This window comes from Notolepis coatsorum (genome assembly GCF_963971535.1).
Source record: "Notolepis coatsorum genome assembly, chromosome: 7".
Lineage (NCBI taxonomy): Eukaryota > Metazoa > Chordata > Actinopteri > Aulopiformes > Paralepididae > Notolepis > Notolepis coatsorum.
The window spans coordinates 44,900,358-44,972,446 of NC_140171.1; the positions used below are offsets into that span (position 1 = coordinate 44,900,358).

The 72,089-nt window shown below is 42.6% G+C and overlaps 2 protein-coding genes across 3 annotated transcripts; both read left to right on the plus strand.

Annotated features, from left to right (window-relative positions):
• Positions 1–3,327: 3,327 nt before the first annotated feature.
• On the plus strand, positions 3,328–7,399 carry LOC311231865 (transcription factor SOX-10-like). The gene is made up of 4 exons (XM_084318490.1): positions 3,328–3,456; positions 3,903–4,576; positions 4,796–5,064; positions 5,247–7,399. The coding sequence occupies exons 2-4, from the start codon at positions 4,131–4,133 to the stop codon at positions 6,023–6,025; spliced, it is 1,494 nt and encodes a 497-aa protein (XP_084174616.1). The 5' UTR covers positions 3,328–3,456; positions 3,903–4,130; the 3' UTR covers positions 6,026–7,399.
• A 4,446-nt stretch (positions 7,400–11,845) lies between these two features.
• On the plus strand, positions 11,846–55,535 carry rnaseh2a (ribonuclease H2, subunit A). Of its 2 annotated transcripts, none has more exons than XM_084318633.1 (9): positions 11,846–11,917; positions 12,482–12,636; positions 19,198–19,269; positions 19,816–19,942; positions 23,620–23,707; positions 25,390–25,527; positions 27,450–27,537; positions 40,798–40,921; positions 54,277–55,535. In XM_084318633.1, exons 2-9 carry the CDS (start codon positions 12,510–12,512, stop codon positions 54,434–54,436), a joined length of 924 nt encoding a protein of 307 aa, XP_084174759.1. In that variant the 5' UTR covers positions 11,846–11,917; positions 12,482–12,509; the 3' UTR covers positions 54,437–55,535. The 2 variants fall into 2 exon arrangements, with proteins under 2 accessions (XP_084174759.1, XP_084174760.1); XM_084318634.1 differs by having other exon boundaries at positions 11,912–12,019.
• Positions 55,536–72,089: the final 16,554 nt, after the last annotated feature.

Below are 72,089 nucleotides of genomic sequence, written 5' to 3' on the forward strand. Positions count from 1 at the left end.
CCCCTTTAAGTTAAAGCTATAGGGTTTGTGGACCATGTCATGCCTCCTCTAATGGCTTTTAAAGTCATGGTTTGATTATCATGTAGGCCTTATCACGTTTTATTTGCTATCGGCCTATCTTCTGGTAACTGCAAGTTATCTCATAGCCTAAATGGGAGTAACATTGTTTATTTATTTGTGGTAAAAAGTGAAAATAGTAATCTATAGAATAAAAATTGCTTAGTTATACACTAAACTGTTAGCCTATAATCCACTCAGCTCAGTAACAATTGCAATGTGGAGGACGTTCTAAAAAATCCATCCATTTATAAATTCTCCGATTAGGATTTTACAAATGATGTTGATTTAATTATTTCTCGGCCCACCAATAATAATGCTAACTTTTCTTAATGTCAAAATCGAGTAAGAAAAAAGCTAGAATAAAGACAGATAATGTGTAGACATGATAAAGGAATAGCTATCCCATAGGCCTGTATACTTCTTAATTGTTAAGACGCTTTTACCCCCTTTTCTTAGTTTTCTTTCCCTTTTATTTTATTCGTTATTGAAGTATACACTATACACTAACATGGAACGTTACTATATATGTAAATTCGATACAGCTTGGAAAAACGGACATTGAATGTCACATTCGGACAAAAACAATGTAGGCTGTAGTGTACACCGATTTTCCCTCCCCGGTAAGCCATATAGTTTACGTGCACTTTTCATATTTCGAACATTAATTCATGGAATAATCCAAAAAACAAGAAAGCTCACGTAATAACACGTTGCGACACGTAAGTAATTCGACAAATATAGAGCAAGATATTAGTTATTAGTCATTTATAATTCCAGCTGAAAACGTGGACGTCTCCGTATGTTTTTTATAAATAACTGACCAAAATATTCATTTGGTCAGTATCCTATAGCTAATCGGCTATACGTGATTTGATGAGAAATTAAGGCTGAAAAAAATATTGCTCCTTTACTGTGAGTCTGTAGAAAATGTGATGCTGTCTATAAATATTGTTAAATTGGTTGCTATGTATTCACAACTCTCCATTATGTCCTATTGTAGCCCATACAATAAATTCTGAGAAATATGTAATGCATCTAAATAATGTAGTTGTCTTTTCAATCTCAACATTTTAATGTTATATACTTGCATCTCATGCCTTCTAGCTCAAGTGATCTTCTTTCAAATGTTTTCCACAAAATGTTTTTTTTCGTTTGCATTTAACAACAATTTAAAATACATCTATGTTAGCTTAAATACTTGTTCAGTTTACACATAATTGATTGAGGATGCATTTCCACTATATTCAAAACAGCAATTTGCTCTCACTGAGCAGAAGAGATTCCCTGGAGGCCAGTTTCTCATATCAACAACAGACGAGCACTCCATTAAAGTGGTAAAGCACTCCATTAAAGTGGTAAACTGCTGTCCATTACAGTGGTAAACTGCTGTCCATTACAGTGGTAAACTGCTGTCCGCATGAAACCACAACTCAATGTACGTTCCATAATTTTGCCCATACAAAACCTGCAAAACATTACACACATTTTAACACTCTCTCTATTTCCCTCCATACCTGTACTCAGTGCACAAACAGACAAAACACTCACATCAAGGCCACCACAAGGCCTTATAGGATCCAAGTTGGTTAGTCGGGGTGCACATTATGTCCCCCCCTCCCCATCACCAAAACCAGACCCTCACACACCTTGCGTACTACCAAAGACCAAAATCCAGGCATTGGGAGGGGGTATTCAGAAATGTTTTAAAGCGGATGGAAAAATAGAAAGAGATAGATCCATGTGTGTCCCGTCCCGTCCAGAGTATTTTCTATGTGTGTGCACTAGTGTGTCTGTGCTCTAACATAAGGAGAGAAAGACACACATCTCTCTCTGTTATCAATTTTTTCCAAGTTTGCAGCACAAAACTGCTTTTTGTTCCCCCATTTTTTTCTCCATTTACGAGGGTTAATGGAGAGAGAGTTGGGCGTTTGATCACATGGTTACTATTCACCTGAGATGGAAACAAAGAGTGCAAAGAAAGAGAGGAGAGAGAGGCAGAAAACTGAGACAGAGATTCAACATGAGAGGCAAAGGGGATACACAGGGGCTATTGTTGTATTGTGTGTGTGTGCGTGTGTGTGTGTGTGTGTGTGTGTGTGTGTGTGTGTGTGTGTGTGTGCGTGTGTGTGCGTGTGCGTGCGTGCGTGCGTGTGTGTGTGTATTTGTGTGTGTGTGGTGTGTGTGATGCTAAAAAGCATCTCCCTTCATTCCTTAACAAATGTGTGTACAAATTGACTGTAAAGTGTGCCATATAGTGAAAACCCTGACATTTTCAGTCTTACTGTATCAACAACATGGCACAAATCTTTAAGTATTTTCTACATGAAGCATTTCGGCATTGTATTTTTGAGTGAGGAGATTGTTAGTTCAAGGCTGTGCTGCATGTGTAAAAAGTGGACATGGTAAATGTTGAATTCAGCATAACTCTTTATATTAAACTATAATCGCAGTTTTCAATAAATATTTGAATTCTGATATAAAAAAAAGCATACCAGCACCACGTGTACCAAGCAGAGTTATTAATTGTATTAAAGGTCTTCATTTGAAATAGTTAGTGGAGAACTTCAAAGTGAGAAAGTGTTAAGAACTGTCCTTTGATCTCAGTTATAAAAAAAATTAAGAATCCTAATGTCTATTTATAGAAATTTGTTTTGGCATTTGTTTTCCATTATTATATAGGATTAATTGAAGTCCCTACTTGGCTATGATACAGGATAACAATTTTCCTAAATAATATAAATATAATCCTGAAAATCTGAGAGAAACGAACTATACTTTTGTTTATGTAACAAAAATAGCATAGTGGACAAACTATTAAACATGAATCAACATGTCATCACCAGCTATACTACACCAAAACTATACCTTCACATCCTGCTATTTTAGAAATGTCGCATAATTTGACCACAAATAACTCTTCTCATAATTGTTTATTTATTTTATACATGTCAACACGTTCAACAAAGCTGGCCTTATTTTGGTTCTAAATGGGTGCACTGTAAAGTCACTTAAACCACTCCGATGTAAAATCTCACCTCTTTTCATTGGAAATATTCATGGTGACGGACGGGCAGGCATTAACAGTATTCCTCTTGGCCAGTCAGAAACGAGGAGAATATTGGACGGCCAATGCAAGTTCAGCTGTGCGCAAGAGGGGTGGCACCGTGACTGTGTGTTGGAATGCTGCCTCTTTGGGAATGTTTTCCACTTTCAATCACTTTTTTTTTCTCGTTCCCTCTCACAACGGCGCTCTTTAAGCTCCGGTGTGCGACACAGAGCAGCCATTCATCGCAGGGCGAAGCGAACGAGGGGGCAGGGGACGAGGAGCCAGCGTCACAGCGTTCTACAGTGGGCCACACGGACTCCTGCATGTTAAACCACTGGAAATCTAAATAGGTAAGTTATGTATTTTGTATTTATTTTAATTTAATTTTACATTTAAAAACGAAATACGACGTATAAACAATTGGCGATTACTCTGCTTATAGGCCTCAACTAACTTGACATTCTTAGACCAAACGTATAGCCTATAGGCTAATTCTTTCGTTTTAATAGGATTTGTTGTATCAATAAGCAGAGCCTTTCCTTGGCGGGTAAAATATACTTTTTTAGATTTGCTCTATAAGCCAAGATATATGTGTCATACAAATTCACATTTTAAACAGAAAATGTTCGAGAATGGCCACCTGCCCGCACGCAACAGACCTTATAGGCCTAAACTAGGACCTAGCACTTATTTTTATTAATTTTTTATAATCGAATGACAATTATAATTAATCTTGTTCATTAAATGTTTCTCTATAATCGAATGATGTAAGTCCTAAACTTTACCCCGATTTCAGGTGAGACGAAACCACCAGTGAAAGGATCCTTGTGGTGAAACGGATTGCCAAATTACACGGGCCAACGGTGGAAAGGCTTTTGGAACATTTTTACGCACAAGTATGGGTTTGTCTTGGAATAATTTACAGTGAAGGAGATCGCAATAAACTCGAAGCATACTGCTCAACCATAACTTGTTATTATCATCCAACAACTTTTGATTTTTTTTTAATATTGACTGAATAAGAATGTCTGGCGAGGAGCACAGCATGTCCGAGGCAGAGTTGAGTCCAGGGGGCTCAGATGACGGTCACTCGCTTTCACCGACGCACTCCGGTGCGACAGGTGGCCGAGATTCGCCTCTCATCGGCCCGTCGCAGCAGTTGACAACACTATGTGGCGCGGAGGGAGGCGGAGAAGATGACGGGACTAGAATTGTAGCCAAATCAGAAGAGGACGACGACCGTTTCCCCATTGGCATCCGCGAGGCAGTTAGTCAGGTGCTTGACGGATATGACTGGACGCTCGTGCCCATGCCGGTACGTGTCAACAACGGGAGCAAGAGCAAGCCGCACGTCAAGAGGCCCATGAATGCCTTCATGGTGTGGGCGCAGGCCGCGCGCCGGAAACTGGCGGATCAGTACCCCCACCTGCATAATGCGGAACTCAGCAAAACACTCGGCAAACTGTGGAGGTAGGCTATGTATGGGGGATTGTATCCCTTAAAAATACTTAGGCCTAAAACTCGTAAAGTTGTTGTGAAGTGTGTGCGTAATGACGCTTTTACGCATGATGGATATGTACAGAAAATACGCATTTTATGCATATTCTGATAAAAATCCTTCCACACCAATATAGCTGGAATGAATAGCCTTAAAGCCCATAATTCATTTAATATTTTTTCTGTCCCTAGGCTGCTGAACGAGAGCGACAAGAGACCATTCATCGAGGAGGCGGAGCGGCTCAGGAAGCAGCACAAGAAGGACTACCCTGAGTATAAGTACCAGCCCCGGAGACGCAAGAATGGCAAACTAGGGGCTTCAGGTGATCCTGAAAACCCGGGCGAAGGGGAGGCCAGCCACTCCCAGTCCCACTACAAGACCCTCCACCTGGAACACAATGGAGGGGCTGGGTCCCCCCTGGGTGACCTCCACCACCACCACCACCATCACCACCCTGCTGGTAGGTAGCCCAGGGGTACCCCTTTGGTCCTTCATATTGTTTCTGACTGCAGTCCTCAGTACTGAATCAGCCATGTTATTAATAATGATTCATGATTATTCAAACAATGTAAATTTCCAGGAGCTGCTGTCTTTTATGCAATGCCTCACTTGACCGGCTGTCCCTCTTTTCTCTCCCTATAGGTCAGGGTCACAGCCCACCTACACCCCCCACCACCCCAAAGACAGAGCTCCAGTCTGGGAAGCTGGCGGAGGCCAAGAGGGAGGGAGGCGGAGGAGGAGGTGGGGGATCAGGAGGCTCCAGAGGGGCCCTGGGGGTAGGAGCTGAGGGGGGGTCCGGTGGCCCCTCATCATCGAGTGCTAAACCCCACATAGATTTTGGGACCATGGACATTGGAGAGATCAGCCACGAGGTGATGTCCAACATCGAGCCCTTTGATGTGAACGAGTTTGATCAGTACCTTCCGCCAAACGGGCACCCCCAGAGTGGTACTGGTGCTTCTGTTGGGTCCTCCGCCACATCGTATGCCTACGCCCTGGCTGCTGCCAGTGGGCACTCTGCCTGGCTCTCCAAACAGCAGCAGCAGCAGGCTTCACCTTCCTCCTCAGACCCCACCAAGGCCCAGATCAAAAGCGAGTCGGTATCTGGGAGCCACTATGAGACCTCCTCCTCCCCCTCCTCTGGTACCCATGTGACCTACACGCCGCTCAGCCTCCCTCACTACGGCTCTGCCTTCCCCTCTCTGGCCTCCAGGGCTCAGTTTGAGTATGGAGAACACCAGGCCCCTGGGGCCTACTACACCCACTCCAGCCAGGCCCCAGGGCTGTACTCAGCCTTCTCCTACATGGGCCCCACACAGAGGCCCCTGTATACCACCATAGGAGACCCGTCCAGTGTGGCTCCCTCTCACAGCCCCACACACTGGGAGCAGCCTGTCTACACCACACTCACAAGACCCTGAGGGAGCCACGCAGAGGAGAGAGAAATATGGGAAGCGTGTGAATGTGTGTGCAGCGTGTGTGTTTTTGTGTGAGTGTGTATGTGTATGTGATGTATTTCTATGTGTGTGTGTCTGTGCGCGCGCGTGTGTGCTGGTGCCATAATAATGTTCAATTGGACATTTGTACATGTTTAGCCAATGTAATGCAAGATGTGTCGATGGGCCTTTCTAAATAGTATACTGAAAATATTCACAAACAATACAAACTGAGAATCAATGGTTTATAGCCAATCAAAATAAATAAACCCTCACAAACATGTGCCATTTTAAGTGTATACGTGGGGATGTACAGCAAGTGTGTATATGAGAGGCAGGTATGAGAGATTTTGCATGTTGAAACTGAACAGATGTTGGCTTGATAATGGACTATGATATGACCCAGTAGTGGGGGGAATTCTTTTTTAGACTAAAATAATCAGATTATATTAACCAAACTAAAGGAAATGTTTTTGACGTCATAGTGTTATTTTATATGAGTAGCAAGTTTATTATTGTTGTTGACATTTTAGGGTGTAACTGTTTTGTGACTGATTTGATATTACACTCAAGCATCTGCACCACTGCTTTTGGGGGATAAGTGTTCTAGCTCAAAATTTGTTCAGTGAGTCTGTTGGAATGGCCAGATAAGGATAGTTGTAACTCAGCTTACTTCTTTATCTTTAGATAATTTAGTCTGCATCTCTTTATGGGGAAAAAAAGGAAAAAGAGAGGGAAAGACAACTCTTAAAGAGACATTTCAGCTTGTATACATATCGCTCAGTTTGGAAATATATTACCTCGACTCTATTCATATTGTGCCAATAGTAATAGAGAAATAGTATCCTCAGTACCTGATCGGATAACGTTGATGGTATTAAAGATTTCCTTCAGTTTAGTCACTGGACTTTTTTTTATTTATGCTTTTGTCTGTATACCTCTTTTGTTGCATTACATTTATTTTGTCCAATTAGTGAGGTAAAATCGTATTTGTACAAACAAAGTCTCAACCAAATCTTTTGAGATAATTGACCAGCTTTAGGTCCTTCTTAGGGATTAGAATCACATGTATTAACAGTTGTGAACCAACATGTAGGCCAAAAGCGTGTTTTCCTCTGCAGCTTTTCCCACATTGTTTTAAAAAAAATCCCCTTTTCTCTTCAGCAATGTGAATAATGGTCATTACCACATGCTTTATCTACATTATATGATGCATACTGTATCACGTCATACTGACTCTCTTGCCTTGTAGTTATTCTTACGTTAGTATAATAATGCATTGTGTGTGTGTCATATCTTTTGCTCTTTTCAGTTTTGTATAATTCTGGATAGTTTTGTAAAGTGTGTTTGCTATACATTGGCTGAGTATTTTTTGCTTCCTTACAAGAAAAAGCGATGTTGAAATATTATTGATGTTGTCATCTATTAAATCATTTTATTTATAAAAAGAAAAAAAACACTGTAAAATCAGTAATTATTTCATAGTAGTCCACAATATTATCACTATAGGTGATATAATAAGCGAATAAAGGCGGCATGAAATCTAAAAACAAATACTGCTGACATGTGAACTGTAATAACTATGATCAATGTCCCACCTAAGCTAAGCTGTTTAGTTTGTGTTTGTGTGTTTGGTAGGCTAAAATTGACTACTAATTCCCTGCATTTAATCAGCTGGGGCTGCATGTTACAGAACCAGACAAAGAGAGCCATTCAGTATGAGAGAGAGAGAGAGAGAGAGAGAGAGAGAGAGAGAGAGAGAGAGAGAGAGAGAGAGAGAGAGAGAGAGAGAGAGAGAGAGAGAGAGAGAGAGAGAGAGAGAGAGAGAGAGAGAGAGAGAGAGAGAGGGAGCATGGGGTAAAAGGTAAAATGACCAGAGGCAGGCCAATTGCAGTAACTAGTAAACATTTAGACTTTTATACATGACCCTCCTTCTCTTTATTTTCTCCACCTCAGTAACTACAGTAGTAAACACTTGGACTTTTATAAGTGAAACTCATTCTCTCTCTTCTCTCCACCTCAGTAACTAGTAAACACTTGGACTTGTATAAGTGAAACTCATTCTCTCTCTTTTCTTCTCCACCTCAGTAACTAGTAAACACTTGGACTTTTGTACGTGACCCTCCTCTCTCTTCTCTTCTCCTCTCCACCTGAGGCATCCTCAGTCTGTTACTGTTACTGTACAGCTAATGAGAGCTGTCGTGGGGTTAACTGTCGGGACAAATTCACGAAAGGGGCATCTGAAATAGAGAGGCCACTTCCTAAGAATGGGAGTCGCTGGATATCTCATCTCAAAGAAAATGCTTTTGGAAATGTGAGTTCACACTTCACAGGCAGAGGGGGAAAGGACATTGCTCTAGTAGTCTACGAATGGGAAGAAGGAATTCACCAAAGAATCCGCAATTTCATAGTTGCTGGCTGCTATGAAGGAATGAAAAGGGTTGGAATCATGCCGGAAGTGTTGCATGGTCTATAGACCACTGCACTTCCGCGTTACATTGAGCTCATGGGAGAGAGAGCGGGTGGAGAAAATGAATGAATGTTGATGAGAGCCTTGACGTAAGTGGTTGTAGCTACGGCTGTGGGGGTGCTGGAGACATGATCCAATATAGTTTTTTATACGCCTGAGTCTCCTGAACACAGGGGACCAACCCCAAGGCTATCTGCACTTTCTCGGCTGAGCTATAGTCACTTTTCCACACCTACTCCTCAACTCCGCATGCGCAGATTGCCCACGGAGTCTCTCTGGATTGTCCAGAGATCTAAGTTTATCAATCTGTGCATGCAGAGTTGGGGACTAGGTGCGAAAAAGTTACTATAGCTTGGCAGAGAAAGTGCAGATCGACTTGGGATTGGTCTCTCCGTGTTCAGGAGACTCAGGCGTATAAAAGTCTATTGGATCATGTATCCATCACCCCCACAGCCGTAGCTGAAAACCACTTAATGTCAAGGCTCTCATCCACATTCATTCATTTTCTCCCCCCATTCTCTCTCTCCCATGAGCTCAATGTAACGCGGAAGTGCAGTGGTCTATAGACCACGCAACACTTCCGGTATTCTGAAATCATGGGAGAGAGAGCGGGGGGAGAAAATTAATATTACCCATCAGCACTGGCGGACTGGCGATCGCCCCCCCTGGTTGAAAAACGCACGCTAAAGTGCTCTTTTGAGTGGCGAAAAATGAGAGGGTGTGCCCTATTGGTGCTCTTCCAATGGTCTAATCTTGACCGTGTGCCCCACAGTTAAATAATGTCATGCAAAAGTGCCATTTTGAGTGGAAAATTTTTGAGGATGTGCCCTATTGGTGCCCCTCTAATGGTTAAATGTGACCATGTGCTCCCACAGTTGAAAACATCACACTAAAATGCCCGTTTGAGTGGCAAAAATTAGAGGACGTGCCCATTGGTGCCCTTCCAATGGTCTAAACTTGACCATGTGCCCCCACAGTTGAAAAACATCACGCAAAAGTACCCTTTTGAGTGAAAAAACTAGAGAATGTGCCCCTCCAATGGTCTAAATTTGACCATGTGCCCCCACAGTTGAAAACATCGCGCTAAATCTAAAGTGCCCTTTTGAGTGGAAAAACTAGAGGACGTGGTCATTGTGTTATAGTTTGTAAACAACCCCAACAGCACGGCACAGACAGGTAGTTCAGAGTTAGCCAAAAACCAGGGCGTATTTATTTCCAAAAACAGAGAAGAGCAAAAACAACAAAAAGCACAAGGGGAGAATGTCCTTGGGCAGAGTAGGCTCTGCGGCTCTGCAGCACGGCTCAGAGCAGAGACGGCACTGTGGCGTTGCGCCTCTGACTCTGCGGCTCTGCAGCTACTTGGACATCCACTCGGGGAGGAACAGAGAGAGAGAGAGAATGTCAACAAACGAGCGTATGGAATACGAGGCAGTCCAGTATTATTTAGCTGAGTCCAGTACTAACACAAGCGACACATCTTAAGTGTTTACCAAAACACACAAAAAACAGAAAGGTCCCGAGTCCAGGAAAATGCGAGGAAAAAACAGAGCATCCAAAAAAGTATGTTTCCAAAAACTCACCAAGGCGCAATTGCGCAAAGCGGTCTACGAGGCACAGATCCAACGGATGGCAGAGAGGAGCAAACAGCTGCGACTTCCAAAGACGTTCTGGAGAACAGACGGGGAACAACACGGGAGGAAACAAGCAGCAGCTAGTGGTAAGCCAAAATGACCGACACAAAACGTTCAGAACCCCAGAGTATATAAGGGCTCCACCGAGCTGATTTGAAACTCACTTCAGGTGCGTGAAGGTAATTGGTACCTGGAAGCGTGCGGTCTTGGACCAATCCTCACACATTGGTGCCCTTCCAATGGTCTAAACTTGACCATGTGCCCTGACGGTTAAATAATGTCACGCAAAAGTGTTAGCTACAACTCTGAGCAGCCCTGTCACTACAATATTCCATCCATTTAAGTTTTTTCAGTTTTAGACACATCCCCTCTTGAATGTTCAGATGCCAGAGGGCTTAATGCAGTCTGAGCTGTAACCCTGCATCCTATGAGGTAGGTAATACATCAAGCTTTCTTTGAAGTTGCAAAGATTGAGTTTGTTTTACCAATTATGCATTACTAAATATGTACACTGCAAGTGCTTTTATTGATGGCAGTATGTTTTAGCCTAGGCTAGCTGTATTACTACTGTAGCTAGCTAACTAAACAGGTATACTTGCTTAGCTGATTCTATGCTATCCTGTGTTCTCAATTTAGAAATAAAGTGTACAGATTTGTTTTTGTATTATTTGCACAAAATATATCCATAGCACTTTAAATGCAGTGTGAATTTCTTTTTAAAGCTAATTTAAGAGTGGTAGTAAACTTAAAAGTGGGTTTAGCTTTGGCCTATATTCTATGATTACAGAATGGAGAGAAATAAATCGGAAGAATATTAAAAAGCAGCTGAAAAATGCTGCGAGAGGCAGCTTCTCTTTGAAAAATTGGGTCCAAAGCAACAATAGTAAGGGAGGAGATAAGGATACAGGTATGTATTTGTAAGTCCTCACTACATAGTTTGGATTATAACTGAGAATCTGGTGCGAACATGGTCAATAATGCTTATTTTGGACAGAAAAATATGTCTTAAACATTTAAATTGACCAACCATAGACCCTTTTTATTCCAATCAAGGCAAGAGGGCTAGTGGTGGGTAGTGCTATATGACATATTATTTTATAATACAATTATAACATTGTAGGCTACAGTACGAATATTATATACAGTACAATTATATTAAAAAAACTAATATTATTTGCTCTACCTTAGATAAAGACAGTACAGACAATGAAGATGGAGATATTCAAGAGAGAAATGATGATATTAGGAAGAGAGATGGTGAAGAAGTGGAGGAAAGAGAAAATGCAGATGATTCTATGGAGAGAAATGGAGACGCGTTGGAGAAAAGCTGCGTGATTACCAAACCTAGCCGCATTTCTCGGAGACGCTCTCTGATTGGCACTGACTGACGCTCTCTGATTGAACACTGACGCGTTTGCCCAATCCGTGACGAGCTGTGTCTTTTCCCATTTCCACGTCAAACAGCCTGCAAACTACCTGGCGTTCTATCGCCATGCTCTAAGACAAACTCTAACCTTAAACAAATTTGAAGGGTGCCTAAGCTTAACCAGTGTAGAAACAGGCGTCGGCCAATCAGAGAGCGTCTCCGAGAAATGCGGCTAGGTTTGGTAATCACGCAGAAAAGCTACACGCATCCCGGAAGTGTTGCTGTGCCAAAAGAAAACTACATATCCCAGCAGGCACTTGTTCTAACGTCATTCCAAGGGCGCCAAATCGGCAAGCAGTAGACTAGACGGCAACATTCTCAAATCGTGAAATCCATTTGAACTAGTTTTGGTGAGTACTGTTGTTTTCATACGGATATCAAATATAGCTAGCTACTCACATGGCAGTTCAAGAGGGTGCTTTAATGCATCGTACATGAAACATTAACTCATGGTATGACGTACCTGACAAGGCTGACATCCCTTATATTTTGTAGCAAAAAGCCTCCAACGTTAAACGGCATTCGCGTTAAGAAGTTAACATTAGCCCTAGCCCCTTTCGTGATTGCTGTATTCAAAGCAATGCATCAGCAGTCACGAAAGGGGCTACATTAGCCCGTTTGCAGAGTGTTCGAGCTAACGTCTAACCTTGTGTGTTGTTGTGTGTGTCAGAGTTTATATGTATGAGTTAAAACATATAAATTATATTATTATGTTTTATATGTTTGTGTCAAAGAGTTATAATATATTTGTGTATGTATATGATGTGTTTTTGTTGGTGAGTGTGAGAGAAAAGTCTGCAGGCTTACTGCTTGCAATGCAATGAAGACCTGTATGATTAGTCTACTATTTGCACGTGATGCTGTGTGTGAAGCATGAATGTCTTCTTGTGCTTATGTTGCCCCAACACCACCAGATTTGGAACAGTGTAGCAACAAGCAACCATGGATCTCAGTGACTTCGAGACAGACAATTCAGTAAGCTGTCGCCTGGCCTCAGAAATCCCAGATGCCTGCAAGAGCGAGGACTGCTGCTTAGGCATCGATGAGGCAGGCAGGGGACCGGTGTTGGGTATGCTTGTTTAATGACTTTAAAACTGTTTCTCCAGATATCTACATTTTCATTTAACTAAAATGGAAGGGGTCTGTATCTGTTCGATTTTCTCGAACTTTATATCCGATCGACTTCACACTTGGTGAGTGTATCGCTGAGGGCCCAAGTGAACAGTAAACACTAGTAGATGTAAAATACATGTTAGCGAGCTGTTATTTAAACATAAATCCTTTTAATTTATCAGGTTAACCCCATATTATTCCATCAATCAATGATCAAACAATTCAAGTAAATAACAAAGAGAAATATCATCAAATACAAGCTATGACATTAACTTTGTTCAACACGTTTTTGTCACAGTCAAGAGGGGCAGAACTATGGTGCAACCAACAATTGTGAGCTGCTAAGAACATATGACAGATGTCGTTTTTTACAAAAACAAATGGCTGCACACAACCTTGCAGAGGCCATTAGGGGTGTAACGGTACACATATCCGTATTCCGTACTGAACTGTTTCAGTACTGGACCTTCGGTTCAGTACACACTGTGTACGGAACGAATGCAACGGTACGTTAACCAAAGTAGCGTGCAGAACTTTTTTTGCATGCAGAATTTAATTAAAAACTCCCAAGTTCGGGGCGCCCTCGTAGCGCACCGCATAGTGCCTCGCACACCTTACGCGGCCGTCCCGGGTTCGCCTCCCACTCCCGGCGATGATTTGTCGCATGTCCTCCCCACATCTTCTCCCGTTCTCCCTCTCCTTCTGAGACGCGTTACTAAGTGACGGCAGCAGCTCGTCACCCCTGACTCAAAGAGACCTACCGCATTACTAGCACTCTGTCATGGGCAGACAAGAATGCCAACCTTGAGCTCTGTGCAACTCTCTCTTGTCTGTCCCTCTTCCCCCCCAGAACAGGCCTGAGCTGTCATGTGAAATGTGTCTGTCCAAACACCTTCTGTGTGAAAGACTAAAACCACTTTACCTGAATTAAAAGGTGTTATACCTACGTACTTTACGTATTTATCCTGTTATAATCATAATGAGAACCAGTCATATCTTTCAGCCACAATAAAGCTAGCTTTCACTGATGCATCAACTTTTCTCTTCCTGGACATGTTGGAATCATTAATGAAGATATTTCTCTATTCGACTTGTTTGTGAAACCGCCATAGTTAAACAGTGACTGATGTACAGTACACTGCGATCTACACGGTGTCACTTCGTGGGTCACATAATCGACATGCATTGTTGGATATGTAGTTCATGGTCAATGCATGCTTTAAAGCAGCATAGACTTATTTGAAGACAATCATACAGATTTTAAGCTCTCGCGGCACAGACTTGTCTTTCTTGCCTGCAACTTAAAGTAATGGCTTTGCTTGTCCAAATGACAATACTGACCAAATTGAGATTTATTTTTCTCTTGTCCATTTATTTTGTTTGCTTTCTAATTTAAAATACAGTTTGAAACCGTCTGTACACAGTAGGCCAGGGGTGGCCAACCTGCGGCTCGCGAGCCGCATGTGGCTCTTCCATCCATAAAAAAAAAAAAAAATATATATATATATATATACCGGTGTGTATATAATATATATATTTTTTTTATGTCACTCATTCCATAAGGACGTAGAATAAACATTTACAGATATTTTTTGTAAATGGTTAATTTGCATGTTCTTGGTATCTGAATCTAGGGACATTATGGATATCAGGGAATGTATTCCCAGTGTCATAAATAGTGTGTCTGTTACTAGGCTTGAGTAAATTGTAATGAACCAAAGGAGAATATCAATTATATAAAAAAAAAAAGATTTTTTTTATTTTTGACTGTGAATAACACCATGCTAAAATTGACCAGACCTGAAAAATTTAAGCAAATGAATAAAGGGAAGATGATTAAACGGAAGGTTTTGTAGATACAGTACTGAATTCTGCCATCTTTTTTATAATGTAAATTCCTCCACCATTTTTCATCATATATTCACAGAAAGGTAGAGAAACTAACTGCGTTCTGTTTTATGGCAAAAACGTTCAGGTTTGTGGAAGATAATCCCAAAAATAAAGTAAATCCAGAAGTCAGATGATTGACGGGTAGGGTAGTTTTTCGAAATTCAAAAGCCCTGAGTCTCTTCCTTCAAAAGACTACACTCACTTTTGGCTGTGCCACTTCCTCCTGTCAATATGCGCCGGTTTCCGACTCAATGCCCTGAGATTTCTATAATCTTATATTTCACTAATAACGGTTACAATCATTGGTAAACAAACGTAATGCTGAAAATATACACTTTTACTGTATATCTCGGGCATAAGAGGTTAACCCTGTGAGGCCCAAATTAAAAAGACAGTAGCAACTTCAGAGGCAAGAGGGTGGGACATATAAACACATTTACTATCAAATAGCATTGTGAGGCTGAACAACGGGACCAATTGACTATACATGTGCTTAACATTTTTTTTAATAAACATTTACAGATTTTTTTTTTTTAAATGGCTAAAAGTGATTTTGTAATTTTGCAACCTTGGGTCTCACAGGGTACTTTTAACCCTGTGAGGCCCAAATAAAAAAGACATTAGCAACTTCAGAGGCCAGAGGGTCAGACCTATAAACACATGAAGGGTGCCGTGACTGAAAAAAAAGGTTGAGAAACGCTGGTATATGGTGTGGCTCTTTGTGGTACCACAGTATTTTTTGTGGCTCTTAATCTCTGACTGGTTGGCCACCCCTGCAGTAGGCTATGTGTGCTAGCAGAGCTAGACTCCAGTCACGAGTCACGGTGCACATGTGCGGTGGTTTGTCCACCAAAAAAGCGCCAAAAGATAGAAAAGCAACTAGCAGAGCCAGAACTGTTCAACTCCCCTGGAGCCACAGCCAGCAGAGAAGCTGGTTTACTTTCGCTTTCAAACCAGCTGCAGCCTGAGAACTGGAGTGTGATTGGATGTAACACTAAAGATGTACATACATCTGTTCTGTAAAAAAATAAATAAAAAAACTTTTATACAAGGCCTGATACAGGCTGAAATAGCTTTATGCCTTGCTGTTACAGATAATATACACATTAGTAGTGTGCGTCATCTAAGAAGACGGTTAGCAAAGGCTCTAGCACCTACGGGAGGCTGCAACTCGAAACTGGCCCCCGTATGTCCAAACCCCTCCATCTCGAAAGTCATGGACATTTTTTATACGAACAGGTCGAAAAGTACCTCGCGGAAAAAAATCGAATCTACGAATTCCAATCTGGCTTCAGAACATCCCACTCCACTGACCCATGCCTTCTCTATTTAAACGACCACATCAAACAAGAGGTGGACGTGGGCAAATACTGCGGCATGGTCATGCTGGACCTACAAAAGGCCTTCGACACTGTCAATCACACCATTCTGATTGACAAGCTAAACGTTTTGATAGTCTTATCAGTGAGCTGGATGCAATCCTACCTGGAGGGGAGAGAACAGATGGTGGAGGTAAATGGTACCCTATCCCCCCCCCCCCCCCCCTCACAGTGAGCTGTGGTGTTCCACAAGGAAGCATACTAGGACCGCTACTGTTCCTAATTTATGCAAATAACATGTCATCAGCTTGTGACTGCAACTTGTTCCTGTTTGCGGACGACTCAGCCCTGCTGGTCTCTGACAAGAACAAGTTACAGGTTGAAAAACCCCTCAGCTCGGAACTAGGCAAAATCTGCATATGGCTCGCTGATAACAAACTATCATTACACATGGGCAAAACAGAGTCCATTCTCTTCGGTTCAAATAACAAACTCAGCAAGACCGACGGCTTCTCAGTTACAGTGGGTGACAATATTGTCACAAGGAAAGATGAAATTACTAGGGCTGTACCGAATGTTTCGAAGCTTTGAACCTTCGATCATAATGTTGACATTCGAATTCTAAATCAACATTTGAATTTTTAATAAAAATTATTATTATTTTTTTAAATTGTGTCTATTCAATCTGTTTAAACCAATGGGGGTTTTCTTCACAGTTGCAGTTAAAGATTAGGCTACACTAATATTATAATATACTATAAGACGTCACCATCACTTTCATACCAACCGTGCCCTTATTGGATTATTTATGTTGACGAAACTGATGAGTTATATTCATTAAAGAAAGTTGATTTAATAAAAGAAAAATACTAATTTAATGAGATTAATCACTTTATTCAAATTGAGGATTCAGTAAAAAAATTATATAAAAATATTTAAAATGTTTAGTAATATTTTTTTTATAGACATTCAAAGCTTCGTTCGAATACTTCAATCGAAGCTTCGAATGTTAAAAAATGACATTCGGTACAGCCCTAGAAATTACCTACCTGGGTTCCATCCTAGAGGCAAATCTGTGACAAAATGGCATCCAATGTAATAAAGAAAGTCAACCAACGAACTCGATTCTTGTACCGGATCTCCTCTCTGGTAAACAATAATACCCTGAAAACTCTGGCAGGAGCACTCATTCAGGGGTACTACGACTATGCTTGCACCTCATGGTACCAAAGCACCTCAAAAGCACTAAAAACAAAATTACAAACATCTCAAAACAAACTGGTCAGACTACTGCTTGACCTTACTCCTAGAACCCACCTCACCCCTGCCCACTTAGACAACCTACGATGGCTTAGAGTAGACGACAGAGTACAGCAACTTGCAATGGGCCTGGTCTACAAGATACACTACACGACCAAGGTACCCATGTACATGTCAAAATACTTCCCAAAGGTCAGTGAATACCAAAACAGTACTGTATTTGCAAATATGGTATGTCATAAATGTATAGATGTAGCAGTACTGTCTATCTGTATGTCATGTATGTCATATATGTACTGATTAATTGAAAATGGGGGACCCTGATGTAAACGAGACGAAAGTCTTTCTCTGGTCTGCATCCCCTTAACAATTGTGTGTATTGAGCTGTACTGTATTGTACCCATTCTGCAATCTGTTAATAAAGTTTTCAATCAATCAATCAACCACGATCACAACACCAGAGGGAGCTCCACAAATCATGTTAAACCCAGATTCGGCTCAAACAAGGGACTAAACACGTTTAGCAATTATGCCACATCAATGTGGAACGCCCTACCCAAAGCTGTAAAGGAATGTGAATCACTACCCACTTTCAAAACCACTCTCAAAGAACACCTACGGGAGGCTCGAAACTGGCCCCTGTAAATGTCCTAACCCAACCCCCTCCCAATGTACAGTAAATGACCAAGTATGGTTTTGTCAATATTCCAATGTACAGTTTTTCTTGTACAGTTGTACAGTGTGTGTCCCCCACCCACCCCTCTTACCCAACCCCTCCCCCCCAACCCCACCCACCCAACCACCTCCAATGTACAGCCCCCCCCCCACCCACTCAACCCCACCCCACCTACCCAACCTCCTCCAATGTACAGTTTCTACGTCAAATGTATATACTCTCTTTTCTGGACTCTTTTTGTATCACAAACAGTACTGTATTTGCAAATCTGGTATGTCATAAATGTATAGATATAGCAGTACTGAGGGCGGCTAGGTGGTGTAGTGGGCAAGGCACTCGCCACCAGTGTGGAGACGCTAGGATTCGCGTGTTCGAATCCAGCTCTCCACATTGTTTTTCAGTTTGGCTGGTCGTCCGCAGTAATACACATTGGCCGTATTACGGGGAGGGAAAACTGAAGGGTGGGGATCGAACGTTGTGAACAAGCGACTCCTACAAGTCGGTTGGTGCGCCTGCGCAGTAGAATCAGGAAGTGTCGGGGGCAGCGTGAGCCTCCCACGCGTTACTCCTCGACACTGAGAGATCGAGCTGCGCAGGTGAAAAGATGCGACTGCTGTTACCTCAAGTACCGGAGGGGACTTGTGCTATGTATGACTTAGTCCACATTGCAGCCGGCTTGTGGGAGGCAAGAAACAGCGTTCGTGACAGGGGAGGGTTGAATTGGATGATACGAAATTGGGATGGGAGAAAATATGGAAAAATGGGAGAAAAAGTGGATCAAAAAAAAGATATAGCAGTACTGTATCTGTATGTCGTGTATGTCATATATGTTATGATTAATTGAAAATGGGGGACCCTGATGTAAACAAGACGAAAGTCTTTCTCTGGTCTGCATCCCCTTAACAATTGTATGTATTGAGCTGTACTGTACTGTACCCATTCTGCAATTCATATCAATCAATCAAAACCCCCTCCAAATGTACAGTTTCCTCCCCCTCGTATGTATATATTTTCTGTTAGGATCTCTGTTTAATAGTACTGTATATTTGCATATCTTGTATGTCACAAATGTAACAGTACTGTGTATACCTGTATCTGTATGTCATGTACCCCCCTGAAATAAATTAATCCGTTATCATGAGAAAACAGACTTTGTTTTCTCGAGATAAATGAATCCGTTATCACGAGAAAACAGACTTTGTTTTCTCGAGATAATAAGTCGTTATCACGAGAAAACTGACTGTTATCTCGAGATCTTGAGAAAATGATCCCGTTATCACGGGAAAACGGAGTAAATAAAATGTATGAATGTATGGCCTCTTAGGGCTTCCGTACATAATCATAATATTCTTGTTGTTCATTCTTTATCCAGGTCCCATGGTCTATGGAATATGTTTCTGTCCGGTTTCCAAAAAGCAGGAGTTGAAGGATTTGAAAGTGGCAGGTAAGCCATATACAAAGTCTGTTGGTGATTTGAGGGGTGGAGGACATAATTAAATATTATATATCAATCAAGAAAAGAGAGGCAGGTTGGAGATATCACCCACTCTGGTGTCGAATAATCTGACCAGATATTATTCACGGAGGCGGACAACAGCCATTAATTAAGGATAGAGTTTACTGACAGAATGACATGTTGCAACATGGAGAGACCAAGGTTACAGCAATGGCCCTATAGCCTAGATCTCTAGCTAACAAAGTATTTATACAGGAGAGTAGAGAGTGGAGCATTGACACATAATATGCATTACAGAGATATCTGGAGTTATTGATATGTACAGAGATATCTGGATAATGACGTAGACAGCTCTGTGTACTCTGAGAGAGAGCGAGATGTCCGGGACTGAAGGCAATGTGTGTGTTGGTACATTTCCCTAACACACTGCATCACAGTTGGTAATGTAGCATGGCTGTATTACACTATAATAAGTAAATTTTCAAACAAATAGGCTAACATTATAATTTTTTTTTTAATGTATTGGCTGACCAGACTCCAAGACGCTGAACGAGGCAGAGCGGGAGCGACTCTTCCAGAAACTGGATGAGGCCAAAAGCTATGTGGGCTGGGCCCTCCAGATCATCGCGCCCAACACCATCTCTACAAGCATGCTACAGAGGTACCAGGGTAGTTCTAGCCCTTTCTCTTACTTAGCAATGGTGTTGTCCATCAGTACAGTCCTTTCTCAGCACAATCCACTGTTCTTCACACTGGATTAGATTAGATTTGTTTTAAATGTATTGTCATTAATACAGCACAAGTACATTACAACGAAACAAGTTCGGCATCTGTACTGGACCTTTTCTTTTCGTGCATGATTTAATTAAAAACTCCCAAGTTCACCCCTTCCCAAAATATTACTTGCGCAAAGGGCCGGATGTTCGTTCAGCCCACGCACAACACAGAGATTACCTGTAATTTAGCATAGCCTCATAGTGTGGTGAACACACACACACGCACACACCCTCTCAGTGGGTGAGGAGGATTGGTGCTAGATTGAGAAGGGGCTGTCTCTCAGAGATCAAATGAATGATAGTTTTGCGGCATATAGAATGGACATTCATACACAACAACACGCCTCCAAACAAGGTGTGATAAACATGAATTGATATCTTTTCCTTGGCATGAAACAGGAAATGGTATTTACCATTAGGGACCTGCATGACTCTTCTTTCTCTATTCAATAATGTTTTACCCTGAGGGATGATTTACAATAAAGTGTTAAAAAAGAAAAGTAGGCTACTTAGTACTTACATTCTTGATGCTAGAACTCCAAAAATAGCGTTAACATAAAAGAAGGTAGGCCAGCTGTAGTTTACATAGCTTGCATAAAACAGTCTTGAGGTTCCACAAGTTAATAAAAATTATTTAATATTAATAAAAGTATTTCCAACCGGGGCTTGCGATTGCAAATCACTGTCTTTGCACGTTATTCGTTCAATGATCTCGTGTGTCTCCTATCCATCATGCAGCGCATTCAGGCCCACGCCCACAATCTAATATTTTATATTGATTTTTTTTAACAACTATTATAAATTTTTTAATATAGAATATTCATTGACAGCCCCACTTAAAGGAAAACTCCAACATTTTGGGAAATTTGCTTATTTAACATCTTCCCTGGAGTTAGACAAGAAGATACATACCTTTTTTGTCTAAATGTGTGCATTTAGCTTAGGGAACAGTCGCTCCGTTAGCGTAGCTTAGCTTCATCACTGGAAGTGGGGGCGTTTTAGAGCCTGACGTTCCCTACAGTGCCCTACAGTCACCAAATACACTCCAAATACAACTCCAAAACGTTCCTGTAAACATGTTGTGACCTGTGTATTTACCACGTTGAGAAATAATTTAATTCGACAATTACGTTTTCTAAGCAGATATACTCGGAACAATTTTTTGCCGAACGACTCCTCTCTGAGCGCAGTCAGTGATTTCTACGTGGAAGCCGTGTTTGTTTACATTCTCATTCATTCAAAGGATCCGAACCGATTGAAGTTTATGGATACCATGACTTAAAATCCTCTTACCTTGACGATTAAAAGCCTCCCCAATTTAGAAAACAGTAATCAAATGGCTGGTATTTATAATATACTACTAACTACTGCACGCTCGGAGCTAACCGGAGCTAACACTAAAGCTAATATAATGACTTCCTTTCTGGGGGGTTTCAAAATAAAAGAGCGACGTCTATAGCAGCGGAATATGTTTATTTTGTACATTATCTAATGTTAACACGAACCTAAACTATCGTTACAACTAACCTAAAGTTAGTTTAGGTTCGTGTTAACGTTAGATAATGTACAAAATAAACGTATTCCGCTGCTATAGACGTCGCTCTTTTATTTTGAAACCCCCCAGAAAGGAATGTGTCACTGTCAGTGGAGTGGGATGTTCTGAAGCCAGATTGGAATGCGTAGATTAGCTTTTTTTTCCGCAAGGTACTTTTCGATCTGTTCGTAGACAATTCTTTCCATAACTTTCGAGATGGAGGTAAGAATATAAACAGGGCGGTAGTTGCCTGGGTCTAATTTGCTGCCTTTTTTGTGCAGGCGGGTCACTCTCGCAAGGAGGGGATACATGCTCGCAATGAAGCAAACTTTATACTTGCATGTGAAAGTCGCACCACGGGTAGCGCCGAAAGCCACGGCGAGACCTACGTACAGCTGGCCAAAAATGTAACTTGGCGATGCAGACAACATGTTGCATTTGCACTGGATAAGGGATGTTATGTCTCTCATACATATAGAGAACATTTCTGGTGGACCAAATGTGAAAATTATACATTGTTTGATTTTGGTCTGCGTTCACCCTACCCTTTTTGGTGCGGATCTAATTTGTAAACAAAGGACATACAGTCGCCAAGTCGTTCATCTATTGGACTATAGCACTCACAAATGTAAACAGTTGCCGACAGCGCAATGAGAGAGATACTATTATGAGCACGGCGCAAGTCGACGAGAGAGAGAGATATGTTTGGTCGCAAGCTGTCACTTGGCGCTGTCACTCATTTGCTCTAGATTAGGTACTATATAAAGGTCAATCGCGTTCACACCAACAGCAAATGCACCATGGTCCACTTTGAAACTAACCAAACGCACCATGGTCTACTTTGAAACTAACCAAACACACCATGGTCTACTTTGAAACTAACCGAGTCCCAACTTTTCAAGAGGACCATGGTTCTGTTGTTTGGTCCTCAAAATAGTTCGGTTTGTGTTCACACCTGTACAAACGAAACGGACTATTGATCTAAAGGGACCATGGTCCACTTAAAGTGGACCAAACATGGTAGGTGCGAACGCGCCCAGTGTCTCTTCTCCTTTCAAACTTCGGACCCCATCACCCTCATCCTTCCCCCACCTACCTTTCTGACACTGCTAGTCCACGTATGGCTGGGGAGAGGGCATTGTGGTGGTCACTTTAAGAATAGTATAGCTTGAGATCGTAAATAGCTCTGTAAATAGCTCATGTACAGATACCGATATGCCTGTACTTTGTTTACTTGTTTATTGCACTATGTCACACTATTGGTTGGACTCTTATATTATTACTTGTATTTGCACATCGTTGCGGGCGAGACCCCCCGCATTTCACTGTATACCTGTATGCCGTGACAAATAAAACTCTTGTATCTTGTAGCTGAGGGTGTGAAATTGACTTTCCATTTAAACAAAAATATTATTATTATTATTATTTTTTACTATCTGGAAATTATACTATCAAAATGGAGAGTATTACTTACATATATTATTATTACTGCTTTTTATTTCAATTTGTTCTTATTTCTTTTAATTTTACTTAATTTCTTTTTGCGTAGTTTTTTTCTGTCACATCTGTATTTATGTTTTAATTAATTAAAATGTTTATTTATGTGAATTATATGTATGTTTGTTGTCGCCCTCCTTGGGTGGGATGGGGTGGGGTTAGGGGATAGGAATGGGGAAAGAAATGGAAGATTTGAAAGTATAACTGAAATGTACACATTTGCATAAATTCTTCCAAAAAGAAAAGATTTATAAACCACATGTTGCTATGATGGTCAGAGAAAATAGCTGCGACAGCCCACACAGAAGTATATCTTGGCCTTAGTGCACTTGCTGCCCAAAGAATGACACGCAGAAAAGTCCCGAACACAGCAAAACCGAAAGAAAGAAAATACATGCAGAAAATATTGACACACACTTGTAGTGTGTCTTAAGTGATGATTGAGAGGGATTATGTTTGTATGTATCTATACATAGTTTTATTTGGATAATTCTACTCATTATACCTATTAAAATGTCTGCATTTCCACAGGACAAAATACAACCTGAATGCTCTATCTCACGACGCTGCTATCGATCTGGTTCAGTATGCCTTGGACAGTGGTGTACAGCTCAAAGAGGTATGGAGGCTAATGATAAGGATTAAGTCTTACTCATATTGGTGAGTTTTACTGAACTGTCGTTTCACTGTCTGTACTCCTGTTGTGACCCTTTTTATGCTAAATAAAGTACCATGTGGTGCTATGAATATCAAAAAAGACATTTCATGTATTTTTAATACACATGGCATAATAAAGACATGCATGGTAGGTATATGCTCTTGCCATTGCCCTTGACCAAGGCACTGGCATTAGAAATGGAGTTGCCTTGACCAATGCACTGGCTTTAGAATTGGAGGTGCCTTGACCAAAGCACTGGCTTTAGAATTAGAGTTATCTTGACCAAGGCACTGGTATTAGAACTGGAGTTATCTTGACCAAGGCACTGGTATTATAACTGGAGTTATCTTGACCAGGGCACTGGCATTAGAACTGGAGTTGGTCCCTGGGTGCCTTGCTATGCTATTAAATTGTTAGGATGGGTTAAATGCAGAGGACAAATTCCTGGTATATGCAAACATTTATTTTGCACATAAAGAGATTTGAATCCTATTAACCACTTAAGTATCTGATCTGAGCACGTTGCAGCACTTTTCCCTCGTCTGCTGGCTCCGGGCTGCGTTTTTGCCATCAACCAATACATTGTTGAAAAGTTGAATTTGCCGCCTTTCGATCGTCGCCCTACTCAACCTATTGCATGCTTCCAGTCTCGAGAAACATCCGACGAGCGTCATTTGACAAGCCATTCGGACAAGTGACCACGTCCGGTCACCGCTGATGGCGAAAATTATTTACCACCTTTTGTAGCCAATGAAATTCTGGAGCCAACACTATCCCATGCAGGGGCTGATCGCAACGAGAAAGACTAATAAGAAGCCAGGGAAGTCCTTTGTTTTGACTAGAGCCTCGGAATCAATGGAAGCGGACGGCCATTTTGGATAATCATGCCGAATTAACGCAGGCACACGCATTACAAAAACCTTGTAAAACACAAATTTCCTGTGGGATTGTTATACACTTTGGACCTGTACTGTAGATAAGCCTCCAGGCTATGGAACAGTTATGTTTTCCAGCTCCTACCTCTCAACTGGAACTTAAAAACAGGCATCTGGCAAGTAAACAGAAATGTGATTACACAACCTTTATTTCAGTGTGTTCAAGCCTCTGTAACTCTATTTCTTCTTTGTTGTGGAAGAAAGATCAGAATGTTCCTTTTCAAAAGAGACCCGACTCATGCATGTGCTATAAGTATAAAGTATAATAAATCGCAAATTACTTTGGGTATGCAAACTAGCCCCATTTTTGCCCGATGCATATGTGGTTACTTGCCAGATGCCTTAATCTAACCCTAACTAACCTTACTGTCATGCACTTGTCCTAATATACTAACCAACACTATAGCACTCTACACTTTGATGAACATTGTTACTCAGCTGATAGAGTTGTACCCTTCCTGCTGTCTTGTTGTACAAAACTTGTAAGTCGCTTTGGATAAAAGCGTCAGCTAAATGACTAAACGTAATGTAAAACAAAACGAACCAAACTACAGTATATGACTATAAAACTATGATCATATCCTATCCATCTTACAAGTGGACACATGGACACAGAGAACACAACCTCCTCCTGCCTTCCATACTTTGTCCCCCTGCTACTGTCTTGCTGTTGTCCTTCATCCCTCTGCCTGTCCTGCTGTCCTGCAGGTGTTTGTAGACACTGTAGGCCCAGCAGAGAAGTACCAGGATAAGCTGTCCCAGCGTTTCCCAGGGGTGGAGGTGACTGTGAGGCCCAAGGCTGACTCCCTCTTCCCCATCGTCAGTGCTGCCAGTATTTGTGCCAAGGTCAGAGGACACTTATGACACTTTCTTTTTTTGCTCTTTTATATATTCAGTCTTGTTCTTTCTCACTGTCTCGAGTTTCACTTTCTCTCTCTCCTATGTCGAGCTTGTTCTCTTTTTTTATATTTTTGTATTATCCTTTAAAATAAGAAGTTGGTGTGGCGTATTGAGCCCAGCTCTCGGCGTTGCTACCGGCTTGGCCGGCCGTCATACTAACACAATTGGCAGTGTTAGAGGGTGGGATAGCCGGTGGGTGGGGATTGGTCGTTGTGGACAGCGACTCCTACAGGTCGGTTGGGTGACGCCGGTGCGGCGGAAACAGGAAGTATCGGGGGCAGCGTGAGCCTCCCACGGCACGCGTTACTCCTCGCCACAGAGTTCGAGCTGCTGCGGTGAAAAGATGCGACAGGCTGCCTCCTCGTGTACCGGAGGGGCCGCTTGTATCCTTTCGGCAAGCAACAAGCCCTTCCGCATTGCTCTGATTGGCTGAGCGCACGCATGCGCATGAGCCGCGACAAGCTCCTCAGCCAGGCAGCAATACTAAGCTCCGCTTAACGCAATTTATACAAATGGAAGTATTGATTTCGCCGTAACAAATCATTAAAAAAATATACCGTTAACTGGAATATGTTGTTTCTTTACACATATGTTGGATTATGTAATTGGTTTGTCATGACAAACCAATACAAAATCGCGAATTAACCGGTGGCTACAACAACACACAGTAACTACATGCATCATTGTTTACAATGAACGGTGGGGCTAATCGAAAGGACTGGACACGGACAAGTTAAACTAACCTAAAGTTAGTTGTTCACCAACAATCTACAGACACAAACAAACACAGAACCGGACTGTTATATTAAATTAATTGATTGCTGTTTAACGCGTCCGTGTCCAGTCCTTTCGATTAGCCCCACCGTTCATTGTAAACAATGATGCATGTAGTTACTGTGTGTTGTTGTAGCCACCGGTTAATTCATGATTTTTGTATTGGTTTGTCATGACAAACCAATTACATAATCCAACATGTGTAAAGAAACAACATATTCCTGTTAACGGTATATTTTTTTAATGATTTGTTACGGCGAAATCAATACTTCCATTTGTATAAATTGCGTTAAGCGGAGCTTAGTATTGCTGCCTGGCTGAGGAGCTTGTCACGGCTCATGCGCATGAGCACGCTCGGCCAATCGGAGCAACGCGGAAGGGCTTGTTGCTTGCCGAAAGGATACAAGCGGAGGGGACACGTGATGCAAGGCTTCTATCCTCACTACAGCCGACCAGTGGGAGTCATAGTCTAGCAACGTTCAAGACCGGGGAGGGAAGAATTGGAAATACGAAATTGGGATGGGAGAAAAATAGAAAATGGGGAGAAAAAGTGGAGAAAAAAAATTAAAAATAAGTTGGTGTAATCAAAGTTCAGGTTTAGTCTAACTAGCCTCCTAATAGTCTTGGTTGACTAAGACCAAACCAACTGATAATCGACTAATCTAAACTAAGGGTTCAGCCCTACAGTGATCTTAAGACTAGTATTCTAATAGACCCTGAGGGTACAGCTACAGGCTACAGTGATCTTATTATATTCCTCTTAGAAATGTATGATTCAGGGCCCTGATGTTGGGAGCCACTGATAAGTTGTCCAGGTTGTGTTTGTCTACAAGCCTTGTATTGCTGTCCCTTCTCAATAACGAATAGGTCAAGTGTGTTAACTGCTATTATGTAAAATGTCCTTCCATATATCCACAAAGAGATGCCCAGCATTCTAAAACTCAGCTGGCACTGAATCACAGGTTACTTGGTTATGACTATAGTGAGCATTGATTGTAGCGCTCGCATGGCTGCTACTGGCAATTGCGATGTATAAATTCCAAAATCTACAATCAACGGCTCAGCTGATGTTTCAAGGTGTGTTCATCCCCCAGGTGGCCAGGGACCACGCTGTGAAAGACTGGGGCTTCACAGAGGACCTAGGAGATGTGGACACAGACTACGGCTCTGGATATCCAAATGGTACTGTAGGCTACATCAGAACCCTTATAATCAACACTCATGTTTATCCCTATGCTACCAACAAAGAAGCCCCCTAAAGACTGATTCAGGGAGTGAGAGCTGATGAATCGTATAATATTGTGTCTGTGTAGTAAATAATATAATGTCTGTATGTAATATCCAAACTTTATATATACGTATATATATATTTGCACTACCATCACACCACCAAATGGACACAATACTAGGATTCACATTTTAATTATTTAACTTCCAATAATAATTATAATTCTCCAAATCTACTTACACTAATGTTAACATAATTTATAAATTTTAGGCATACATAGGGCGGCTGATTGGAGCACGCCTCTAACGCAGGAGACGCTGGGTTCGAGCCCAGCTCTCGGCGTTGCTACCGGCTGGCCGGTCGTTCATACTAACACAATTGGCAAGTGTTAGAGGGTGGGAAAGCCGGTGGGTGGGGATTTGACGTTGTGGACAGCGACTCCTACAGGTTGGTTTGGTGACGCCGGTGCGACGGAAGCAGGAAGTGACGGGGGCAGCGTGAGCCTCCCACGCGTTACTCCTCGCCACAGAGTTCGAGCTGCTGCGGTGAAGAGATGCGACAGGCTGCCACTTCGTGTACCGGAGGGGACGCCTATTCTTTAATTGGAGCTGAAGAGTGCTGCCGAGTGCTTCCGCGTTTTCCCTGATTGGCTGCGACACGCCCCGCGGCAGCCGCAGAGCGGAGCGGCAGAGCTCGGAGCGGAGCGGCAGAGCTTGCGGCATTATGTAGCCGTAATCCCCGATATTTTTCCATCAACGCTTAGCTCAACTGGTACGCCGCCGTGCTGTGGAGCCTGCAGTGCGTTTGGTCACAAGTTCGAATCACTTCAATTTATTTTTTTACGTTTATCATCTCTCGCTATAAACGTGCATTCTTCCGCTGGTTACGTTTAGGCATTCTTTCGGAGTTGGTTAAGGGGGTTTAGTTAAGGTTAGGCATTATTTCGGAGTTGGTTAAGTTAAGGTTAGGGAGGGTTAAGGTTAGGCATTCTTTCGGAGTTGGTTAAGGTTAGGGTTAAGTTAAGGTTAGGCATTATTTCGGAGTTGGTTAAGGTTAGGGTTAAGGTTAGGGACGGTTAAGGTTAGGCATTATTTCGGATTTGGTTAAGGTTAGGGTTTGTCACAGAGAATGCCTGTCTGTCTTTCTTGACGTGGAGGATGCAGCCTATTTCCGCACTGCCGCTCTCTCGCGCTGCCGCGGTCACATGGGCGTCATGGCCAATCAGAGAAACGCGACGCACTCTTCGGCTGTGATAAATATAGACGCGGAGGGGACACGTGATGCAAGGCTTCTGTCCTCACTACAACCGACCTGTGGGAGGCATAGTCTAGCAACGTTCAAGACAGGGGAGGGAAGAATTGGATATACGAAATTGGGATGGGAGAAAAATAGAAAATGGGGAGAAAAAGTGGATCAAAAACCTTTTTTAGGCAATAGGCATACATCTGTTATAAAATTAAAGGTTTCGTGCCATAATATTTTATTCCATCAAAATATGATCTAATCATTTGACTGTTTTTTAATATGGTCCATTTGCATGTTCTTGGTATCTGATTCTAGGGACATCTATGGATCTCAGGGAATGTATTCCCAGTGTCAGAAATACTGTGTCTGTTACTAGGCTTGAGTAAATTGTAATGAACCAAATGAGAATATCAATACAATTTTTTTTTAATCTTTGACTGTGAATAACACTATGCTAAAATTGAAAAAAAAATCTAAGCAAATGAATAAATGGAAGATGATTAAACAGAAGGTTTTGTAGATACAGTACTGAATTCTGCCATCCGGACACATTTGAAATATGATTATAGAATATAGAATATCAGGCCTAAAATGGTTATGTGATTAAAATGCGATTAATTAATTACAAATCCTGTAATTAATTAGATACATTTTTTTAATTGCCTGACAGCACTAATAATTATGAATGCTCTGTGGTTGAGTCATGGCTCAAATCCCCTTGTCCTCATGCCTCTCCCATCAATATTAGCTTAGTCTAGTTGTGATGGTGTCGAGCCCTATTGAAAATAAGTATCGGACTGAATGCTTTGCTTGCTGTACTTTGCCAAAAGCCTATCCTCCAGTTGCACACATCTTGGACTAAATATTTTGGGTGTTGAAAAACCGATGCTGATGTTGGCTGAAACCAACACTGATACCGTGTGATCCGTTGTTACAAATCTTCCCCGTCAAATCTTTTGAATATTTCCATCCCTTTCCCAGTAAACTGAGATGATTGGTATCTACAGATTCCTCAAGATCTCTAGTTTGAGGTAATGCCTCCATCTTCGCTTTGGCTTTAGAATTGAACTTCGCTCTGGCTTCCAAAAGAGGGTAATGTCTGTTGAATTGCCAGAAAGTCAGCCGGTTCTCGGTAATGCTAAAAACAAAAACACGCCAAAGCACTGAGGTACTTTTGTTGAAACGTTGAGATGCATAAATCTTTCAAATAATTCATAATTTTACCCTACAAATAATTTTGCAACCCAAAGATTTTGCCACATTATCGTTAGGTGATACTGATTGTCTGACCCACGGGTTAACTAGGGCAAAATACTTAAACCGATAGTAATGCCTCAAGAAACCTTAAAAAAAGAAAAATAAAAGATTTGCGTATAAATTGTCACCATAGTAGGGCTGACCCCTATTAATCGAATAGTCTACTAATAGATCGAAAGGAGCCGTAGTCGACTGCCAACCTCTTAGTCGAATGCAAAAAAATATATATATATTATTATACCTTTTTTTTTTTTTATCATTCTTTCCAAAATAAAAGAGGCATAGAAGTGTGGCTAACCCTAATGGCACGCATACCAGAGGCTAACTGCCTAAGAAAACAGCCACAGAGGCACTGAAAGAGGATTTCACCCATCTAATGAACACACTAGACTAGACCAATGGTTCCCAAAGTCGGGGTCGCGACCCAAAGGTGGGCCGCGAGCAGCCACGGGAGGGCCGCGAGATGATAAAAAAAAAAATCAAATTTTTTTTATTTTAATTTTTTTGTCAGGCCATTGAACTTAGAAGCAGGCCAGGACAGTGTTTCTAGTTGTATTCTAAAATTCTATTCTATTTTATTCTAAAATGTGACTATATGGTTTTATATTAACTTAATAAATGAACAAAAACGAAAAATCTACTTATTTCAACAAACATTTCAAACTAAATAACAGATTATGCACATAAAACGCTGAAAACAACCGAAGCAACAATAGTATTTTAATGAGGCTATTATTATTATCATTATTATTTTGCAACAAGTTAGCCCCCTCATAAATAGCACATATAAATGAATAACTAACTTTAACTAACTTAATAGGATTGAAGTGATATTTGGCTTAAAAAATCGGTCGCCTGGCAAAAAAAAATAAAAAAGCCTGACAATGTGCATTGGGCCGCGGCTCTCTGACGCCTTATTTTCTGGGTCCCGGCTTGAAAAGTTTGGGAACCCCTGGACTAGACCAGGGGTCAGCAACCTTTACTATCAAAAGAGCAATTTTCCCCCCTCCCATAAAAAAAAATCCTCTGGAGCCGCAAAACCAATTTACCCTTAAAATGAAGATAACACGGTGTATAACATTTTATATATAGTTATCCCCAAGCATACCCCACATTTAGCATAAAACGCCTGACGATTGCATACCCAAAGTAATTTGCGATTTATTATACTTTATACTTATAGCACACAGTTTGTTGCATTAATGGAATTGTAAAGCAACAAAAAGAATATTTTTGACTTTTTATTGCTATTTTTACTAGGGATGTCCGATATTATCGGCCTACCGATATTATCGGCCGATATTGGCATTAAAATGTGATATCGAAAATGATCGGTATCTGTTTTCAGTTTTTTTTATATTTTTTTTTTTTTTTTTTTTTTTTTTACATTTATTTAACCTTTATTTACCCAGGCAAGCAAGTAAGAACAAATTCTGATTTGATTTATAAATAAATATAAAAATAATTGACCGACACTGCGTTCTGGAACACCGAGGCGCAGCCGAGTATAGCTATACATTATCCCGCTTATTACATGGCTAACTTACTAACAATATACCTAATTCATTTTACACCATCGACAAGACGAGATCAAATGCAGACGCAGTTGTTCTGTGGCTCCTCTGTCATCGCCGGCAGCCGGCAGGTGTGTGGACTTGATTGCACTGATGTAGTGCAGCTGTGCATAATGGTAATGCTTAGCTTTCGTGACTGCGATCAAAATGCTTGATTGTGATTGGTCAATAGCGCTCTGTTGCCCCTAACAGCGGTCATTATTGCGCGTTGCCCATGCCAGCGGTGAATTATCGAGAAATAATTGACCGCTGTCAGGGGCAACCGAGCGCTATTGACCAATCACAATCAAGCATTTTGGCGAATGTTAAACGCCATGTAATAAGTAATGTTAATTACCTGAAATTATTCTGTTTTTTTGGGGGATACCGATATATCGGTATCGGTTGATATCGTTTGATATCGGTATCGGAAATTAAGATTTGGACAATATCGGTATCGGTAAAAAAGCCAATATCGAACATCCCTAGTTTTGACCGGTTATAACAAAGGAAAACCTCAAACTCTTATGAAGAGGAGAAAAAAGACTGGCTGTGTAGACCTACTTTGAAATAAAACACAGAAGAGGAGACAAAACACTGGCGTCTGTAGACCGACTTTGAAATAAAACCCTGAACTATGCAGGTATATTTGAGTCTTTCCCTTATTTGTGGAACATTTATAAAATAAAAAGTAGTCCACTTTGAAAAAAAACTACCATGTGTAGACCTACTTTGAAATAAAACCCTGAACTATGCAGCTCTATTTGAGTCCTTCCCTTATTTGTGGAAAATCTATCAAATAAAAAGTAAAATTTCAAAATATCAGGCATACAGGTAAGCCTGCATCGTTAGTCGTGAAAGCAAATTCATCTGTCCACGCTGAATTAAACCCTCTATTTTCCTCAGACTTTCCTTTTTTTGGATTTATCCATGGTTAGCTTACTGGGGGGTCGGAAACTCAAGATTAGCCACTTGCAAACAGCAGGGAGAGGCGCGGGGTGTGACGTACTGTATATTTTAGTTGATGAAATATATTTTCATTTCAGTACAGTATGACATCGATCTCCAAAATAAGAAAGTAAAAAAATATATATATATATATAATTATTTTTGGCCAGGGAGCCCCAGCTGATTGGCTAAAGAGCCGCATGCGGCTCCGGAGCCACAGGTTGCCGACCCCTGGACTAGACAAATATCAAGATGTATCCGTCAGTGGACCAATTGCATGCTTTCGCAGAGGACAAGAAGCCTTCCGTCGACTCCTTCAGACATTAAGCACCCCACAGCCCAAATGGAATGATAAAAAATAGTCGACTATCTGCTAATTTTGGCGACTACAAGTCGACTATACAAATCCTTAGTCGGGGACAGCCCTACACCATAGCATTAAGGTCTGAGAGGCTTCTCAAGTTCAAGTTCAAGTTCTTTAATAGTTGTCATACAGAAGTACAGAATACTTTCATACAAAATGCTTCTTACTGTTACGCTCCAGAGACTGTGCTAGACAAGATAGTATCAAATAACATAATAACATAATATAGCATGAATTTAGAAGAAGAAAATGAGGTCACAGTGTTCGGTATAGACATATGTACAATGTTCTGAGTTACCATATAATATACAATACACAATACTATGCAGTGTACTAATGTACAGTACTATCTAGTGCAAAGCAGAAATGGGATGAGGTACAATTTTAGGTACAATTTACAGTAAGGTGTACGAGTTGTAGTGCAATCCTTCATCCATAAATATAAAGTGTGGGGAGTGGGTGCTATAGTGTGTTTGTTTAAAGTGGGTGTGTGCTATAAAGTGTGTGGAGTGGGTGCTACAGTGTGTTTGTTTAAAGTGGGTGTGTGCGTGTGGATGTGTGTGCTATGTGCGTTTGGTGGTTGTTGTTGTGTAGTGTTCATTCATTGTTCGTTTAGCAGCCTGATGGCCTGGGGATAGAAGCTACTTCTGAGTCTTTCTGTGCTCGCCTTGAGACTCCTGTATCGCTTGCCTGACCGCAGCAGTTCGAAGAGGCAGTTGTTCGGGTGACTGGAGTCTTTAATGATTCTCTTAGCCTTGCCCTTGCAACGCTTGTAGTAAATGTTCTGGAGGGTGGGGAGCCCCCCTCCAATTGTGCGTTCGGCTGAACGTGTCACTCTTTGTAGTCTGCTTTGGTCTTTTGCAGTGCTATTCCCAAACCAGGAGGTGATGTTGCCGGTCAAGATGCTCTCTATTGTACATGAGTAGAAGTTCTTAAGGATCTTCTGGCTGACTTGGAACTTCCTTAGGCGCCTGAGGAAGTAGCGGCGTTGTCGTGCCTTCTTCACCACACTGTTAATGTGTGTGGTCCATGTCAAGTCCTCGGATATGTAGGCTCCGAGGTACTTGAAGCTGTTGACTCTCTCAACCGGTGCCCCGTCGATGCTGAGGGGGCTGTAGTCCTTGACCCCCGACCTCCTGAAGTCCACAATCATCTCCTTTGTTTTGCTGACGTTCAGGGAGAGGCTGTTTTCCTGGCACCATCCCGCCAGGACCTTGACCTCTTCCAGGTAGGCCCTCTCGTCGTTGGCAGAGATCAGGCCCACCACCACTGTGTCGTCAGCAAATTTGACGATTGTATTGCTACTCCGCTGAGCCACACAGTCGTGTGTGTACAGGGAGTAGAGGAGGGGACTCAGAACACAGCCCTGGGGGGCCCCTATGTTGAGGGTGATGGATGAGGAGGTGCAGTTGCCTGCTCTCACCACCTGGGGTCTGCCAGTCAGGAAGTCCAAGACCCACTGGCAGAGGTCATAGCCCAAGCCCAGGTCCCTGAGCTTGGCTATGAGTATGGAGGGGACTATGGTGTTGAATGCCGAGCTGTAGTCGATGAATAGCATTCTCACATAGTTCCCCTGCCTCTTGTCCAGGTGTGATGCTGCTGTGTGCAGCACATGGGATATGGCGTCCTCCGTGGACCTGTTGGGGCGGTATGCAAATTGCAGGGGGTCCATGTTGATGGGGAGGGAGGAGCAGATGTAGCCCTTTACTAGCTTCTCAAAGCACTTCATGGCTATGGAGGTGAGAGCTACAGGGCGGTAGTCGTTGAGGCAAGCAGGCTTGGATTTTTTGGGTACAGGGATAATAGTGGACTTCTTCAGGCAGGTGGGGATGACAGCCTGTTCTAAGGACAGGTTAAATATGTCAGTGAATACTGGGGCCAGTTGGTCGGCACAGACTTTTAGGACGCGGCCGGGGATGCCGTCCGGACCTGCTGCCTTCCTGATATTCACTTTTTTAAAGGTCCGCCTCACCTCATGCTCTGTTACCCTGAACACTGCGCCTCCATCAGCAGCCGACCCCCCCCCCCCCCCATTGCCGAGGCTTGTGAGCTGGTGTTGTTATTACCAGCATCAAACCTCGCATAGAAGGTATTGAGGTCGTTTGCTAAGGAGATGTCACTGTTCAGTTTGAGGGAGGCGCCTTTGTAGTCTGTCATCGTTTTGAGCCCCTGCCACATAGCTCTAGAGTCAGCTTGTTCAAACTGGAGTTCAATTTTATCCCTGTAGCGCCGTTTGGCCTCTGACACTGTCCTCCTTACGTTGTGTCGCGCCACCTTGTGGTCATTCATGTTGCCTGCCACTAGGCCGTCATTGTATGCTTTGGTGCGCTCTCTCAGAGCTTCACGGACGGATTTGTCTACCCAGGGTTTTTGATTTGGGTAAACTTTCATTTTGGTAGTGGGGATTGTTTCTTTCACCCTAGTACAGACATAGTCCAGCACTGTCTCCGTGTAGGCATTAATGTTATCTGTGTCGCGGAACACAATCCAGTCTGTGTGGTGAAACACTGACCGGATCGTCTCTTCTGACGTCAGATCCCATTTCTGCACCTCTCGCGAGACTACGGGAGTACTTTTAATTCTCTGTCTGTACTTTGGTGAAAGGAAAATGGATGCGTGATCTGACTTGCCAAAGCCACTATCAGAATGAGCCTTGTAGCCACCTTTAAATTGCGTGTAACAGTGATCTAGGATGTTACCGCCTCTGGTGTTGCAAGTCACATGCTGATAGAAGTCGGGCAATACCTTTCTCAGATTGGCGCTATTGAAATCTCCCAGTACTAAAATGGCGGCGTTAACGTTAGCCACTTGTATTCTATTTACCTCGTCGTGTAGTCTGGAGAGCGCAACCTTGTTGCTGGCTTGCGGTGGAATATACACTCCGACCAGGACGATCGCCGTTAACTCCCTCGGGAGGAAGAAAGGACGACACTTGATGGTTATATATTCCAGTTCTGGGGAGCAGTGGTTGGATAATTCCTTCACGTTCGTTGGATCACTCCAATTTTTGTTAAACATGAAGGCAATACCTCCTCCACGTTGTTTACCGGACTCTGATGATGTCCGATCCTTTCGATGGATAAAGAAGTGATCCGCTGGTTGAATTGCGTGATCTGGAACCTCCGGTGTGAGCCATGTTTCGGTGAAGCAAAGGACATTGCAGTCCCTAACGTCTCTTTGATATTGAATCCTTGCTCGGATGTCATCCAGTTTATTGTCTATTGATTGTACATTGGCTAGCAATATACTGGGAAGTGGTGTACGGTGGCGTCTGGATCTCAGCCTGTTTCGGATCCCAGCCCTCTTTCCTCGTCGTCTTTTCCTGGGCTCTGGGAACAAAGGGTCTGGTCCTATTCTCCGGAGAATTCTCTCTCTTTACCTGTCACTCCACACACACCCTGCAGTTCTGAAGGGCATTGGTCTCAACCTGTTCTGCATCAGACGCCATTTTCCCCAAATTTCTCTTTTTTTACATTGCCCAGGAATTGTCATGACTCATTCTATGAAACAGCACGATATTAATCAAGTTAGTATTCTTCATGAGAAAATTAATAAATAAAGTCAAGTCAGAGAACATGGGCCTGGGGTGGCTGTGTAGTGTAGGGGTCTAAACACTTGCCTACCACCACAGACACCCGGGTTAAATTCCCGGCAGCGGTACCTCCAGTCATCCCTACGAACACAATTAGCAGTGTTCATGGGTGGGAAGCCGGTGGGGTGTGAGTCCTGGTCATTGCAGTAGCGACTCATACTGGTCGGTCGGGGCGCCTGTTCAGCAAGGATGGGATCTGGGGCAGATGGCGTGAACCTCCGCGTGCATCACTTTCTCCCAGTGAAACTCCTCGCTGTCAGGTGAAAAGAAGTGGCTGGTGACTCCACATGTATCGGAGGAGGCATACACCCTCCCCAGACTGACAGAGGATAGCGCATTAGCGCAATGACCAGGAGGTAATTGGCATAATGATGACAGAATTGGCGGATGGGAGAAAAAGGTTAAATGGCAAAAAAATGAAAAGAAAACCGTACAATGACTACTGCCTGGTGATGTAGGATTTCTCACTGTTACATACTGCAGAATGTATTATAATTTTATCCTGTGAACTAGTATTCATAGATTTAAAGTCAAAACACCTCCCTAGATTGTCATGACATGGTTTCTTTTCACCTGACATGAAACATTAGGGTACAAGAAGTATCTCGCAGTTGGAATTATTTGTCCGTTTCAATCCTAGAGCTCAACAGTAAACACAGAAATAAATTATGCTTTAGGCGAGAATAGGCCAAAAATAGGCAGGGACATTGGGCCCGGGTCATTTCCAAGAAATCTGGTGACTTCTGTGTTCATCTGAGAGAAATGGAAATTATTCAAATAATAATATATATATATATTTCTTTAGTTAATCTTTTCCACTAAAGCCAAAAACAAGTATATTTCATATTTTTGTAGAGATCCCAAAATCACAGATAGAATTGTTTTCAGTGTTGGCGCCTATCATCACAAGCTCTCAACCTAATCGGCACAGTCCCTGATCCACTCTCCAGTCACAACCCACTGTTTGAGAATCGGGGCCCTAGGCGGAACATGCACCACAGTTTGAGAACCACTGCGGAATCATTTATAGTCTGTCCATAAATATTTGGACATCAACACAATCTTCATAATTTTGGCTCTGTACACATGTGCCTTGCTAGACTTCCTGCTTTAATTTGAGGGTATTTACAACAATTTATATATGTGCTACACGTAACCTAACCCTACTACACTGTACAATACTAACCTACACTGTAGCACTCAACACTTTGATGAACATTGTTACTCAGCTGATAGAGTTGTACCCTTCCTGCTTGTTGTACAAAACTTCTGTCGCTTTGGATAAAAGCGTCAGCTAAATGACTAAATGTAATTTTTTTATTTTATTTAAAAATTTTAATGTAAATGTAATGTGCCTCCCTGCAGTAGAGGCCTGGCAGAGCATCACCAGGGACGAAACCCAGCACATGTAGAAACTAGGGCTCCACGATTTTGGGAAATAATCTAATTGCGATTTTTCTGACAGATATTGCGATTGCGATTAAATTAGCGATTATAATATATTCTTTTTATTTTTTTGCAATTTTATAATTGCATCATTCCAAATCGCGATTTCGATAAAAAATCGATTAATCGTGCAGCCCTAGTAGAAACTCTTGTACTTCCTACACCGTTCACCTGATTTGGATGTAAATACTTAAAGCTGAAAGTCTGCACTTAATGCACATCTTGATTGTTCAATTTCAAGCATACATTATAACATAAAAACAAGATTACAAACGTCACAAAACAAACTGGTCAGACTACTGCTTGACCTTACTCATAGAACCCACCTCACCCCTGCCCATTTTGACAACCTAGGATGGCTTAGAGTAGACGACAGAGTACAGCAACTTGCAATGGGCCTGGTCTACAAGATGCACTACACCACTAAGGTACCCATGTACATGTCGAAATACTTCCCAAAGGTCAGTGAATAGAATACCACGACCACAACACCAGAGGGAGTTCCACAAATCATGTTCAACCCAGATTCGGCTCAAACAAGGGACTAAACACGTTTTGCACAATAATGTGGAATGCCCTACCCACAGCCGTAAAAGAATGTGAATCCCTACCCACCTTCAAAACCGCTCTAAGGCCATGTCCAGATGAAACCGATTTCGGTCGTATCAGTCAAAGTATTTTATCGTATGCACTAGGGATGGGCATTTTTAAAGAAGAATCCACATCGATTGATCGCATGCTATACTCAAGTGATCGTGTATTACTCGAAAAGGGGGGGGGAAACTAGAAAGAAAATATATATATTTTTTTTACTTAATTTTGTTCATTCACGTATATGTTTAAGGAAACCAACAAACGGTTATAATCTTACACATACATGTGAAACAAATACCGGTATGTAAAAAAAAAATTAAATAAAAAAGGGTGCAATACACGATACTAGCATCACATAGCTGGCCTTTTTCTGAAAACCCAAGTAGTAGCCAAGCACATTATTGTTCCATAGCATACGCCTTCAGTTGATCATGACAAATCCTCTCTTACCTTGACGATTAAAAAGCCTCCATAATTTAGTAAATAGTATTCCCATGGCTGGTGTTGAGCTGTAGCCAGCCAGCTAGCGTTGATGCTATTAAAAATGCTATCAACATTAGCTAAATAGCTAACCAACTAAATACAATAGACAGTGGTATCCTGAGGTAACGTTAAATACAGACGTTTGCTAGTCGAAATGACTGGACACAGGGACAAGTTAAACATCAATCAATTACTTTAATACAACACAGGTAGTTTGAGCCGCGGTCTCTCTCTCTCCACTCCTTTGGAAACTAACGCTACGTTAGCTCAAAATCACAGAACCGGACGATAACGGACTACCATAACACTTCCGGTCGGGGGGTGTCAAAATAAAAGAGCGACGTCTAAAACAGGAAATACATTTATTTTGTACATTTGTGGCACACACTTATTTCTTGAGATGAGTTCGTTTTACGGAAACCTTTTTTTAAATGAAAACAAGGCCAAGGCACTACGGGAGGCTGCAATTAGAAACTGGCCCCGGTAAATGTCCAAACCCCCCACCCACCCCCAATGTACAGTTTCCTCCCCCTCAAATGTATTTTTTTTGTATCCACTTTTTCTCCCATTTTCTATATTTTCTCCCATCCCAATTTCGTATCATCCAATTTCAACCCTCCCCTGTCACGGACGCTGTTTCTTGCCTCCCACAAGCCGGCTGCAATGTGGACTAAGTCATACATAGCACAAGTCTCCTCCGGTACTTGAGGTAACAGCAGTCGCATCTTTCCACCCATCAGTTTCCCACCCCCTAATACGGCCAATGTGTATTAGTACGGACGACCAGCTAAACTGAAAGCAAATGTGGAGCGCTGGGCTCGAACTGACGAGCCCAGCGTCTCCAGCATTTCGTGGCGAGTGCCTTGCCCACTACACCACGTAGCCGCCCCTCCCCCTCAAATGTATATATATTCTGTTAGAAACTCTTTTTTATTTTATTTTTTATATCCCCTTTTTCTCCGCCTGATTTTCAATTTTTTTCTCCCCATCCCAATTGAGTCGTTATGCCAATTTCCCCCCTCCCCTAACTGGTTGTTGTGCGCATGTTCCTCCTACTGGTCGGTACAAGGGAACCCTGAAGTCCACCACATGCTTCCTCCGACACATGCGGAGACAGCCAGTGGCTTTTTTTTCACCTGGCAGCGAGGACTCTCATTGGTGAAGCGTAACGCGTGGGAGGTCACGCTGCCTTCACCATTTCCTGCCTTTCACTGAGCAGGTGCCCAGACCTGACCTGTCCACAACGCCAGATTACCACCCACGACTTCCCTCCCGCTAACTCAGCCAAACGAGTTAGTATGGCGATCGGCACAAGCCGCAGGCAATGCTGACTCCGGGAGTCGAGACCGCAGCCTCTTGCATTGGTGACGAGCGCAATCTCCGCTACGCCATCCGACCGCCCCTTCTGTTAGAAACTCTGTCTGTAAATAAACAGTACTGTATATTTGTATATCTTGTATATCATAAATGTCTGGATGTGACAGTACTGTATATCTGTATGTTGTGTGTCATAAATGTTGTGATGAATTGAAAATGGGCGACCCTGATCTAAACAAGACTAAAGTGTTTTCTCTGGTCTGCATCCCCTTAACAATTGTGTGTATTGAGCTGTACTGTAATCTGTAATCTGTTAATACAATTTTCAATAAATCAATCAGAATATGTTTGATTATGTAAACACAGACAGCATGGTCACCACCACACTATAGTGATCTCCCTCCTGTCTCACCAGATCCAAAGACCAAGGCTTGGCTGCTGAAACACTTGGACCCAGTGTTTGGCTATCCCCAGTTTGTGCGCTTCAGCTGGAGTACAGCACAGACACTGTTGGACAGCAAGGCTGCCACCGTCCACTGGTAAGGAGTACAGGACAACATTTTAATTGCTTTGGACCAAAGTGATTTTATTTTGGGGAGAGCCTGATAAAAGAGCGATGGACTTAAAGGTGAACACCACTGAATTTCAGCACTGTCATAGCCATAGGACATTATGTTCTGTGTTCATGAGCATTCTCCTCTAGCCAGAAACAAGTTCAAGTTTCTTTATTAGATGACATGCAAAAATACAGAATACCTTCACATGGAATGCTTTTTTCTGTTATGCTCCTATGAGGATCATAGGACGCTTGGATCATACACATACAACTCATTACAGTAATATTCCACAATTATTACATTTTAGATCGTAATAATGGTACAGAGCCTTGAGACAAACAAGAGAAGAGGTTCATTGGTACAATGAACCTCTGTGATATTATACAAATACACTGTGATAGGTTTATTGAAGACTTACTGGGAATGTACACCCGATACCGTTGCTTCAGATCAAAGTGTGCTACACGTAAGCATTTATTTTGCAATGTAATGTGCGACTACAGCAAAGATGAATCTAAAAATGTGCCAATGGAAATCGCAATTCCTAGGCAAGGGATGGCCGTGATTAATCGATTACTCGCGGGCGGCTATGAGAAAACTCGAACCAGCTTGTGAGAATTCGTTGTAGCCAGCTAGCGTTAATGCTATTCAATATTAGCTAAATAGCTAACCAGGTAAGGGATAATGTATAGCTACGAGGTCATTGTCGCAAAATAATTGACCGACACGGAGTTTAAAATACCGAGGCGCAGCTCCGAGGTGTTTTAAACGTCAGTGTTACAAAGGATCAGATTAAACCGAATATATATATTTATTTATTGATATATATTGCATAGTATTTGTATATCGTTTGATATCCCTTGTATATTCCTTGTACATATACACGGAATATCCCTTTAGCCCAGACCATAATATTTCATTCTCCTATTGGACAGCGGTCCACCGGCGCCAGGGACCGGCCTCCGGAGTCAGGTTCAAAGTCACCGTCAAGACGTGTCTGGACATGCCCGGCCTTGCCCAGGGATACGCGACAGAAATGAGATTGGCACTAGTTTGTTCACCGTGCGTATAAATACGGCGCAGGTGAATACAGAAGCCCCTTAGCCCTTTAGTGAGTTACCAATAAGTTGAAGCCTCACCCACGATACAACGTGCGGTGAAGTATGGCCTGTTTGGCCCCAGAATAGAGCATTGAGACCGCGTGCGAATTAATAACTGAATTGTCAGAGTTTGGCGCTATACCGTCGAGTGCGATATATTTCTATTAAGTCAATAATAGTCTATTTGTGTATAGTGTATCGTGCGGTTAAAGTTCTACAGTGACCAGCATCTCCAACGCTTCCTCGTATTAGCTAGAGTTCTTATCCAGGCTGGGCTGACCACATGGCGCTTTCACCCGAGGAGACCTAGACGAGAACCGTATGGACATGTACACTGGATTAATCTACCCGACGACTACATAGCCCTTTGCGGCTGGAATATATTTGCTTTGGTCCTGTGATTTATGGAGCGGATAATCGCCGACGCCTGCACGTGTTGGATTTACCCCGCGAGGAGTCAAGTCGAGTCGGCGCCTCAGAGAGCCTGAGGCCGACTAGCTTTCTTCACTGTGGAGCTACAGTCTACGGAGAACAGCTGTATTCGTCTGTGGATCAAGAGGCTACTGCACCGGCTCCTGTACCTGGAGTCTCCTTAGTCATCGTTGACCAGACGTTCTACTACCGACAGATCTTCTACCCCTGCTGGCTTACAACCAGGGGGAACCCCTTCCAGTATCTCCCGCTATATTACTAGTGTACCATAGATATAATTCCCTAAGATTCAGGTTGTATAATTACCTCCTGCGTAACCAGAGAATGGACATTCATTGTTGATTTGCCTACGCACATTCCTTTGCCTTACAAGTGCATTCAAAGAATAATGTAAAGTATATTATGTACCCTTTGCTCCATTAAATACTTGATTATACCTTTGTGCGGAACCGATTTCATTGTGGGAAGTGTTCATCATATTCATATATCGTGTACTGTATGGCCAGTAATTAAAGTACATAAAGCGGTAGTGGTTTAATGATACCATACTTATCAATACAGTCAGGGAATTGTACCCCTCAGTTACAGTCAGTGAAGGTCAATTATTTTGCGACAATGATCGAGTATAGCTATACATTATCCCGCTTATTACATGGCTAACTTACTAACAATATACCTAATTCATCGACAAGACTAGATCAAATGAAGACGCAGTTGTTCTGTGGCTCTGTCAGCCCAAATAAAGTGATTATTATTATCGGCAGTCGGCAGGTCTGTGGTCTGATTGCATGACTGAGTGCAGCTGTGCATATGCTGAGCTGCACTGATACAGTGTTGTAGTGGGCTTGATTGCGAACAGCTGCGCACAGCGGTCATTATTGTCCCACAGCGGTCATTATTGTGTGATAACGGACCTCTGACGCGTGCTATTGACCAATCACAAGCAAGCATTTCGGCGAATGTGAAAACGCCATGTAATAACGCCATGTAATAACTAACGTTAATGCCATTCAGAATGTATAACATAGCTACAACACACAATAACGTTAATACAATTACATGCATCATTGTTTACAATGAACGGGTGGGGCTAGTGCCCGAAAGGACTGGACACGGGGACAAGTTAAACATCAATTAATTTAATACAACAGGTAGTTTCAATCTGCGCTGTCGTGCCTACGCACCACAGGGCTATTCTATTATATAACGTTACGGCTTTGACGCGCTGCCGATAAAAAAAAATCCTCCTCATCGATTGCCTGTAGCTGCATCTAACGTTAAAACTAACCTAAAGTTGCGCCTGCGCAGTAGAATCAGGAAGTGTCGGGGGCAGCGTGAGCCTCCCACGCGTTACTCCTCGACACTGAGAGATCGAGCTGCGCAGGTGAAAAGATGCGACTGCTGTTACCTCAAGTACCGGAGGGGACTTGTGCTATGTATGACTTAGTCCACATTGCAGCCGGCTTGTGGGAGGCAAGAAACAGCGTTCGTGACAGGGGAGGGTTGAATTGGATGATACGAAATTGGGATGGGAGAAAATATAGAAAAATGGGAGAAAAAGTGGATCAAAAAAAAAAAACTAACCTAAAGTTGGGGAGCTCCAGTAGCTCACCACGTACCGCGAGTGCTATTTCAGCGCCGTGGACAACCGTGCTTGTCACGGATCTGGGGCTGAGCGCGTTCGAATCCCGGACAGCAGCCGTGCCTTTCCCAGAGTGTCTTCCCCCCCATCTGAACCCTTTCAGCCTGCTTCTGTCGGTCGAACTTGACCAAGTATGAATGCGATGAAAAAGCGATAAACGCTAAAAGAACCAGCTGACTGGTCAAAGTTTAAAAAAAAAACTAACCTAAAGTTGGTTGTTCACCAACAATCTCAACATTTGTATTAACTCATTCCCTGCCAACAACGATTTAATAGGTGTTTGTCCGCCAATCGTTATTTGATCATTATTTCTTTTATTCGCTATTTCCAATCGTTACCCATCCAGGGAGCCTGTGTAACCATAGGGAATGAGTCTGAGATTGCAAAAGTCCTATACCGCCGCCTGGTGGTATGCTGCCGATGTTGCACTCCCTTTGAGACTGTGTCGATGAAATTCATCCGGGCGGACTTTTCTAGTAACCTGGACGAGAGCTTTACCCGATCGCATTGAATAGTTTTCGGGACCCCCGATTAGGTCTGCACGATTTTGGGAAATCTAACTGCGATTTTTCGGACAGATATTGCGATTGCGATTACATTTGCGATTATAATAAACATTTAAGCAGCCCCACAGAGGTTTATTGTAAAATGCGGCTTGCATCTGGCCTACGCGGTGGGTCTGTTTGGGACACCGAGCCTGAAAATGTTTATTTTTTTTCTCCGATACCGATACCCAATGGTACCTTTTTTTCTGTACTTTACTCTCCCTCTCTGAAGTCTAAACTTCACAACACACAATCTAAAACCCCTTACCTCCCTCTCCCAAACCGTCCCTACAACAATAACAACAGGGGTGTAAAAAGTACCCATAAATTATACTTAAGTGAAAGTATGGGTACTGTCTCAAAATCTGACTCAAGTAAAAGTCAAAGTATCTGGCTAAAAAAACACTTGAGTAAAAGTTAAAAAGTCCTACTTTTAAATGTACTAAAAAGTAAAAGTAAAAAAATGTTTTTTGAAAGGGATGGACCAGGGGTCTCAAACTCATTCCATCATCGGTCAAGTTTTCATTTTAACTATACATTGCACCAGGTGAGTTAGTTGAAGAGGTGAGCATACACTCTGCCCACAATGGAATGTGTTCTGTGATAGACCATGCTGAAATGAAAGAACAGAGGACACTTTTTTTGCATTAAAATTATTTAATGCACTTCTCCATTGAAGGTAAACTAACATGGACGGCATTCACATCACAGCATAAATAATATCACAATATTAAAGACCGAATACTGTAGTCAGGGGCGTAGCTGGGGGGGGGGGGGGGGGGGGGGTAGCTTAGGATGATTCCAGGGGCGTAGCTGGGGGGGGGGGGGGGGGGGGGGGGTAGTTTAGGATGATTCCAAGGGCCCAGCACTGGGGGTGCCCAAATCTTTTTCTTTTTCTTTTTTTAAACTAGACATCACTCGGGTGTATTATTGATGCTCTCATTGATACTATGTTTGTTTCTGAAGTGTGTGTGTGTGTGTGTGAGATATATAGAGAGAGAGGGGGGGCTTTGGTAGACTATTGCATTGGTCCATTTATTGAAGATGAACGCAATGCGACATCCTTTACTAGGCTCACCCACCAACAGTGCAGGTGCTGAACTGCTGATCCAAATGTATAGGTAAAAACCATATTATGCGTTTTCATCAATAAAAAAATTGTCAAAAAAAGTTCCGCTTACGCGCGCTCTCATTCACTGGGGGCCTACAAATACATTCTTTCATGGGGCCCGGAATCTGGAGCTACACCCCTGACTGTAGTATCCTGAATAATATCACAATATTAAAGGCAGAATACTGGAGTACCATGAATAATATCACAATATTAAAGGCAGAATACTAGAGTACCCTGAATAATATCACAATATTAACCACAGCATACTGGATTATCCTGAATAATATCACAATATTAAAGGCAGAATACTGGAGTATACCCTGAATAATATCACAATATTAAAGACAGAATACTGGAGTACCCTGAATAATATCACAATATTAACCACAGAATACTGGAGTATACCCTGAATAATATCACAATATTAAAGACAGAATACTGGAGTATACCCTGAATAATATCACAATATTAACCACAGCATAATGCGGATGTTGGACTCCAAGTGAATGTCGTTTAAGGCACTGGCCAAAACATTGAAAGTACGCAGTAAATTTCGCTGAGTAAAATTTACTCAAACTGAGTACAATTTTACTCACTTGGGCTCAAATGGACTCAGTTTGAGTACAATTCAAAGCTTTCAGTGTCAATCCAGTGAGCGGTTAACCCAATGAAACTTCTTTGTTGGGCTGTCCAGCAATCTGTTGTTGTCGCGATGCATTCAGCTTCACTCATAGCAGCAGTGACTTTCTCTTTCATGGTTTGAGCAGCTTTGCTCATCTTCGAGCGGACAGTGGGCCTCGGAATGACGTTAGTGCTTGGTCGCAAACCATTTATCAGGTTTTTGAATGATGGCAACTCAACAACACTAAGGTTGGAGTCCTTGAACTATTTATTTTTTATGTAGATAGGGCCATGGATGCTCGTCTTGTCCATCCACACCGTCGCCGACCGTTTCGTCCTCTTCATCACTCATTGTGGCCATCTTCTATGGCTTGTCACTCTGACTGTCTATTCTTCTGATAGCAGGTGTTTAATCAAAGATCCCAGCTTTCTACTCTTGCACAAGGACCAATCAGCATGGGTATGGGCGGGTTCATTTTCCATTGATGGGGATTTGATTGGCTGTTTACCTGCGGTCGCAGGATTAATAACGTTAATGTTAGTTTGGCCAGATAAACAATTCAAAAATACTAATTAAAATGTTTGGACCTGCGATATTTGTACTTTGTAGGCCTGCATTTTAAATGTAAGGAGTAAACGGTATGTTTTTTTTCTCTGAAATGTAATGGAGTAAAAGTACAAAGTATACAAACCTACTAATACTCGAGTAAAGTACAAATCCCCCAAAACAGTACATAAGTATTGTAACGAAGTACAATTACTCAAGTACTTTACACCCCTGAATAACAACTTGCAAAGGAGATCTTGTATCTCAATGGGACTTCCTGGTTAAAAAAAATTGCGATTATAATATTTTTTGCTAATTGCATCATTTCAAAATTCGATTTAAAATCGATTAATCGTTCAGCCCTACCCCGATTCATTATGCTGTGGTGGGTTATATCGTGGCCTAAATGGACATACACTCTACCAGATGGCAATCAAATAATTGGAATATTCTTTTTGGAATCTCACCGTCCACAGGTAAGAGCAATTTAACGTCAATTTCTGCTTGTTTGTGCCTTGTTTTCATAGCCATCGCCCTGATCAGCGTATGCTGTTGTACTAACGAATGCCGTAATTGACAATCGATTCATCAGAAACGACCCCCCCCCCTTTCATGCATTCATGATGGAACATAATATACTGATCATATGCATTTGAATTTTTAATTGTAGCATATAGGGACGAAATGCCAATGGATTAAGTATAATATGCGTCACGGCCTATTACTACTAGCCTCCCAGGAATTACCCTAAACCGCTCTAAAACCATACTTATATTCACCACGGTATAAAACGGGAATGTGTGGATGGAAAAATTATTTCTTTTTCACATCTTGAACGATAGATACTCGATGCCAAATGGGCCATAGTATTGCATCCATAGCTTATAATATTATATAGTTATAGCCCTGCAAACAAGGTGAACGACTCCAGGTTTAATGCGTGGCAGCACATAGTCAGCGTGGCGATCAATGAGTTAACGTTAACTCAAAAACACAGAACCGGACGACACAAGTTGTCCGCTCATAGATGGGTTCCGCTAGTGATAATAACAATACTTCCGGTCGGGGGTGTTTCAAAATAAAAGAGCAAAGTCTAAAACACCGGAAAAGACGTTTCTTTTGTACAGCGTTTTCCTCCACGAGTAATTCACGATCACTCGAGTATAGAATGCGATCAATCGATCTGGATTTTTCTTAAAAATGCCCATCCCGCCGGTAATGCCAAAAGATGTGGAGTCTGCAGGAAACGGTAGAAGAAGACAACTAGGCAGCAACTGACTAGTCTGCGCTGCGGCCACCTGCAGCCTGTTGTTTGCGTTGTCCTACTTTTAAATGAGCCTAGTGTATTCATATGGCATGTAGTAGGCTACTTACAATGAATTAAAATAGGATATGTCTGATGGCATTGAGGAAATGGACATATTCACAGTTGGTTCAAGTCGAATGAGAATGAATTAATAATAATAGGTAGCAAGATGTTGATGAATTGAATTTAGGGTGTTAGAAGGGACAAATGAGACGGGAGTTAGGTGGAGGACATGGATTTGGCAGTGTAGCGAAAAACGGAGAACTTGATAAATAAGCATCCATTTCATATGGATTTGTAAAAGTTGGACAAATCTACTTTTCTGTCTGTATGTACATGTGCCTGTTTATTACACCAACTCATTTGATCTGTTTGCATGCTTAATGATACAAATGTGTGTACAAATCGGGGCTGGGAGCAGGGGTGTAAAGTACTTGAGTAATTGTACTTCGTTACAATACTTAAGTACTGTTTTTGGGGATTTGTACTTTACTCAAGTATTATTAGGTTTGTATACTTGTACTTTTACTCAATTACATTTCAGAGAAAAAAAACATACTTTTTACTCCTTACATTTAAAATGCAGACCTACAAAGTACAAATCTCACAGGTCCAACCATTTTAATTAGTATATTTGTTTCTCTGGCCGAACTAACGTTAATGTTATTAACTTATTAATCCTGCAACGCACTTTATTTAAAAACAGCCAATCAAATCTCCATCAATGGAAAGGTCCTTGTGCAAGACTAGAAAGCGGGCATCTTTGATTAAACACCTGCTATCAGAAGAATAGACAGTCAGAAAAAAAAGTTTGAACTTTTACTTTTTAGTATTTAAGTACATTTAAAAGTAGAACTTTTTGACTTTTACTCAAGTGTGTTTTTAGGCAGATACTCTGACTTTTACTTGAGTATGATTTCTAGACTGTACCCATACTTTCACTTAAGTATAATTTCTGGGTACTTTTTACACCCCTGGCTGGGAGGTATACCGAATATGAAAGCATGCCGTCATCCATGATATATACATATAGTAGGGGAACGGACCATTTTGAATAAAATGGCACCATGACAATTGTATTATAAGATAGAGATTCAGAAAACTGAATACGATTTGGGAAAACATATCTAATTGCAATTATTTGGACTGACATTGCCTTGATGGAATGATAATCTGTCGTTCTCATTTTCATTGAAAAACACATTAAAATGTTGTGAACTTGTGATTTATTTTTCTCTACCAAATGGAAGATGTTTTCTTAAATCTGTAGAATACGTTTTGTAGGCCTGGACATCTCTGCAGCATGGCAATACCTCATTTATAATAGTATTTTGACACACATTTCACCTTTACAAATATTGCAGACAGACATCGCATTGCGATTTCAATAAATTGTTCATCCCTACACCAAAACTAAGAAAGATATTGTGATGTCTTTGGCCATATCACCCTAACCCTAAAATGCATTGACCTTTTTAGAAAGGCAGTATCATAAGTAACTTGCAGTATACCATCTGCTAGTCAGCCCATGTCACTGGCTTCCTATTGCTGCACGAATCCGCTTCAAGGTCCTTGACCTGGCAGACCGTGCAGCGAGGGGAATGGCTCCCTCCTACCTCCGGTCAATGGTCTCTAACTACACACCCTCAATACCCCTACATTCTGCACCTTCCGCTAGAGATGAACAAAACCACTTACTGCCAGAGGTCTACCCCTCCAGCTGACCTGTACACAATTTGTGCCGATTTGGATAAAAGCGTCAGGTAATGGGCGCCAGGGTGGCGCACCACGTAACACACTGTAGTGCAGGGGTGGGCAACTTTGTATATGGTGAGGGCCACAAAATGTCCACAATCAATCTGGGGGGCCGCATTGTTTATCGGCAGTCCCGCCAGTAGTACCCCATCACTCAAATAGCCCTAATAGTCACAAGGTATATAAACAATTATAATTTGTTGTAACTTTGTTTTTATTCCATTTCAAATGCATTTAGTAATGCAATTTCAACTTTATGAATTTATAAACAGCTGAATTTAAAAGTATTGCTGTGTAACCCCAAATATATACAAAAATTATCAATTATAATTAAGGCTTCTAATAAAATAAATGTATGAACTTAAAGCCCACTGCTCAACAAACACAAAGCAGCATTCCTGCTGCATTTCACTACAACAGTAAATCAAAAGTGCAATAATAAATGATTTTGTTAAATGTATAAACTTTTATCCTGCTACTAAACAAAACATTATAACACTGAAATGCATGTTATGGATATGAAGCACTCAAGAATGTTTTGTTTAGTAGCAGGATAAAAGTGTATACATTTAACAAAATCATTTATTATTGCACTTTTGATTTACTGTTGTAGTGAAATGCAGCAGGAATGCTGCTTTGTGTTTGTGTTATTAGTGTTATCTGAACACTACAAAAGTAAACAAGTAAAGTGCAAGTAAAGTAAAGTGCAATACTACATGCCTCCCATTGACCCTTTATCAAACTGGCATGACATTCACCCTCGCCCCACAGTGGGTCAATAATGGTTATAATAATAATAATAATAATAATAATAATAATAATAATAATAATAATAATATAATAATAATAATAATAATAATAATGGTCCCCTCTCTACACCTCTCCATCATCTCCCCCCCTCTCTACATCTCTTCATCATCTCTTCCCCCCTCTCTACACATCTTCATCATCTCCTTCCCCCCCTCTACACCTCTTCATCATCTCCTCCTCCCCCCTGTCTTTAATGAGACACTTGTGGTCTCTCCATTTGGCGCACAATAGCAGGAATGTCAACTTCAATGTTTGTGCATGCAATCTGCATCAGATGAAATAATGTTTCATCCGACAGCCTGTTTCTCTACTTTGACTTGATGTGCTTCATGTTTGAGAAATTGCTCTCACATATGTATGTGCTCCCAAACATACTGGCCATAGAGAGGGCAAAGTCCCTGAGGAGTGGGAAGCGGGGCTCAGGTAGCAGTTTCCAAAACGAAATTCCCCTCTCATTTCTCTTTGCTTGAAAAAAAGGATCTGACTGTAGCTCGCACAGTTCAAGCTGCAACGGTGGGGGCTGCTCTGACACCGTAGCGGTGAGGGGGCCGGCAAACAGCGCTATCCGTGACTGCATGCCGTTGAAATCTTCAAACCGATCATTGAATTGCATTTGCAGTGTTTCAATGTCGCTCCTGTACTTTCCGACGGCTCAGCCATCGGATTTCTGTGTGTAGCTCAGCGTTTCCGTTAGCCGGTAATTACCGGTATTTGACCGGCAAAATCTGTTGAAGTCCGACATATTTACTCTCTCCGGTCTTAATGTCCGGTGAAAATAATTCCCTGAGTCTAAGCACAATTTGATTATTTGAATTGTATTAAAATAGGCTAAAATTAAATAGCCTATGCGATGAACGAAACGATCATTACATTTGTTTCCTCGTTGCTTCTAATAATGACAACGACGTCGTCAGCGAGAGCTTAGTGCTGGGTGTGCGAACTTTTGTGAAGCTGCAGAGCCAGAGCACTATCAGCACAATGCAGTATTCCAGCAGTACTCCAATTCAGCCATTTTCAGCCAATGTTGGGTGGGGGGCGCTGCTGTGCGGTTCCCAGAAAAGAGCCAATAACACTGAATCAGCTTCTCTGCAGCGCCATACTCTTTGCAAATAAGTCGTTGCGAGGTGGAGAGAGTCGTCACGCAAACCACGATAATGTTGCCGTCTCTCTGCTTTCTCAGTTCTTCGCTTGATATAATTAATACAAATGTCCAATATAACGGAATTCGTTAGCTCATAAAAATGTGATTATAACAGACTGCTGTTTAGTGTCGGACCGACTGCCCACATACGCGGTCTATTTTATTTCAAGTCAGCAGCAGCACGGAGTATCGAGGGACTTATTTTATTTGGAATATATTAATGACTGTATACGTGAAGTTGAACATTATGATATGTGTGACGTGTCTGATACAACGAGGTGAAGCGATGTCGACTCGAGATTCATTTGGGGGTGCGTGTGACAGAGCTGCTGCAGCGGGAGCCTGCGGGGCGGGAGCTTCATGCTGGTAGCGTATCGCACTAACTTGAGAGGCGAGAGATAGTAATTTGATTCTGCAAATCAATTTCTCATTCTTCGCTTGATGTAATTAATAAACATGTCCAATTATAACGGAATTCGTTAGCTCATAAAAATGTGATTATAATAGACTGCTGTTTAAAACTCTGACCGGAATATCTCGAATATGTCCGGTGATAGAAATCTTGCAGGACACTCAGACCGGCACGAATATGTTCTAACGGAAACGCTGGTGTAGCTGCAAGTCGCCATAATCAGTGTCCATCTCTTCCAAAAAGGAGACAAACTTTCTATGGTTTAGTGACCTGTTGCCTCCACGAATTAGATTGGTAACCTTGGTAACCAAATCCATAACATGGCTGTAGTAGTCAAGCTTCTTGGCACAGAGAGCCTCCTATATCAGATAAAAAAAAAGAAAAACTATTTAACGACTCTCGCATATAATTTGACTACACTCGACTCGCATTGGTCATTATAGTGACCCACAATAGATGGAAATTATGTTAGCGAACTTACCTGATGTATAATGCAGTGCAGCATTGGACACTCAACCCACGGGCCGCCAGTTGCCCCTCCCTGCTGTAGTGCAACGCGGCCGTCCCGGGTTCGACTCCCGTACCCGGCGGCGTCTATGCCTTCTACAACGCTGTTCGGTTTCCGGGTTCCTCTGATTGGCCGCTGAAGCACGCCCCCCGAGTGACGCGCAAACAGCCAGCCTTCACCGAGCTCTAGTTCTAACCAACTCAATGGAGATCAACCCCGAGGTTGGAAAATCACTTAGATTTCGTAAATATTTACCCGTTTCTCATACGGTTAACGATTCAGAAACAATCATTGCTCATCTCTGTGTGTTTATGTCGTTGCAGATGCTCAACAAGGTGGGTTTGATACGCAGTCATGGCGGCGAAAGTGTCTTTATTATTTTGATTAGTTAACGTTATCATTAGCAGGTAAGTTATGAAGTCATTGTTTATCATAAAACCAACAGCATGACTGGCTCGTCTATTCTGTGCTAGATCAAGACACTATTTCAATAATGGATGACGGTGAAAGCATACACGCCACCGAGAACAGTTATAATAATATAATAATAATAATAATGCAGGACCTGCTCAGAGGTCTTTAATTGGCATGCAATTATCCTCAACACACACACACCGGAACACACACGCATGCATTGTCTCTGTAGGATCGCCGATGCGATTCGTCTCTGTGATTAACCCATCCCGTTAAGTTAGTACTCTGTAGAATGATATAACGTCAGCTAGCGAGGTTGCACACCTATATCTTCTACTTTCATGAATTGTTTTCTACTCCTACTCTGCTTTAAAAAGATTATTCCGCACCGTCATCCATTATTGAAATCGTGTCTTGATCTAGCACAGAATAGATGAGCCAGTCATGCTGTTGGATTTATGATGAACAATGACTTCATAACTTACCTGCTAATGATAACGTTAACTAATCAAAATAATAAAGACACTTTCGCCGCCATGACTGCGTATCAAACCCACCTTGTTGAGCATCTGCAACGACATAAACACACGGAGATGAGCAATGATTGTTTCTGAATCGTTAACCGTATGAGAAATGGGTAAATATTTACGAAATCTAAGTGATTTTCCAACCTCGGTGTTGATCTCCATCGAGTTGGTTAGAACTAGATCTCGGTGAAGGCTGGCTGTTTGCGCGTCACTCGGGGGGCGTGCTTCAGCGGCCAATCAGAGGAACCCGGAAACCGAACAGCGTTGTAGAAGGCATAGACGCTACCCGGCGACCTTTGCTGGAATGTCTTCCCCCATATCTCTCTCCCATCCTTCCCCTCTGCCGGACTTGTATCCGAAATAAAGCAATAAAATGCCGAAAGCAAATCTAAGAAGAAAAAAAAAGAAAGCGTCAGGTAAATGACTAAATGTAATCTGTGTTGTGTAATGTGTCGGTTCTCAGGGACGACGATGATGAGGATGGTGAAAAGGGAGCAGCCCGTCAGAACAACACCTCTATGTTGTCCTTCTTCAGCCGAGCGGCAGGGAACGGCCAGAGCAGCTCCCACCAGACACACCGCTTCTTCACAGAGAGGAGGCTGCAGAGCCTGGACACACTCTGACACACTCTGACACACACACACCGCTTTTCCAGGTTTCCTGTCACGATGTTTGGACTCTGCAAGATGGTAGTAATAAAGGACACACACACACACAAAGACCTTTCACACTTTCAGTCTATCCCTGAAATTCTTCTTGCACGTAGTCATGTGAGTATAGGCGCATGAATTTGACAGTCTTATGTTTCCTAACTCACATAATGTTTGGATTTTGTTATCTTGGCTATCCCAAGAAGTAACCCAACCACAAACCCCCACAATATTAGTGTTTTTTTTCCTGGGTCACAATAATCACAAAAAAAAACTCCAGGTCGTTCCGATCATGTCTGGACACTGCAGACGGCTTGTGCCTTTCCTGCTAATGTTACAATCGTTATCCATCATCATTAGAATGCAGCTTTATCAGCCACGTAACATTAACTCCGTTTTCCCAGCTCACTACGAAACCTTGAAAATTAACACTATTTCAACGCTACTAAAATGAGCTATTTTGGCCATTTGCCCGTCTATAACGACTATGCTTTGAAATGTGTGTATAAACGCAGGACGTAAATGTTCCTGAATGCAGCTGCATGTCTGAATAGCGAAAATCACTAGTGGTGCCTGAAAGGTTATCCCAGTAATATACTGGGAACTATGTGTGAAAGGCCTTAGACACACATACTGTACATGCACACAAGGGTGACCAAATTCAAAAGGCCAAAATGCATTCCATCAAATGCATTTCACAGCATTTTGAGGACAAGAATACTGAGAAAATCTCAGGGATTATATGGCCGTGACCGGTGTGTTTTATGTATGATGACCCTATGAGATTTGGCCAGCAACTGAAACAACCAGTGAGACGTCTTGTCTATGAGTGAATTGACTGCTTATTAGAGGATTATTATAACCTGCTCATGCCACACAAAGCTGTCGCTAAAACAAACAAAGACAAAAAGTGACACTTCAAGTTAGATTAATGACATTTCTGATTGTTCGGTCATCCTAACACACATACATCAGAACAACACGCATATACAAACGGACAGTTGAGTCTTGGGTACATGTAAACATTGACATAATCTTATCTGTATGTTGTTGTTTTTTTTTTATGTAAAAGAAACATTAAATCTATATTTGTATTTCTAACCTCTTATAGCCCTTGTTTTAAATTCTTATCACATACTGCACATGTCAAGGGATTGGGAATCGAAAAGGTCATTGGTTGGAAATAGTTTTATTGTATTTGCCAACAATTCTGTGGTGCTCTTTAGAACTGCAACACTGCCCTCTAGTGTCAGGAGGCCACAACACAGCATTCTGATTGAAATAATCACGTCACTCCACCTCAGTAGGATACATCAGACTGGCACTGTGTCATCAGCACTGCAATCATACCACCTCTTTTTGGAGGGAAACAACTTTGTTCGCAATTTACCATATTCACACGTCTGCCATTTTGCTCTTAGGTTGGAACAGGGTGGAAAGGAATCCCATCCTTAGCATGACATAAAAGCTAAATGGCCACCATGTGAATATGGTCCATACAATACACAGTACAACTTTAGGACAAACAAACATGTAAATTGTGCCAAATACTATTAAGTCACAGAAATGGTAATTACATTTTTGGGTCAACTGGAGTGTCATTTAAAATGTCCAGGTAGGGAAATGCTGCTGAATAGGGGAACACTGAAGGGACATGCCTCAAATGTAACTCTTCAAAATACAGCGAACGGTCGATGGCAGCCAGTGTTTGAAAGCAATTGCTTGACATAACTTGATGCACTAACAAAACAAAAGTTTCAAACGGTGTAAGCGTTCTGCTGAAAGTTTGTATACAGGTCAAATAAAATGGCGATTTTTAGGAAATGGTGCCTTTGTTTTCCACAAAGTAGGTGTGACCCCGAAAAAAGCCAATGTGTATAATAGGGGTGTAGCGGTACACAAAAACCACGGTACGGTACGCACCTCGGTTTTGAAGTCGAGGTTCGGTACGGTTTTCGGTACAGTGGGGGAAAGTTTGGCTTTCCATGTTCCACTCAGGGGTGATGTAGTGTGCAGTAACGAATTGTACTTGTAGGGCTGTCGATGAATATTCTATATTGAAATTAATAATCGACTTGTAAAAAAAAATTTAAATAAAATATAATAATTATATTAGATTGTGAAAAAAAAACAGCCCCCGGTGGGCAGTCGTTAGTGGTTAACATAACGTTGTATTCATTCGGTACACTACACAGCCGTTCGGTACTGTACGGTACACACTGAAACTTGTTCGGTTCGGTACGGATACGTGTACCTTTACACGCCTAGTGTATAAGGTCTGTGCTGAACAGAGGTTTGTTCTTTTGCATTGGATGTAGCATTGTTCAGACTAAAGCACAGAGGAATAGTGCCTGTTCCTCTTTTCATTGCTGGGCAATTGAAGTAGTGTTGTTTATTTAGAAAAATAAATAAATAGTTGTAATATATTTTATTTATACATTACTAATATGGTTATTGAACTGATAAAAAATTATAAATCTCATGTCATCAAACCTCCATTTCTGTAATAATATATTTTACACTGTATATACATTTGAAGAAGTCACCCACTGCCTATACAGTTTGATCTATTATCTAAACTAAACACATTTTGGCATTGCATCAATCAAACATCAGCTGGTTGCCTAATGCCTTCTCAGAACGTGCAAAATTCTTGGAATCTTATGTTGTTGATACGGCAACCTGGCTCACATCAATGGACAGTGGCTCAGGAGGTAGAGCAGTCATCTGGTAATCCGGAGGTTCCCGGTTCGATTCACGCTCCTCCCGGGCAGCGTGTCGAAGTGTCCTTGAGCAAGACACTTAACCCCTTAATTGCTCCTGATGAGCAGGTTGGCACCTTGCATGGTTGCCTCCGCCTTCGGTGTGTGAATGGGTCAAATGTGAGGAACAAATTGTAAAGTGGTTTGGATAAAAGCACTATATAAATGCAGCCATTTGCCATTAGTTAGAGCCACCTGGATGAAGCTTATCTTCTCTTTGTATTTATTTTGTCCCCTTTTCAGTAAGCCAGGGAGCCTTCCTGTATATGATGGATTGGACTGTAGCCTACAGAGTTGTCTCGACCAAGCTGTTACCATGCGGAGTTGGTCTGGACCAAAGCTGCTACAAGTCCGTTTGTTCAAGCTCCGCCCCCAGCCTCTTGATCCATAAGACACACATAAAGTGTGAACACTAGGGAACACAAACGGCAACTAACTACAGTACGTAGCCATATCCATTTAATTTGTTGGGATCCCCATTAGCTGTAGCAGAAGCAGCAGCTATTCTTCTGACGATGCTACATCTCAATAGGCTTGTTTTGGAGACTACATCTCAATGGACTTGTTTCTGGAGGCTACATCTCAACGGGCTTGTTTCTAGAGGCTACATCTCAATGGGCTTGTTTCTGGAGGCTATATCTCAATGGGCTTGTTTCTGGAGGCTACATCTCAATGGGCTTGTTTCTGGAGGCTACATCTTAATGGACTTGTTTCTGGATGCCCGCATCTTCTTGCCAAAGTTCATAGCCAGGGTGGATATAGCGAAAGAGGACAGGATCATGATGGATGTCCCGACAAAGTGGGACGAGGCCCCTCTGGGGCTGGTTCTCACAGCCCTCCTAGGGAAGGACTCTCTGTCGGATGCTGTGGCCGTCACCGTCTGGGCCACGGACTCCATGGTTCTGCTTCTCAGTCGTTACTTGGTTGTCGGAAAGCTGGAGACAAAATCCACAAGCCCACTTTAGTAGTTCCTGCCTGGGGGTTGAAGAAGGACCCCTGCAGCCTCAAGTGAAGGTCTCTCTGACCAGATCTGCAGGTTGTCCACGCTGTGCTTGATGTCTTCTGTCCTCTCTTGTTCCGCTCTTGATCCCTCTCTCGTCTTGTCCCTTATATAACCTCCCCAGGGTCTACGTCAAATCCTCCTAAGTAGTCCGTCCCGTCATCGACTTACAGTGCGGGACTGTACTGTGCTGTACTGTACTTAAGTGGGATTTACAGTGGGAGTGTAAATACGTGTAGGTAGCCCATGACAGGACAAGGCTAAGCCGGGATCTTCTTCAAAGACTGACTCTTTTAATTCTATTATATCACCACACCCTACTGGTCCAGGCCAGAGTGTAGGGGTTAATAGACAGGGGATAGAGACCCACAGGGGGTCCACACTGGTCCCTAAACATACAATTAGCAGCAGGTATAAACAACTGAATACAGGTTGGGAGACATACACAGCAACCTTTCTTGTAGGGGCATCTCTAGACTGGAGGATGTTGGAAGATTCACTATATAAATGAATAAAAAGTAAAAGTGTACACCATTGGCAAACCAATGCAGTGAGTGTTTATCCCCACGGAATCTCTGAATTGATAGAATGACCTGCCTGAAGCAGATAAAAAGCATGAAAAGTGATTATTTTGCACACTCAAAGAAAGATTATTTTGCACACTCACAAAGAAAGATTATTTTGCACACTCAAAGAAAGATTATTTTGCACACTCACAAAGAGATTATTTTGCACACTCACAAAGAAAGATTATGGGAACATTTGCTGAGCACTTAGGGTCATTTTCAGCATATAACTGGACAAGTAATGCTATGTTTACTAACAAGTTGAAGCTAAATTGAACTATTTGCCCTCATCCCTGCTGGGGACCCACGTTTGAAAAGCACTGCCTACCTAGAGCTTACAAAGAACATAATGTAAATTCTTGAGTAATATTTCCTTTAAAACCCATCCCCTCATGGCCGGTGCATTGTTCTCACAGTCTGTCACCACACCAGGAATAACACTGTGACCCAGGTAACAACTGTCCCTTAAGTCCCACGGCGGAGGCTGTTCATAGGCCCTGTTTAGTTTCATGGTCGTCTCTAATTGCACTAATGGGATTGTGCCAGTTTTTCTTTCTTTCCGCCAGGCTGACACGTCAGGGAGCACAGTGATGAATTCCTGTGTGCTGTCTTTATGCAGCGGTGTGATAATGGTAGATTCTTAAAAGTCCTAGAAAAATACAGTGTTACATAAAATCTAAGCTAAAAAGGAGCCATGTTTTGGTGTTAAAGGCCAAGTCCTGGTATGGTCTGGAATGTTATTTGGCTTGGGTTGTTAGGTTACCTGAAAGGTCTTCAGATTAAACAAGCAAGTATTACCATTTGTGATCTCATACCAAGGACACAAACAACCAATTAGCTGTACTTTTTGGAAGCCAGGAACACTGTTGCCTACCTAATCCACTGTCCAGTTTGTAATTCGTTGCTTTTGGGTGTGGGCTAGCCATACAGGAAATTAATTAATTTAAAAATGAAAATTTTTAAATAACTTCAGGATAATAAAAAAAAAAGTAACATACAGATTCACGGAAATAGCATACGATTGTTAGAAGGATAACAATTATGGGACCTTTAATAAATTGAACATAGGACATTTCCCTTCCTTTATTGACTCATGACCTGTCTCCCAGTGCTTATGCATTTTGCCCATCCGTGACCTCGTTCTCCTTCTTGGAGTGAAATAGGTGAGTCCGCTTATATTAGCCTTGGATCTAAACTTAGGTGTTTAGATAACGCAAGGTGAGAGGTAAGTCCAGGAGGGAGCGTCAAGTGACCGGAGAGAGCAGCCTACTGTATACTACAGGCCAGAGAGTCCAGGGTTCAGGTGGGAGTTTTTTGGTGGCTTCCATCCGGTTAAGAAGTAGATCATACAGTACATAATCTGCACCATCTAGACAAAAGCAAAAATATCAAATGACAAATTGTCCTATGTAAATGTTTTCCTCTGTATAATAGACCTTTCTAGACTTTTCTGTACAACTCTGCTTGGCATTTTTAATTGTACATTGCAAGTAGTAACATTGTCTCTTTTTTCTGGCTAAAGTGCTCTAGGGATGCAAAGAGACAATAGTTTTCACATTTTTGCTGTAATTATTATTATTCACAAGGGTTTCAACAGCAGCCTTGCGTAACTGACTGAATGGTGTCAGATTAGTCCCAAGGTATCCAGTCCAAATGGCAGGTCTAAAGCTTGTTTCCGGGACAACGATCAACGGAGGAAAAACCCAAGACTTATACTTTCTCAGGCACCCCAGTGTGTGTGTTGTACCTAGACGTGTAATTATCTGATCTTTGTCAGCTGCTCTCTGGAGCTCGGACATCCTCATTCATGTCCTTCAGCAGATGGCCGGGCGGCTCACTGCAGCTGTAGTAATGCCTCTTATCACACGGTGTCCCTGTTGGCCCATAACATGCTGTGCTCCACTGGTGAGAGAGATATTGGATCACAGATACACCAGCGGATTTAGTTATCAGTAGAAGTGGGTCATGAGATCAGCATCAGCCCTAGATCCTTGTCATGCCATTTTTATCTGTTGCACCGTTATAGTGGTGCATCGAGTAGGTGAACTGTGCCGTTTTGAGTGGACAGGAATTTGAAACGAACACCGGTTTAGGGTAAGGGGTCGTGTAGGGGTAGTGAATAGGATATGAACCCGGTTTAGGGTAAGTGGTGTGGGTGCAGGAGGAAATGGTTCAAATGTGAGCTCCAGCTATTGACAATGTTGATGCTACATACCCTACCACAAGGACCCCAAGGGCCACCACACCCAACGTGTAGATGAATAGATAGGCAGCGAGAGCCAGCATATCACCAGGGTTATCAAGTGGGCACCTCTTTTCACTGGTGTTTCGTCAAGTTAGGCCCACGACACCTCCCTTTTTCCATGATATCCACACGCCAAACTTCCTTAGGTTATCCTATGTCAAAGATAGAACAATTCCTGATACCAATATTACGCATGAAACGGCAACAACAGAGAAGAAAGGGAATACTCTTACTTTGTTTACATTGGCCCCCATAGCTGACATTATTTCTCCTCAACCAAATCCACTGACTGCCTTTCAATGCTTCCTCCAACATCTGATTTACCGCTTTTCACAAACTCTGCCCACGAATCCCCAACTCTCCCAAAAATCATGTAGATTGTGCTATAAATCCTCTGCATCCTCCTACTTCCACCAGACCAACCCTAGCTTTCCATCCTCGCTATTCAGTTTCTACTGCCAAGTTTGCATATATATATTTTTTTTATCCACTTTTTCTCCCATTTTTCTATATTTTTCTCCCATCCCAATTTCGTATCATCCAATTCAATCCTCCCCTGTCACGAACGCTGTTTCTTGCCTCCCACAAGCCGGCTGCAATGTGGACTAAGTCATACATAGCACAAGTCCCCTCCGGTACTTGAGGTAACAGCAGTCGCATCTTTTCACCTGCGCAGCTCGATCTCTCAGTGGCGAGGAGTAACGCGTGGGAGGCTCACGCTGCCCCCGACACTTCCTGATTCTACTGCGCAGGCGCACCAACCGACCTGTAGGAGTCGCTGTCCACAATGCCCGATCCCCACCCATCAGTTTCCCACCCCCTAATACGGCCAATGTGTATTAGTACGGACGACCAGCTAAACTTAAAGCAATGTGGAGCGCTGGGCTCGAACAGGCGAGCCCAGCGTCTCCGCATTCGTGGCGAGCGCCTTGCCCACTACGCCACGTAGCCGCCCCCAAGTTTGCATATCTAAGCTTTTTCCTTTCATACGCATCCTCCCAAGGCACGGTACATTTTATTAAATAAACTAACCGCTAACTACGAGACCGTAATACTTGGTCAAGCCTCAAGTTAGTGCTAACTTGTGAAACAACACATTTTCCTCCCAAATCTACCTGCATTTTCCAATCAGTAGCTCCATTTAGGTGGCCTGACTCATGCCTGCCTAAAAACCTACCTCCTCTAAATGTATTTCCCTCACAGACCAATTGAATGGCTACACCCTCCATCTGATTACATCCTGAATTCACCTTTACTCTTCTACTTTCAATTCCTGTCGCTATGCTTTTCAAAACCTAGTTATGTTGCTTGAGAAAGACTAGTCTTACAGCCAGACATAATATGCCTCATATGTCTACCCACTGTTTTAGGTTCTGTAGTGATGGCAGCACATCATAAGTAGCTCCTATTAGGAATTGTATATTATTTTCCTCCATACTCCACAGGTCCTTCCAGCTAATCTTCCTCTTCTCTACACTTTCCCAGTTCATCCACTGTCCCTGCTTAGCCTGGGCCACAGCCTTGTCACCGTACCTGCTCCACTACCAGCTTCCTCTTTTCTGTGGGACCTGCTTTACTCCATACTGGCTTCCCTGAGCTGAGCCCCAGGCCTCCCAGCCTTGTTGCACCTTACAGTACCTACCTACATGTCTGTATGCTTAAGAGCTGCCTCTGCTTCCTGTACTGCCTGTATTGGGTTCCATTCCCTCCCTCCAGTTTTTTGACCAAATTACTAACTACTGTATCTTTGCTCCCAACAACTCTGTTTGCACCTTCACACACTTAAACTCCTCTGTTAGACTTGTTATTGGTAGCTGGAGAATGAATGAAAAACCAATCTCTCAAGCCTTTCTACCTTTGATATTGGCACTTAATATATTAACAATGGCCACATCAACTTAGGGAATAAATCAAACTGCAAACACCATACAGTACCTTCAACTTGCCTGGAAGCCCTGACTTCTCTATCCTTCCTATTCCCTCTATAACATCTTTCCTAAGTGCTATCTGTTCACTATCATTCAACTCCTCATTATACCACCTACCCAAACTTCACTGGCTTGTTCCTTATTGATGGACTTTCCTCCTCATCTACATAAAACCTTCCCTGTACTACCTTCCCTTGGGTCAATGAAATGCTTCTCGATTTACTAGGCTTAATCTTCATCCTAGCCCATTTGAGATGATCATTTAACTTCTGTGATCTTGTTTTTATGATCTTGATTTATAATAACATTAGATGTACTGTATAGTCAATTATGGTTTAGGCTCCACAGATGTAAACAAATATCTCTGCTCAATCTGCATAGTGCACCTTTAATGTGCAGATCAAATATGGTCCTGCAAAATGTGTCTCCAAAATGATTTCTCCTTCCATGCATTCATAGCATTTTACACTGCATTTCCATGCATTTAGCTCAGTCCCAAGGCTATTAAGTATCTACAGGTTTGGCTCAATGTCAGCTGTTCAAGTAATAATCTCGTAAAAATAAACGTCTCTTTTGCCATTTTATATAACGCAATGGTGATTCTATCCATAACCACTTCATGAATACTTTCACATTTTCTGTTCTAGATAAGATTAGATTAGATTAAAATATATTGTCATTATACAGCACAAGTACTTTACAACGAAAATAAGTTGGCATCTAACCAGAGTGCAAGGTAACAGTAAAGTGCATTAACAATATACAGTGTAACGGTGATTAAATGGAATATAAACAATGAGGCTACTGAGTAAATATGCTAATATGTATGTACATTATTATTATTACATATTACATATTATTATGTACAGTGATACAAGTATGAATACACTATGGTAGTTAGCCATACTGGCCAGTGGTATACCTAATAGAGTATGTATTGGATATATATGGATATAGTATATACAGTGTGTACAGTATATAGACAGGTATGTAAACAGAAATATGTGGTGTCTGGTAGGACATTCCTAGAAAGATTTTACAACAGCAATAGCAGTTTGTTTGGAATTAATAGAAGACTAACTCAGTGAGGCGGTTAGGTGGCCGAGCGGAGATTGCGTTCGTCACCAACCCCGGAGCTGTGAGCTGGATTCGCCTGTTCGAATCCAGCTCACAGCTCCGGGGTTGTCACCAGCTTGGCTGGCCGTCTGCACTAATACAATTGGCTGTATTGGAGGGTGGGAGAAGCTGGCGGGGTGGGTCCGGGTCGTTGTAAACAGCGACTCCTACAGTTCGGTCGGGGCGCCTGCTAAGCGCGGATAGGACTTGAGGGGGATAGTGTGGTCCTCCCACACGCTACGCCCTCTCGATGAGAATCCGCGCTGCCAGGTGAAAAGAAGCGGTGATTGGCTGGACGTGTGTCGGAGGAAGCACGTGGTAGCCTCCACTCTCCCAGATGATCTGACTGTGGGGGGTAAGTGCGCAGCGACCAGGAAGGGACTGGGAATTGGCATACGACTAACATTGGGATGGGAGAAAATCAGAGGGAAAATGGAGGGGGAAAAAGATAAAAAAAAAAAAAAAAAAAGACTAACTCAGTGGTTGGCATGCATTTTCAAGATGGAAAGCAAGTCAATACAGTTATAAAATCACCAATTATCACCAATAGATGATGCCAAAACAAACAGAAATGAGGATCTTGCACTTTAACCTTTTCACTACCACACTACAGAAGGTTAACCTTTCACTACCACACTGCTGACGGTTAATGGTAATAGTGTGGGATAGCGCACAAACGAAGGCATGTAGAAATAAAGGTTTTTTACCCTGTTGGAGTATAAATAGTGCCTGTCAAATGAGCCATACTATTGTCTCCATAGCTATAATATAGAATATACGATGGGTGAAAATGTGAATCATGAAAATGGTCAAAAAAGCTGGCTCCAGGGAGTAAAGATGGAAAAACAGCGTGGCAGTCAAAGAGTTAAAGTCAGATCTGGCCTGGATGCGAAGCCAGTGTAGGGAGGACAAAATTGGTGTGATATGATCACATCTTTTAGTTTTAGTGCATTTAGCACGAGTTGAATATTTTTGTCGCTTGAGTTAGGTAGGCCTTAAAAAAGCACATTACAGTAATCTAAACGTGATGAGACAAATGCATGAATTAGGGTTTCAGCGTCAGCCAAAGTTAAATGGAGATGGAAGAAGAACATTTTTGTGACATTTGTAATATGTGCATTAAATGAGAGGGAGGAATAAAAAAAATCTCCAAGGTCTTTTATGGTGGAGCTCTGAGAGACATGACAAGTATCAAATTTGAGGGAAATGTCCTCAAACAGGCCTTTCTGATTTGGGGGGCCAACGACTAGCATCTCAGTTTTATCTGCGTTAAGGAGTTGAACATTTTGCGACATCCAGTTTTTAATGGCAAGCAGGCAAGCCTCAAGATTTTGTAATTGGGAAGAATCATTAGGCTTAATAGGTAGGTATAATTGGGTGTCATTTGTGTAAAAATGAAAGTTAATACCAAATTTGCGTATGATATTGCTGAGCGGTAGCATATAAATGGAGAATAGTAAAGGGGGACACCGCATTGCACTGTGAAGGTCTCCGATGTTAAATCATTATAGACCACATGTGTTCTATTGGCTAAATAAGATTTAAACCAGGCAAGTGCTTGAAGTCAAGTCGACTCAGACAAATGGAATGATCAACAGTGTCGAAGGCTACACTGAGGTCAAGCAATAAGAGCACAGAGGTTAAGTTTGAATCAAGAAATAGGCAAGTAAGTACAGGCGAGATATAATGTTTAACATGATGAAGGTACATGAAGAATAATACATATTGTGATACAGGCTAATGGTCCTATAGGTATACCGTTGATCTGGTGAGTGTGTAGACTACCACTTGTCTCCTCCAATACATGTGTAGTCACCAGCCACTTATTTTCTCCTGACAGCTAGGAGTTTCACTGGGAGAGCGTAACATGTGTGGAGGTTCACACTATCTCCCCCAGATCCCCTCCCTGCTGAAAAGGTGCCCCGACCAGTAGGAATCGCTGTTGCAACTACCAGGACTCATACCCCACCAGCTTCCCACCAGCTTCCCACCCGCGAACACTGCCAATTGTGTTCATTGGAATATCTGACCAAGCAGGAGGTACCGCTGCCGGGAATTTAACCCGAGTTTTTGCAGTGGTAGGTGAGTGCTCAGACCTCTACACTACCCAGCTGCCCCATGACGAAAATCATTGACGTTCAAAGGGAGTAGAATACAGGGATGCTCACTCTAGGGAAGATGGAGAGGAGAGGGGAAGGAGTTCAGAAGAGAGATAGTTCTTTCATGGGAGAAAACATTGCACTTTTCGCTAGGACTAAGCATAAAGCTTCTTTGACTAGAAGTATTTGTCTGATTCTGATCATTGGGTAGAATCACATGAGCATTATGAACAACCCTATGACTTGAGCAGCAAACTGATCTCAGATCCTTTTCTAAGATATTTCTTGACCACGTGCCCTGATATTGTGTCATGTAAAATGCCAGTTGAAATGGCTCTATGCCTGCATATATGTTAAGGGTAGAGAGAGCAAAGGCATAGAACAATCTGTGCCTATCAAGATACATATGCTCTTCCGAACTCCTTCCCATCTCCTCTCCATCTTCCCTCATTTAGGAGAATACAGCAGGGGACACACGCCACTGTGGATAAATGGGGCTATCGTGGACAGGGTGAGCAGTTTCAAGTACATACATGCGAGTCCACATCACAGAGGACCTGACATGGACAACACACATACTGTAGATCTTGTGGTAAAAAAGGCTAAACAGCGCCTCTATCACCTGAGACAGTTAAGGAAGTTCAGAGTATCAGGGAAGCGAGTATATGTGTGTGAACGGGAAGGAAGATGGAGGGGTGGTGATGATGCATGGAGTAGAGGTTTAAGTACTTGGGGTCAACAGTCCAAAGTAATGGGGACTGTGGTAGGGAGGTGAAGAAGAGAGTGAAGGCCGAGTGGTGCGGGTGGAGAAGGATGACAGGGGTGATCTGCGATAGAAGGGTACCAGCAAGAGTAAAGGGAAAGGTCTACAGCACGGTAGTGAGACCAGCTATGCTGTATGGTCTAGAAACAGTGGCGCTGACCAACAAGCAGGTGGCGGAGCTGGAGGTGGCAGAGATGAAGATGTTAAGGTTCTCTCTGGGAGTAACAAGGTTGGACAAAATCGAAAATGTCTACATCAGAGGAACGGCCCATGTTGAGCAGTTCGGGCAGAAAGTGAGAGAAGCAAGACTGAGATGGTTTGGACATGTGCGGAGGAGGGAGGTGGGGTATATCGGGAGGAGGATGCTGGAGATGGAGCTGCCAGGAAAGAGGAGGAGGGGAAGGCCCAAGAAGAGGTTTATGGACACAGTGAAGGAGAACATGCAGGCAGTGGGAGTGACGGAGGACGACGCAGATGACAGAAACAGATGGAAACGGATGATCCGCTGTGGCGACCCCTGACGGGAAAAGCAGAAAGAAAAAGAAAGAAGAAAGAGAGTATCAGGGAAGATACTCCACTCCTTCTATTCCGGGGCTGTAGAGAGCATTCTGACTGGAAACATCACTGCCTGGTTTGGAAACGGCACGGCACAGGACAGGAAGGCCCTCCAGAGAGTGATGCGCTCAGCAGAGCGTATTACGGGTATTGCACTACCACCCCTGTGTAACAGGGTGGATTATCCCTGCTTTGTGGGAATGGGTGGGCACAATCACTGGGTAGCGAGACACAGTAGAGCTCTGTCTGACTGCACCTCCGTCTTTGAGTCTGGAGCTTCGACTGGAGGCTGGTAGTGTGAGTGGATGGGGCCCGGGATTTACCAACCTGGTCTGGTACTCTGGTCTTCCTTCCCTGCAGCAGGGCAGTCAGCAGTACTCCCCAACACGCTCCCACTTCCCCCAATTGCTCCTTAAACCCTCCCACACCTAGTGACTGAATTGTAAATAAATACCCTGGGTCCCCCCCGCAAGCAGTACCCTCCCTCAATGACCCTAGAAACCTTACAATGAAAAGGGAAAGGTGGAATAAGAAGGGGTTAATTATGTTAATGTTACCCACACCAAAAGAGTTGCTGAACCGCTCATGAATGGACACGCACACAGAACTCCCATCTAATCCTTTAATGTTAACTATACTGGTCAGTTACAATGATTTAATGATAATGACCAAATGGACTGAAGTCCCACTATAATTCCGTTTGTGACTCAATACCTCCTAAACCCGTATTTTATACACCCACCTCTGGGTTAGTATCAGGGGTAATATACTGCAATGTGTTTGACTCCTCACCCACGTCTGGGTCGCCCTGTATAATACCTCTGTCAGGCTTTAATTATACGGCAAGAATAATACCTCTCTAATGCAACAGGTCTGTAACCTCCCCACAGGGAAAGGGTTAATTAGATGGGAAAATATTATTAAACACAAACATGTTATCACACTCAAAGAAAATGAACAGAAATCAAAAGGTGGGCCCACAAATACCTTACAAAAGTCCTATGCTAATGCCGGCATGTATTGTTAATGGGGTAGTAGGGTACCCCTAGAACTTTGGTTAGCACCGTTAGCTTCGCCCGCGGGCCGCACCACACTGTGTACTGTGTTATAGCTCCGGAGCGTAAATGCTCAATTGTACTCAACCAACATGGCGTCCTCGCCGCGCCACCGTCGTCCGGAAGGCAAGATGGTGTCGAATGCTCTCGGCGCGGGTGCTAGCAGGCGGAGCTGGAGCAGAGAGGCAGTGCTGGCTGAGAGCGTGTGCTGGGTGATGGCGACCTCTGTTGGTCGGGACGAACTCCCGTGTGCTGCAGGCAGCCTGGTGTAGATCTGGTTGTAGGCAGCCGGAGCAGACTGGTTGTAGGCAGCCGGAGCAGACTGGTTGTAGGCAACTGGTTTGGTCCACGCGCGTATCTAAGCTCGCCCTCACTAACACTGCAGCTACACTCTGGGTCCTCAGACAGCCCCCCTGCTAGCCGGGATATATGATAACGCAGGGTGTTTCTAAACACCAGTCCTCTTCACGCCACGCTGGCAGGGCGCCTCGCTAGAGGGAATAACTTTAACTTAAACCCCTCAGGGCGATACCGCATTCCTTCTAGGATAACTCGTTGTATCGCTAGGGTATTCCGTAAGGCAACATGCAACACGCTTCTACGTTTGCTGGTATAGGATAACCCGTAATATACTCAAGTTCAATACGGGGCTCTTCCAGACACGACCGAACCGATCCAAGTCCAATGTCGAAGAGGCTGGTTCCTCGCACTTCCGTCTATTGTAGAATAGAATCCAGTAATGCCGTTTATAATCCATATTTCAGCCGGTAGAAGAAGGAGGAGCTCGCGTCATTGTTCGTGAGAATATCAATGGAAACTAGTCAACATGTCTTTGTGCACAAAGGGGAGATAAAAGGCAAGTCAGCACATCTGAATAATAGGCATATATTCAGGTTGCTACACCTGCATGACTTATATAACAGGAGGTGCAAATCCAGAGCCTGCAGAATAATGAAAGACCCCCACCACCCCAACAACAGCCAGTTCAAGCTGCTGCGGTCAGGCAAGCGCCTACGTACACACGCAACAAGAACAGAGAGACTACCGCTCAGCTTCTTCCCCCAGGCCATCAGAACACTGACCACTGAACACTGAACTCTCCACACACAAGTACACATGAGCACACACGTACACACACAATACACACATGCTGCAATCGCTTTAAACAATCGCTTTAAACAAAATGGAAAGGTCACTTTAAAGGAATGAGGAATATAATGTGGTTCTTGTATAGTATAGTTTAGATATAGTAAGTATAGCATAATGACAGAGTTAAAACTATATTGTATAGTAGTGTACATAGGACCCAGTGCCTTCTCAGGAATTTAGCATGTCTATTTTTATCATGCACATCTTATGTCTTCTTATTACCTGTTTTTTTTTTGTATTTTATTATTAGTATTATTGCACAATCGATGCAGGCATAACCTCGCGCATTTCACTGTATGCCCTGGTATGTATGTGACAAATAAACCTCTTGAATCTATTTTTATTTCTTTTTCTCCTTCTTTTTCTCCTTTTTTCTGTATTTTTCTCCCATCCCAATTTAGTCATTATGCCAATTACACCCTCCCCTTCCTGGTCGTTGCGCGCATTTGCCCCCCACTTGCTGGTCTAGGGAGCCCTGAAGACTATCACATGCTTCCTCCGATACATGCAGAGTCAGCCAGCCGCTTCTTTTTCTTTCACCTGACACCGAGGACTCTCACTGGGGAAGTGTAACGCGTGGGAGGATCACACTACCTCCCCCAGTTCCCTCCCTCGCCGTGCAGGCGCCCTGACCGACCTGTAGGAGTCACTGTTTACAACGACCAGGATACACCCCACAGGCTTCCCACCCGCTGACACTGCCAATTGTATCAGTATGGACGACCGACCAAGCCGGAGGTACCGCTGACAGCCGGATTCGATACCAGTGTCTCTTGCGGGGTAGGCAGGCGCTTAGTCCGCTGCGCTACCCGGCCGCCCATCTCTTGAATCTTAGTGTTTTGTATGGAGTCTGAGTGATGGTGGGGCGCCACGCAGGCCAGTTGTCTGGTATTTTATTCAGAAGAGCACCTCCTCCCAGACCAAGCTTTTAGTACAGCTGTAGTCTGTGACCCACTTCTGTGCGTGGAGTAGAACAAGGAGGAGGTGGGGGTAAAAAAGAGGAGGGTGAGAGGAGAGGGGGATGTCGGCTACAAGGAGAGAAGGAAGGTGGAGTTGCAGGTTGAGAGGAGAAGGTAGAAGAAGGTAGCTGCATGAATAGCGAAGAGGAGTGGTGGGTATGAGGGCTGAAAGAGAACCATTAAATGTGGGGAGCTGGATGAAGAGGACAGGTTGAGGAAGGTGTAGAGGGGGGGTAGAAAAGGAGGGATGGAGGCAGAGGTTATGGTTGTGGTACACTATGTGTACAGTAGTAGCCATTATAGAAATCCCCCCACCTACAGTATCTATCCTGCAGGAATACTGCAGCATTTTCCAAACAGTTGTCTGGGGTAAAAGCAGAGAATAAAGGGAACTTCAGCCATGGCCACATGCATCTACAATGTGATTCAAATGAATGACTGAGTGTAGTGTACTATGTAGTTCAGAATACAGTCAGATCCGGGTGGAATCTACAAAACAGAGTACAGAACAGAACAATATGGCCCTGATGTTGATTTTGAAACCAAGTGACACACCTTTTAAACTCTGATCATGAGATACAATTGTACCAGTATATCACGTTACTTGCTCTGTTGTAGTGTGTTCATGGTACAGGCACACACACACACACACACACACACACACACACACACACACACACACACACACACACACACACACACACACACACACACACACTCAGAAACATGGAGAGCAGAGATTCCTCATGCACATGCACACACACAAACACACACATTCAAAAGTGCACACCCAAGCGCACGCCAGGCCCAGGGGAAGACAGATGCTGCTTTTGAAGAGATGAGAAATGACGTTATCCTTGTGAGACATGGGCTTAGGTGGGCTACCGGGACATTTGGGGTGGAAATGAATATTGTGCATATAGTAAATCCCAGACCTGTCTGGCTTTTGGCTGCAGAGTTGAAATCTGACATCAGTTCCCCCAAGGCCTCTCTGAAAAAGGTGACATCATTTTTAGAGCCTCAGATCAAACTAGGCCTCTTAAGAGCACCCCCCCCCCTCACTCCATAGCTCCTAATGACCAAGAATATATGTAAAATTGATGTGCCTCCATTAATTATTTAATATTAATAAGGTATTTGCTACATGTGCTGAAGACGACGGACATGCTGGTAACTGGGTCATTTGAAGACTTGTGTACCTTTAAACGTTTGGGTGCATTGGAAGATTCAAGATTCAAGAGTTTTATTCATCACATACATACCAGGGCATACAGTGAAATGCGGTTGGCCATGCCCGCTTCGATTGTGCAATAAAACAATAGTAATAGTGAAGTGGATTCCCAGGCTGTTTTGGTTCTGCTCTGCTTCAGAACCTGTTGGTTAGTACTCTCGGCGTTGTGTCTCAATACTTTAAAGCTGGGAATCACTT

What these genes read in the sequence shown, in the direction of transcription:
- rnaseh2a (XM_084318633.1), top strand. Translation starts at nt 12,510, where the DNA reads ATGGATCTCAGTGACTTCGAGACAGACAATTCAGTAAGCTGTCGCCTG. An exon ending in AGGCAGGGGACCGGTGTTGG is followed by an intron (nt 12,637 to 19,197) that starts GTATGCTTGTTT and finishes TTCTTTATCCAG; the next exon opens with GTCCCATGGTCTATGGAATA. An exon ending in CGGCTCTGGATATCCAAATG is followed by an intron (nt 27,538 to 40,797) that starts GTACTGTAGGCT and finishes CTGTCTCACCAG; the next exon opens with ATCCAAAGACCAAGGCTTGG.
- LOC311231865 (XM_084318490.1), top strand. Translation starts at nt 4,131, where the DNA reads ATGTCTGGCGAGGAGCACAGCATGTCCGAGGCAGAGTTGAGTCCAGGG. An exon ending in ACACTCGGCAAACTGTGGAG is followed by an intron (nt 4,577 to 4,795) that starts GTAGGCTATGTA and finishes TTCTGTCCCTAG; the next exon opens with GCTGCTGAACGAGAGCGACA. An exon ending in CCACCATCACCACCCTGCTG is followed by an intron (nt 5,065 to 5,246) that starts GTAGGTAGCCCA and finishes CTCTCCCTATAG; the next exon opens with GTCAGGGTCACAGCCCACCT.